Source organism: Lissotriton helveticus, chromosome 8 (assembly GCF_964261635.1).
Source record: "Lissotriton helveticus chromosome 8, aLisHel1.1, whole genome shotgun sequence".
Lineage (NCBI taxonomy): Eukaryota > Metazoa > Chordata > Amphibia > Caudata > Salamandridae > Lissotriton > Lissotriton helveticus.
Window position 1 is genome coordinate 1,045,248,710 of NC_136069.1, and position 72,089 is coordinate 1,045,320,798.

The window sequence follows — 72,089 nt, forward strand, 5'->3', positions numbered from 1 at the left end:
CACAGGGGGGCAGTATTACATACAAATCGAAAATATATTTACTGTTGCCATCTAAGCTAGATACAGCTACAATTGAAGCACACCCCTTCAGCTGACGTTTTTTTTTTTTTTTTTTTTTTTTTTTTTTTTTTGCTCTCTGATGAGCTCTCTGCAGTGTTTTGGGAAGTGCCTTGTTACGGTTTGAAAGCCCAGGGGAGGGGGGCCCCCTCCCAGGGCCTCATAGCACTGGATCGAGCTGGAAGGTCATGGTGTGGGGGCCCCCTTCCCTGGGCCTTGTAGCCTTCTATGTCTGTTTCAGAAAGCGCAGAAAGAGTGTAAGTTTTAAGCAGGACTCATTCATATATTGGTGATACATTCAGCAAGTCAGTGAAGGTGGCAATGTATGCCTCCAATGAGCCTGTCCTGGACTACAAAATTGTTATCTTTGTAATGTGGGCATTGTAGCCATCGGTGGCTATTGGGCAGGAAGCAGAGACGTGAAAATGTAAGTGAAGCAAAATCAATTGCAGTGGAAACCACGTTCATAAATTACTAGTAGAACAGCACCTTGCCGTTTAAGTATAGTGGACCTTTTAAACAAGCATTTGCAATGCAATAAGTCTCGCATTAGGAAAGTTTGAGCTATTGGTCTTGTAAATGACAATTTTATTATTTATGTGTTGGTTTTGAAAATAGCTAAATTAATAGATTTGTCATTTACAATGCCAATAGTTATAACTTTAGCAAATGTGACACCTATAGCATTTGTAATGCAACATATTTTGTATTTACGTGACTTAGATGTATTGATATTACAAATAACAATGGCTTTTAATTTTTTTAATTAATTAATACTTAAATAAAAGTGATTGTAATTTATAATGGCAATAGCTTAAACTTTTGTAAAGAACTTTTGTGAAGATTATGTTCAGTGTATTTTATTGTGAAGAAAATCCAAGAACAGAAGTGAAATATTAACATCGTTTTGTGACATTTGTAATAAAGCTTGAAACATTGAGAGAATATATTTGAACCAGTTGTTGTTGAATGGTTGCACAGATTGATGCTGTGATGGCGCGGAGTGATGTTGTGGTGGCGACGAGTGATGCTGTGGCTTTCAGTGATGCTATGGTGGCGCATAGTGATGTTGTGGTGCCCCTGAGTGATGCTGTGGTAGCCCTGAGTGATGCTGTGGAGGCCGTGAGTGATGCTGTGGAGGCGCTGAGTGATGCTGTGGAGGCGCTGAGTGATGCTGTGGAGGCCCTGAGTGATGCTGTGGAGGCCCTGAGTGATGCTGTGGAGGCCCTGAGTGATGCTGTGGAGGCCCTGAGTGATGCTGTGGTGGCGCATAATGATGCTGTGGTAGCGCATAGTGATGCTGTGGTGTTCCAGAGTGATGCTGTAGTGTTCCAGAGTGAATCTGTGGTGGTGCTGAGTGATTCTGTGGTGGTGCTGAGTGATGCTGTGGTGTTGCTGAGTGATGCTGTGATGGTGCTGAGTGATGCTGTGGTGGTGCTGAGTGATGCTGTGGTGGTGCTGAGTGGTGCTGTGGTGGTGCTGAGTGGTCCTGTGGTGGTGCTGAGTGATAATGTGGTGGCGCTGAGTGATACTGGGGTGGCGCTGAGTGATGCTGTGGTGGTGCTGAGTGATGCTGGGGTGGCGCTGAGTGATGCTGTGGTGGCGCTGAGTGATGCTGTGGTGGTGCTGAGTGGTGCTGTGGTGGTGCTGAGTGGTGCTGTGGTGGTGCTGAGTGATGCTGTGGTGGTGCTGAGTGGTGCTGTGGTGGTGCTGAGTGATAATGTGGTGGTGCTGAGTGATAATGTGGTGGTGCTGAGTGATGCTGGGGTGGCGCTGAGTGATTCTGTGGTGGTGCTGAGTGGTGCTGTGGTGGTGCTGAGTGACTTCTTGCAGTGATCATTTCGATGGCCATGCTATCACATCTCAACCATATTGCTTCAAAATGCATTTTATCCTCTAGTCCTGAAGTACGGCATAGACCAGAAGATGCTCTTTATGCGTTACTGGCAAGATGTGTCAGTAAATCAGATGCTCGCTCCTGACCTGCGGTTCCTACACGTAAATCGTGCCTAGGCAAGCTAACACTTTTAACCTTCCAAGGTCGGTATATTACACACCCTTACAGATTACGTAATAGTAACGCTCGCCACTGCACAAAAAGTCTGCTCTACATTGCTGTTCACTACCGGTAGGTGAGGTGGCCTCCTCTAGAATTCTCTGCGCTTCAACACTCGCCAGTCCTCTTATAGCTCCTTACTCATCTCAAGCACCTATGACCTAGGATACTAAGATTAAATGTTACTATGTTATGTTACGTCATGATGGTACATTTACATTTACATTTACCTTGACTCTACAACTTGATAGCAAAGCATGCTGTTCCGTCTCACAGTCCTCATACCCCACTACACGATTGCTCCTCTTTCTTCTATACTGTGCCTGTACTTTTTGTTTGAAAAATCTCAATTAAAAAGATGCTGAAGCCCTTTGAGCCCAATGGGCGTCGTGCCTGATCCTGAGTAATCACTGTTGTAGGTGCTGGGCTTCCTGGTGCAAGGTCGGCGATCTTTGGACCAATCTATGTAATTTTCACTTTCAAACTAAAACCAGCAGAATCAAAAAGTTTTAACTTGTCAGCTAGAAGAGCCATGGGCCAGATGTTCAAAGCATTTTTGTGGTTACAAGCGATCTGGTTTGGAGTTTGTGACCTCACTGCATTTTGCAACAAGCATTGTGTTCATTCTCTCAACCTTGTTTGATTGCAATATTTAATTGTATCTACTTTTTATAATTAATTGATATTTGCTCACCTGTTTTCAATCCCCTCTACTTTTTGTCCATGTTACTGATATCCACATTAGTTAGCTTCAGTGATGCCAAATAAGATCAATAGTACTGCGATGTCGCTTTCTGTGATGTCACTTCTTGTGACGCAATATGCATCTAGGGGGGCCTCGCATCTTCCCTTTCGCCCGGGGCCTCAGAAGGCCTAGGACCGGCCCTGTGTGGATTAATGCAAAAGTACCTTCGCCGTCCTCCTCCTCCTCCAAAAAGAAACAAGCATTGGCATAGCCAATAGGTCTCGCTTGTAGGACCTTATAAGTATTTAGTTACAAGGATATTGTGCTGCAAAACAAAATACTTATAAGGTTCCACAAGCGAGACCTATTGGCTATGCCAATGCTTGTTTTTTTTACTGTCTCCCGCTTTCCTCTTCTAAAACGTTGGTATGTCTATACAATAGAATGACGGACCAAATCATACGACAGTATGGAATGACAGGCCATTGCATAGTACGCCACACCACAAGAGACCACAAAAAAAACATTGACAAAAGCCAATAGATCCCGAACAGGCGAGATTTATTTGCTTTGCCAGTGCTTGATTATGTCCTAGCTGTCAGTGTTCTGTTCCATGTATACCAGCTGACCTCCCTCCCCATGCGCATGCGCCACCCACTTGCGCAGTAAGAACTCCGGAACCAAGTTGTATTTGTTGTGATTTCATTCGGAATCAATTGTGACGCATATTTCCATTGGCGGATGAAAGGTCCCAGCCCCGTTATTCTCGCCTATCCATTGGTCGCTCTCGTTCTCTGCCCTTTCGCTTTTGCGGTACTTGCCTCACTCACTTGCTTCCCCTCCTGGGATGGTGTTTTCCAGCCATGGCTAGGCTGAGCCAGACTGAACGGGCGGGCTGCCGGGAGTTGCTGGAGAGTCTGAACCCTGCCGAACTGCGTGCACTGAGCGACACAGTCACGAACCACCTCATCCAGCCGGTTTCCCGCGAAGGTAAGGTGTTTGTGACTTCCATATCCCCCCGTTCCCTTATTTCAGTTCTGTGCCTCCTAGAGAATAATTTGTTAGCGTCTTTTCCCGAAAAATGTTAATGTAGAAAGTTTGTTACTGTGCTTTTAAATGTGGAAATTTTTCTAGCTTTGAATCTTGGATCGCTTCTGTGAAAAAGAAGACTCGATGTGATAAGTCTTTTACGTACTCACTCGGAGTCGCGCTCTTACTTGAGGCGATTGGTCTTCCCATTTTGCTTTGTTTATCGCCCTTTCTCCTGGCACCTTTCCACTTAAACGTCTAGATAGTCCAGTGAATCCCTCTTAGTAAAGACAAAAATGTCTAAAAAATGTAACGTGTGTCCCAATTCTCACCGTGAAGGTTGGCAAAAATAACAGTACAGTCCGAAGTAAAAACAGATAACTTGTCAAGAACGTCCCTTTGATCTCTGTTTCTCTGAAAACGAGTTTATAAATTGGAGCAGTTTAGTAACCTTGTTCGTGCCAGTATATGCAGCTCCATAACGTGTATTATTTTTAATAATGGTGTCAATGAATGCGCTTGTTATTAGTTTCTGTTTTCCAACTCCTCACTTTAGTTTCAGTTCTTGGGTGTGACGCACAGTTTCTTCACCTTAATAACTCAATGATTGGGCATCCTGTCAAGTTAACCTTTTAGTGGTTGCAGTGGTGTCTTTAGGTGCCTCTTCTCACTATCCCGATCATCAGTTTTCTGCCAGACTACTAGTTCATTTAATGCACTGTTATTTTTTAACTGTGGTGGCTGAGGTTCCTAGTTTCTACCCCTTTTGACACATGTTGTACTGCAGCCCTACCCATGAACCTTTAGTGTGTAATTTCGTATGCAGTTGGCTGCCATGTAGATGCTATTTGATTTGCTCATGATGCCATTTTTGCTGCAGGCTTTAATTCTGGATTTTGGTGGTAATGATTTTTTTTTTTGTGAATTTACGCAAGCACCAGCCTTTCTGTAGCAGCCTTTTTGCAATATCTTCTCAACTCTGGTAGGTGGGACCATCTGACTCTTTCTTTCCGTGGTAACTCTTGCAATAGCTTATCTCCTCTGGTAGGTGGCACATTCTGCCTCTGTCGTGACCCCATCCTGCCCATGAATATGATGACAAGGAACCCCTATAAAGGTTCCAAGTATGTGCCCTGACATCGGTTCTTCGTCTTCTGAAGACACAGATGTGGAGCTTCGCTCCTACTGATTTATTTTATATTTTTTCTTCACCAAAACGGCTCAGATTGGATTTTGCATGTGCATGTATGTCGTACTTGAAAGCAAGAGCGTTCGCGCTGTGCAAGCATATTGGAAGCAAATGTTGGCTGCGGACCCTCATGAAGTCTGTTTAGGGTATGTCTCGGATCCTAGCATGACTTCAACAGATGAACCCTGATACATCTTAAGGCAAGTTGTATGATGTGGATCCTAAAATTGGGGTCCTTTTCGTCGAGGTTGCCCTCGTTAGGTACATCCAAGCAGAAGTCGAAAAATATGTTCAAGTTGAAGAAACAGCACAGCAGACTTCCATTGATGTCCAGTCACTTGATTCTGGGAGAGATCAGAGTGGGCACATGTGACTCAGACCTCGGCATCTAACTTGGACCCTGTGCCGAATCTGGAGGCAATGTACCCTGCATTCTCAGTACCTTCATCTACTCTTCAACAAATGGAGGCCTTCAAGGATGCCCTGCTGCAAATATTTCAAATAGTTCTTGGTCCCTCTGGCATGCCTGCCATCCCCTCGGATATGTTAAAGGAGGTGGAGTGGGGCACAGTCATGCTTCCACCAGCAGGGCCTCTCTGTGCTGACTGCCCACAGCTGAAGCCAGCCTGCTCTCCTACCAGCATCATGCCTCCTGGCTTCTGTGCTTAATTCTCCTGCCCCTGTTGGGCCAGTTCTGGATATGTCTGCACCCTTGTCTCGGATCTAGAATCATCCTCTGCAAAGGCTCGTCCAACGTCGAGACACACTATCACCAAAGCAAACACTGAAGCTGATGAGGGCTCTCCTCCAGTCTTTCTTCAAAGGCAGCTGTACTGCTAAAGGAAGGGGGAAATTTCCCTGTAAAATATTTAGATGCCATTCAAGGCCTCCAACATGTTTTTTTATAATGAGGAGGCAGCTAATGGGTTTCCTCCCGACTCTAACATTTCTGGATTTTACTTTGGCCTTCAGAATACCAGTGGCTTGGCTAACTCTCGAGAATGCCCTGGATTCATCCTCTGGCCACCTTAAAGACCAGAACTGTTCTCTGCTTCAGCAGTGGGTTGCCCTACCACAACGCATCATAAACCAACACTGGGCGACCTCATTTCTTGACTTCACACCTGACTCCAGAGAACCTTGTGTTGCAGGCCTCCATGAGTTGGGTGATTTACCCCCCTCGCCGCCCAAAAAAGTACTAATATTCTAGTTTAATTGAGGTGTTGGCCCTGGGATTGGAGGGCACAGACACAATTTAGCTAATCAATACTAACTGGGTTGGAGAAGGCTATGTGACCCTGTGGTGGGTGTTAAGTAAATTGAACATAGACAGGAAACAGGTGATGGTATTCTTTTCTTCTTTAATCCACACGGATGAACATATAAAGATACAAGTTGAATCCAGCTTCTGAATGCCTCCAACCGCTGCCCTTGCATATCCCCCCTTCAATCCGAATACAAACAACCCACAAGCTGGCCATCCAGCCACACACACTGCACACAGTAAGTTTAAATGATCACATGCACACAGGACACGAGTGCAGAAAACCAAGCACTCATGTCACTGTGTGCGCAAGGGGCATTAGAAACCAAACAACAAGAGTGCGGGAGCGCACTCGACTACGTTCAATCATATGTTATAGACACAGTAGGAGCTCTCGCTGTATAGCAACCGATAAGTAACCAGAAAGTCTACTGGTGACCTGTAGACAGAATTCTGCCATAAGAGACCGTTTATGCAGATGTACAATTAAAAAAATAAATATTTAAAATACTAGACTTCTTGTAATACCAGCTAGTCCACAGTTTGTAACTTCTTCTACACTGGATGTAGTAACCCCACTGGTTCAGCTCATATAAAAAGTACACATTCTGTTCCCGAAGGAAAATGTTGTTTGGTTTGCCATTATTCACTGTGATGCCATAACAATGTTTCAGTATCTCACAAATTCGCAGTTTTAACGGGATAGATCACAAATCATTATACATTAACAATTTGAATGATGCTGATTGCAGTGCTCCCTGACCTTGTTCTGACTAATGTGATTGTGTTTTTTATATTCCCTGATTGGGAAAGATGACACTTAAAACGGCATGTGTTCCATTCAAATACCCACATCCAGCAGTCTGATTGCTGACGATAAAGCGCAGCAAGTAGAGTGAGGCCTTTTCTTTGTATTGTGGGGCAGTCAGTAGTTGCTATGGCATATCTTGCACTGCATAATGATTCTCCTCTTTTTTGAATTACCATACTTAACCAGATGAGGTGAAGTGGGTTAGTTATCTGAAATAGTAAAGATCAGAAATTGAGGTCTGTGAGGCTTTAAAATAGTAGGCAAAATTCTCTATGGGGCAGGCTTAATTGAAGACTAGAGAGTAGCAAACTGTCCCTTTGAAATATTATCTATCTAGAGGGTTGGAAGGATAGGTGGATAAGATATCATTCTTAAAAGGTATTAATAAAGCTCTAGAAATGCTTACGCCTAAGATGTGTACAATAATGAGTAGTTTCAATGTATTAGATAATACTTATTAATATCTAATGCCTGAAGCAAAGTTCGTGTGTTTTGCGCCGAGTCTAGAAAATAATCCTGTATTTTAACGTACAGACGTTCATTGGAAACAAAGCTAAAAGGGTAGTGCTATCCATTGTACTGGCTCCACTCCACTCCAATCCAGATGCAAATAATTTCAAATTCAATGTTGGATAAGTACCCTAGGTCTGAAGAGGAGACAAGAGCTTCAAAACAAGTTACTTCTGGATTGGACTCCTGTCAACTTGTTTGTATGCTTTGTAAATGGGTTCTGATTCTATTGCTGTGTGGGGATTCCGGGAGAAGCAGTTGAAGGAGACTGGATTACTGGACAGACCATGATTGCTCTGCTCTTTACCTTGGCAATAAAGTAGTTGCACAGCAACTTCTTTGGAGTACTTACTACACCTGTGATCTACGAATATTTAAGTGGATGTTTATGAGTATTAATTTGGCCATGCAATGTATTTCAAAATAAGCCCTGTTTGCATCTATTTTTACTGTGGGTTTGGGTGACTTTCATCTTGGAGCCCACGATAACCACCTACGGGTGCCCCAAGGATCATCTATCAGCCCTACACTGTTCAACATCTACATGGCCCCTCTTGCTCCCATCGTCAGATCACACGGACTCAACATTGTATCAGACGCAGACAACACGCAACTCATCCTCTCACTATCCAACGAACCCAACATCTCGCAACACAACTTCCGGGAAGGAATGGCATCAGTTGCCAGATGGATGAAGAATAGCTGCCTACACCTGAACACAGACAAATGCAAAGTCCTCATCATAGGCCCACATCCCGATACCTGGAGCGACACCTGGTGGCCCCCAGCTCTTGGGAAACCACCCCCACCCAAAGAACACGCACTCGACCTCGGAATCATCCTGGACTCCGAACTCAGAATGCATCGCCAGATCAACGCCGTCACCTCCTCCTACTTCCACACCCTCCACCTCTGACGTAAAACTCTCAACTGGATCCCCCTCGAACACAGGATAGCCGTCACCCACACCCTCATCAGCATCAGACAGGACTACGGCAACACACTCTATGCTGGGATCAAAAAGAACCTCACCCCAGACTCCAAATCATCCAGAACGCCGCTGCCAGACCTGTCCTAAACCTACAGCGCCACTGCCACATCACCCAACACCTGCGGGCACTACACTGGCTCCCCATCGAGAAGAGAATCACCTTCAAGCTTCTCACCCACGTTTACAAAGCCCTCCACAACACCGGCCTGCCTCATGAACCATCGCCTCGCGTTGCACACACCCCAAAGATCCCTCCGCTCAGCCCAGCTCACTCTCGCAACAGTACCACGCATCAAGAAGACCAGAACAGAAGGACGCTCCTTCACCTACTTCGCGGCTAAGGCTAATCACTCCCTCCCTCTCCACCTCTGCCAGACACCAACTCTGTCCAAGTTCCTTAAAGACCTCCAGACCTGGCTTTTTGATAAATCACCATGAGCGCCCGGCCTGCTCACACCTGATAGGACAGGGATCTCCCTTCCCCCCCCAAGCACAGAGGAGCAGCTTCTTGATACCCTTTCGGGAGAGTAGCTGAGCTTTACCAACCCTAATTGATTGCCTCCAAGGGTAAGAATGTCATTTTATTTAGTTCCTTATTTGACACTGCCTTGCTTCCTGAGCTTTGGAAAGAAAGGGGACTATCCACGACGTGCGATTGGTGAAGGTGGTTATTTGAGATAGCGTTATGTGTAGAAATTTGTAATGCTTTCCAAGCCCTGATACCATTTTTGCATATGGTGAGGTAAGGTTTGGAAACGGATAGGTGATACTTAATTTTTAGCTGGAAATTTTATGTATTGACCAGACAAAAGAAACGGGCTGAATTACGTGCAGCATTAACCTTATTTTCTTTAAGTGGCTGTGTTACCAAAACAAAAAATGTTTTACATCATTAAAAGTAAAAAATTAACCAAAAAGTTTTTCTAGGGGTGCCCTTTGGAGTCACTGGTCTAACTGGGACCTTGTCTTTTATTGTTTGATCCTGACCATGATTTTCAGCGTTGAGCTCTCTACAACAGGGAGGGTGACGAAATCATTCCAATTGTTCCGGAATTGGAATAACATCCTCCAGATGAACAGCTCCCATGCCAAAGTTATGATGGCCAACTGCCCCCATGTCCTTTAGGGGTGAAATAAAGACGCTACAGGCACTCAGCAGGAATGGGATGAGTCACATATGGTGTATTAAAGTAAAAGTACCTTCAAGGGATTTAGTTAGCGATCTTTTAGAATTAATTATAATTTTCAGTTGAAAACCCAAATAGATGACGGTCTGTTCTCATTAATAGATTTCGATAGTTTATATCCTTACTTCTTATTTGAGTGAATTGTGCTAATAGTCACAACAAACAACCTAAATTGTCCTCTAAGACAGCATGAAGATTAAAAATCAAAACAAAACAAAAACGGGTGTATATAGAAAAATTATTTTATGTATTTTCAAATCGGGTACTAAAAAGTATATAAACAATGTTACAAGAAGCCGACAATACAGATTCAAAGCAACTTCACTGTAACAATTGTATACGCTTTTCTTCTTTGTTGCAATAAATACAGAGTAATGGAAGAAAAAGCGTTGGTCGGCGTTTCGGTCTCTAGAAATTGATTGACGAGACCATCTTCAGGACTAAACGATAATACACTGGTTGACCTCTTTATAGTAAGCAGAGTACTTGTTATTTAAGGCAACCTGTGAACGATGACTCCCAACAGTCAGTAGAATTTCAGAACAAATCCTAAATCTTACGAATGACGTTAATCGGTACCGGAGCGTATGAATGTCGCTCTCCTCAGACAAAAATTGAGCCTAGCGGTCTAAGTAACGTTATGGCAGCACATCTTATTTTTCCTAAATAGCACGGATGGTCTGTGGACCTCTCTTGTGAAATATAACTTCGTGGCCTGGAGCAGCAAAATTGCGTTTTTCTATTGAAAATTATAATGAATTCTAAAAGATCGCTAACTAAATCCCTTGAAGGTACTTTTGCTCTACTACTTTATTTTGGCCCGAACCCTCAAGGGTACATTGGGTTGCCCATTTCTTTACATTACATATGGTGTATGTCAACCATTTTCGATTACTATTTGACCATAAGTATCTCTGAGGTTGTTACTGATGCAATCCTGTCATCTGCAACACTGATATACTGCAGTAGCATCTGGCCACATTACAGACATTTACAGAACTTTGTTTGCACGGTACAATCAGCCAGCTTTACACCTTCGGTACATAGCAACATACATATTAAACATATTCAAGCATAGAACCCTTCATAAAACCAGATGTGCCTAGCAGCGGAGCCCACACTTTAAGTGCATCTGCCAGGAAGAATGTCTTTTTAGCAGAGTGTTTAAAACCTTAGGGTTTGGCACCTCCATTCTCACAAGAAATAGGATATTGACGCAGTGTATAAAGGTTTTGTAGTCCTGATGAAGTTGCAAAAAGCTAACAGATGCTTGAGATCAGTGTGATCAGTCGTGTTTGACACACACTATTTTCCTCCTTTATTCTCTTTTGTTTGGCTCCACCAGAGAAACTAAGATCTAAAACTGTGCCAACACAATGGTTATGAACTTAGGCAAACAAATAGGATATGTTACTGAGTCACACATTTTAGGACCTTGGCATTGCACTTACTGAAAGCTACATCAAATAGACCGGTGAAAACATGGGGATCTGTAAAGGTTGACTATAGTTGTGTAAATTGAAGCAACAAAATCCTTTCTGAGTACCAGTATTTTACCATTCTAAAACATGGCTTGAAGGTGGAGCCTTGTCCAGATAAAGATAGCCCCCTTCAACAGAAATTCTCTTAGACTGCCCTGTAAGCAATTAATTTTTTGCCATACCCATTTCCCATCCACTTCCTAGGTTGGGTGACTGTCTGTCATCATTCCCTGGGGCGCAGATGGACCCAATAATCATGCGGCAAAGGGACTCATGAGCTGTCAGAAGCAAGTGTATAAACCCTGCGGCAAAATGCATCCAGCAGCTGCGCTTTCAAGGGACCGGGGAGCACTGAGAGAAAACCTATTGTTTCTAACTTACCACATGCAGGTTAGACCGGCCGCAGGATGACCTCTTGGAGGTGCTGGTGCTACTTTCTCTTCACAAAGCCTGAAGTAGTCTTCAACCCAGCCCTAGAACACCTTTACCGCTGAATGGGGTTGTGATGCACCAGGAAACCTGAAGGGCCCCACTCATTTTTTCCAGAGCCAGATTGCCCCCCACAGACTCACCGCCTTTCATCATACCAGTTATTGTTGGTTTCCTGCACCGCAGCAATCAAAATAGTTGCAGGCTAAGGGGATAAACCCTGATTCATAGAATTTGACCTTGTATCTCATACTCCCCATAATAGCCGACATCTTAGATTGGGGTAGACCCCATAACGATGATTGATCAACCATTATCAACCCACAGAGCCACTGCCTTGATATGACTGCGCTTTAAATCGCAATTCCTATACACTCACTTAACCTTTTGGGACATTGCATTATTTGTGGTGATCTGTATGTTTACATCTCACACACATACTTGAATCCTCCTAATTGAGCAGACCATGAGGGGTGGACAGTCTTTACCACTATAATGTTACTTAACATATCAGTGTCTTAAGTCGGCTAGACAGCTGCTTTTTTTAAGTATCTGTGAAACAAAGCAAACTAAAGGGGTCAACACCAACTACGCCTGTAGAGAAATCAGTCCCTTCCTTTGACACACTACTGAAAACAACCCCAATCACTCTGGGTTTCTTGGACATAACATCAATAAAAACTGCCATGGAACTAAAGCCTATCCTCTTTGAAATGTCCAAAATACATGACCGTAAAGAGAGCTCAGAACAGAGAATTCGACCACTAGACCAGAAAATATTAGATATGCCTGATTGGGTGGGGTAGGTATGGCACCTCCAGAAGAAAGTTAAAGATTTGGAAGCTTGTAGTCGCTGTAACAATATTCATATTTACGGCATACCAGAAGAGGAAGGTGATGCTATGTGCCACTGCCTACTAACATTTCTACAGCAATTATTTAATGCGCCCTTCCAACCCTTATAGGAAATTCAAAAGTCACCCTCCACTGACAAACTAGATATCATAGCAGCCCTACCTCTAGACCTATTATCATGTGCCTCTTGCAATACCAGCATGCAAAGCTTATCCTTCAAGAGGCTAAATGTCATGGCCTGTATAACTACAAGGGAGCCAGAATCCCTTTTGCAGCAGACTTTTCACCAAAAACAAATATCTTACAGAAAAAGTTTCTTGAAATGAGAACTATGCTGAAACAGAAGGGCATGAGATACGGCCTTCACCCAGCAATGATGATCCTCACCACAGAAGGCAAAGCAAGGTGAGGGGAATTTTCACATCCTCAAAGCCGAAACGTATCTAGAATCAGTAGCCTCAACAGAGATGGATATAACCACTTCCCTCGTCCACCCTAATGTCTCCAGAAAAAGACCACCTCACTGTCTCTATGGAACCAAGTACTAGACAAACTTGTAGAATCAAAGACCCAAAAGACCCAACACTAAAACACTGGGATGAATCTATTTTGCCTTCAATCCGTAATGGAGATCATCTACCATATCCGACTACTTGATTATAGCTCCCTCACATACCACATGACATATATATTATAAACAGAAAGGGTAGGTGACAATATCCCACTGAAGGATACTCACTTATATAAAGACTAATAGAGAGATACTGATCTCTTTGCACACTCTCTATTCTGATTACTTAAACCAGACCACCTTGAACCAAAATGACCACGCACTCCACAACCTCCTTAAGACCCGAATGTTAACAGGGTGACCAATTATGCCTACTGGAAAAATATTCTAGCCTATGTACACTTCCAGAAGCCTGACCTTGCCTTAAACCAAGAGACCCACCTATCCCAGATGGAGACCGATAGGCTGGGAAGAGAATGGTGACATTCAGGAACCTGCTACAGCACTGCCCACCCAGAGTCTTCTTCAACAGGGGGTCACTGATACCACCTATTAGAAAAAACGCAATACTCCTTTGTTTAACACCTTTCAGTTCACACTATATGGCCATACATTCACAATAGGCTCCATCTATGCACAAAGAGCGCAAAATTCAAGTTCTTCACACAACTGAGCAGAACCCTTATTGAACTTGTAACATCCACAATGGTCCTTGGAGGTGATTGGAACCTTACTAATGATCCAGTCCTGGACCTCTGAGACTAGAACCTCAGAATATCGAGAGATCTCTTACAAGATTAAATGGCAGACTGTGCTTTAGCAGAGCCATGGAGGCTGCACCATATTACTGCAGGAGAATATACATTCTGGTTATGGCCCATGGTACATAAACAAGGAAATACTACCTCCTGATACACAGTGCATTCTTGCCTAACATTCTGAACTGTTGAATTGGAGATCGTTATATTTTTTTAGACAGTGAGCCTATCTACCTGCATCTAAACTTTCAACTCTGCTGCCCCATTGATAGAATATGGCAAAAGAAAGTACCCCAATATCAGCTTCTACGGAAACAAAAAAGAGTTAATGTTGCATTTCGAAGACTACTGTACTTTAAACAAATATTTGGTTGACTCCACACAGACATTATGGACCATCTTCAAATCTTATATCAAGGGCCTCATAATTCAAGACCAAGCCAGATTACTTGTGTAGTACAGAAGTTCATAAACAAACCATATTGGTGCAGGGAATAATAGACCTACATAAACCATATATGACAAATCCTATAAACCCCAATCTTCAACTTGTGACCCAGAAAAAGATAGGAATTCAATACTTTTTTGTCGGCTAATAAGCAAACACTATGAACATAGCCAAAAAGCAGGCAGGCCTTTGGCTGGCAACTTAAACAAAGAGTCCCAAACAGCCAGGCCTGCATTTTAGAGTAGTTGAGGCAATCTGCGAAGTAATCCACATGGCATCAGTGTAGAATGTACATCCTATTATCAAAGGGTTGTTTTATGTACCAACTACTGATCCCAGCTCTGGGAACTGAACTCCAACAGCTACTTAATGGGGATATCACATATGAATACATTGGGGCTGTCATCAAGGATCTGCCCACACGTAAAACTCCTGGGGTAGATGGTTTCCCTATAATTTTTTTAAAAATTGCAGCTGAACAGCCAATCCACCTGTTAGGGAAACTGCTTTTAGAAGCCACAACGCAAAATGGCTCTGAAGTCAGAATTTTTGATAGCGGTATTCGCGCTGGTCCCCAAACCTGAAAGCAACCTTTACTTTGCGGCAACCACAGAGCAATATCACTAGTTAATAAAGGGATCAAAATTCTATCTAAAGTATTGGCAAACAGTTTTAAAAAGGTGATACTGTACCTTGTCTGTGAGCGTCAAGTAGGATTAGTCTGTGATCTTTGTTCGTGGAATCATCTCAGAACTCTCATGCACCTGCTTTGGTGCTCCAGGCAGGTAAATGAGACAAGAGTGGCCTACTCCCTCAATGCGGGAAAAGCTTTCAATCGGGTATAGTGGGGTATATGTTCAGAACATTGAATGGACCAGGCCACCGATTTATAAACATGGTAAATAAAATCTACATAGAGCCCATAGCAGCAATAGAATTATTTTTCAGAGTTTTGTAATTGGCAGGAGAAGCCAACAAGTATGCCTCTTGCCCCCACTGCTCATTCTGCTTGTCCTAGATCTCCTGGTAATCACTATTCATAATGCTGATTCCATTAAGTGGATATAGTTCGTGGCTGGAAACCATGTAATCGTGGTAAACACCTACCATTTATTGCTTACTCTTTCCTCTCCTCCATCATCAATAAAGAGCCCCATGGAAATTATCACCCCCTTTTCTTCATTCACTGGCGATAAAATCAACCTTGATTACGGTTTCTGAACAATCATTACAGCCAATTTGTCGGCACTAACTGAACAAATGCAACGTGACTTTCTAAAATGGGTTGTGCTACAGTTGACACTGTGGGGCAAAGTACAGATGTTGAAAATGGTGGTGGCCCCCCACTATGTGATGGGCATGTTGCCAATTGCCTTCCCATATCAACTGCTCAAAAAGACTGTGTTACTCATTAAAGCATATAGCTGGCAAAATAAAAAAGTCCTAGACTGGCTAACCACAAGTATATGTGGATACAAGTTTGACTTTCAAACATAACCACATACTACTATGCACAACAGCTATCACATCTTGCATTTCACATTTGCAAAGATCTCAATACACCGGACTGGCTAATTATTGAAAATTATGCCAGAAAAATCAACTCCGCTGTCAAGATAATCTTTCATCAGAACACGCCTGACTAGACACTATACAACCCTATCATATCCAACACACTCCAAGTGTATACTACAGTCTAAAAAAAACTGGCTCAAGGCAGCCTTTTCCCACTCCCATGTGCCTCTCTGAAGCAATGCAGAGATACCGCTGGATTGGACCATGTTGGCAAAACAAGGTATACACCAGCTAGCTCTAGTTTTTTTCCAGTACCACAATGAGGGTATTCCAAGAACTATATGAAGAATACCGTTTAAACTCCAGTTATCTTCAGAATTACTAATAAGGAGCTGCCTACATGCTTTGGTCAGATGGAAGAAAAATTAAATGGGAGGTTCAACAGTTCGTGTCTACCTATTGAGGTGGGGTAACTATAAGAAACTAATTTCTGGACTCTATGGAGTGCTAATAGACCATATATTCCCTAAACCTACAGCCAAAGTCCCTCAGCAGTGGTGGACTCCGACTGGACGGAACTACTAGTCACTCATGATCTGGGAAGCGAGGCTGAAATTAATCTATTTCAAGATTTTACACAAGTGACATGGATCCTCTCAAACTGTGTATAGCAAAGCTGGCAGTCGATACCACCCTCTGGAGGTTTAAGTAGCAATAAGGTCTTGGAAACACACAAGCTTTGGATCCAAGTGTGAGGATAACTGGCAAAAGTACTAACTTTAACACCTTCCATAGAGTTGTCCATTCTTTATTACTTCTCTGACATACTGGAAGTTACTCATCACAATAAGCACTGGCTAGATGCAGCTCTGGCACAAATGTGCATCTTCCTAAGATTTAAAAATAACTACAGCCCCCACTCTAAAAGATTGGAGTGAAGCAATGGTGACTATGGCCTCACACAAGAGACTTCTCTATAAACTGAATGATCAGCTCCATGTATTTGAAGGGTTTTAGGGGCCATTTTGTCCTGAGACCAGCTAACAATTGTAAGTGTGTTATACTTCCATATGACTGCCACCCTTCCCTCTCCCCTTTTTTTCCCAGTTGTGTAACAGGGCGGTCCATAGCACATTACAAGGTATCACATTATGTGATTTTGGTTTACTGAGGCCTTTTGGATGTTTCCTATATTGTTTTTAGGAAGAGAAGCAAAGTAAAGCAAATTATTGTGAGCATTTACTTGTGATGAAAAACAAAAGTAAAAAGCCAGTGTGTACAGTTTATAAATTTACTATTTTTACTGTAATACTCTGTATTTCGTGTACTAAAATCAAAATAAATATATAGAAAACACAACTTAAAATTAGCATGAACCAAAAGGCCATGGCATTAAAATACAGTGCTAAACTCACAAAATGAACTCCATATGAAGTTTGGCTTGATCAATGCATATTCAATTCCAGGTCCAGCAATGGCCTATGGTTATGGGCCACTGGGTTCCTTTGGGTCTAAAGGAATGTAGCCCACCAGAGATTTTAACAGAGACCCTCTTGTCTTGGTAAAGGCTGAATAATCCCAAATGTATAGTAGCTATTTAAATTATCATGTAATTCTGTGACATTTACAATATGTTCTAATAAATAAATGCAAAAAACAAAACGGCCAAAATTTCAATTGCTCCCTGTAACTTTTAAATGCTGCTGCATTGATTTGTGTATAATAACTCTGGGTATCTTTTAACTCTGCATTTATTTTCTGTTAATCTATTTTTGTTTTTTGATATTGTATATCATAATCATGTTATCAAAATATAAAAACTTCATTTAAATTTCGGTTTTCCATACTCTCAGTTGCATCTTGCTGAACACTTTAATTTCTTATCAAGACATGTAAATAAGATGTCCCAATTCTCCCTGAATTGTTGAAGGTGAGATGTAGGACTTAGTTGTTAGTCCGAGTAAGGTATCCACTTTGATATTGACCTCTGTTGTTTGTAATGGTTGTTAATATTGATAAAAATATTGCAGGGATTTTGAAATATCTTTCCACTAAATAATTATCTATAGGTTGACTAGAACGTATTGCCCTTGTTCCTGAGTAAGAGCTTCTAGGATGTACCAGTGTAAACCCCAAATTAAAAATCCCATATGGTTTCTGTTTGAGGTTTTTCCATATACTTGCTGTAAGCCCAGTGGAGTCTGGTCTGACTGTACAGCTAATTTGAGTTTCTAATGAGTTTAGGCTTTCTTATGGCCTGATCATCCTAGCAAGTGTGCTATCAGTGCCCTCCAGAGATGCATACAGATGTATCGCATGCCCTTTTAAAAAATATTTCGTTTGTTTAGTGACAAATGACTGCTGATACCTGTGTAGATAGATTTCATGGCTTTGCACTCAACTGTAATTGGTTCAGTGTCCTCATTTATTAAGAAAAATGATTCCAGTGATATGGTGTATATCAGAAAATTGATTCTGCTAAGAGTTGGTCGTGGGAGCATTCAAAGCTTTGAAACCTGCTGGATATTCACAGAGGTCTACTGATCTGAAATTGTTTTTCATTTCTGTGTGTACTGATGACATCTGATCTGAGAAACTATCATTTAGTCAGTACGAGAATATTGCTGATGTAGGTTCAATAAAAGGTATACTGCCATCTGTTTAAGGGTTGACGCACCATATGATGACTGTTTAATATTGCAGTGCTCATTTTGCAAAGAAATAAGAGCCAGGGCTCTGATCACGAGGCCACCACAGCTTACTTCACCCATTGCCCTGCCATTAAAGTACCCACACAGCTATTAATCATCACACTGCTAAAAGTGTGACATTTCAGGCATTTCGAGGACCCCAAAAGCTATAAGAATGGTTTGGGCAGCAGGTATTCATAGTTTTTTTTAAATGTATTTTGAATTAATAAAACAAAACTACTACTGTTCTGCTTATCTCTAAATCACACAGACTGGGCCATCATATGGCAGCTGTCATAAGTGCCAGTGTTGATAATTGAGTGTCTGTATTGAGCACCAGAACCCACAGGCTCAAAGTACTAGCTGTGCATCATTATTACGCTTCTAACCTGTCCTGTATGTGGCCTGTATGCTTCATTCACTGTTTGTCACACAGGATTGAATATAGAATTAAAATCTCCACACAATTTGAAATGGTGATTTTTCTGAGCATTTTCATTCATAATATTCTGGTAAATTCTGGAATTATCTTTGTTTGGGATCTTAAGTGCTATAACTTTTGCTTATCCTGCTGATATTCGAAAGAATCCATCTTCCATTGACTATGTGGGTCACTCTTGTAAATACTTGTCTTTTAAGCAGCAGATTACAAACCAACCTAGACTCCTATGTGCCGGTTTATTTCTTTGCCTGTTACCACCACGCATCATACAGCATGTCAACCTGTGGGTCTCACAGCGCCTTTACCTCCCCCTGCCCATCCATTCTACCTGCCAGAGTAGGATAAATGTGATGGGGAGGAAAAAGTCATTTTACAGGAACGTACAGCGGTGAGCTAGATCTTGTCTTGAAAGCTAGTATCATTAGAATGAAGAAATACATTATCATTACCTCGAATTATCAAGCAGCAACTTTACTTGTGCTGGGGTCTGACAGAAGTACATTTTTTGTTTAGCAATAATCTTAAATTGTGCGTGTCCCTACACGTTTATAATTACTGTCTTTGCCTTGATAAACTCTTACATAATTTTCAACAATATATTGCGAAATATTGAGGAGCACACAAAACCACCTGCAGTAGTTTGTTGTTTTTCTGTTCTTGCTGCGTTTTTATAGGTTTTCTCTGTCTTGAAATAGGAAGTTGTCACTGGTGACCAGAGCCTGGAAAATAAATAGCAACAGGCTTCCCCTGCAGGTACTCTAAAAAAAATCACATTTCTGTATTGTCTGCTTTCGTGGTACTGGATTTCCTAGTGGACTTTGGAGACCAGTTACGTGATGTGTTGAACCTTGGAGAAATACTGTGCAGTTACTACCTCTATCACCCCAAAGCGATGTTGTGTTGCTTCTTGCATAGACACTGCCTGTAAGTAGCTGAGTGATTGTTGACTGAAGCTACACGCACACCGCACACCACCCACCACCCACCACACACACCCACCTCCTCTTGTTGAAGTGATGTTACTATCGAAGCTAGTGGCTGTGGGTGGTTCTTTAACCACAGCAGTCTCAGTCCATATCATAGCCATTGGTCCCACCTGTGATCTTCAAATAAACAACAGTCACTCGACTATCACTACAACTTTTTACTTGCAACAAACCTAATACTATCGACCCATAACTGTCCAATGAGTGATTGGTGGCAGAGTGGCCTACAGTATTTGAAAACGTCTTCCTTTGTGGCCTATTATTTACATGCAAAGTTATCACTAGGCCCGGGTAGAAAAGATTTTTTTTATTTCTGTGAGATGTTATGGATATCCACAAATTCCACATTTCAGAGCCAAAGAAAGTGTTTTATCAGATTTTTTTGTATAATCTTTTTATTGATTTTAATAAACACAAACAGTTGGCAAATCAGCAGTCAGTGAGATATGGCATGACTATGCACATTTTTTCACAGGGGATACAGAACAGTTACAACAAGCAATATTTTTGATGGATCAAATATTCAAGGTGACAGGGATACATTGTCAAGGGGAGCAGTTGGTGCAACACATATCTCTCCTCTATAGGCATTCCACTTCGCCCAGACTCAAGACCATTTTTGGGGCACCCTCTAGCGAAATAGATTGTTTTCTCATGGAACATGCACCAGTCAATGTTTCGCTTCCATGTTACAACAGTTGGAGGATCCAGTCCTCCCCATAATTGCGCTATGTCTCTTTTGGCCACCTCAGCTCCTAGTGTGACCCATTGCTTCTCCGCCCCTCCCAGATCAGTGGGTTCCCAGACGTTTAAGAGACATCGTTTGGCCTCGGGCGGACAGTTTTATGCAAAACCTCACTCATGATCCCATTTATCCTCCTCCAATACCATTGAATTTTCTCGCACTCCCAAAGAATGTGCATAAATTTGGCCACTTGCCCACAGCCTCGGCCGCGAGATGGGCCGCCCAGGAATATTTCTTAATGTCTGGGAGACTGATGCCTCCATCGTATTATCAGATTTTTAACATCCGCTGAGACAGGAGCAGCATCATGGCATTAGGTTTGTGGAGGCAACGGGGTGTCTCTGCAGAGTGACCAAGGGCTCTTTGAGGCCCCCTCCCACCTTTGAGGGCACTCCAGTGTTTCACAGCATCAATACACTAACACTATGGTCCAGGACTGAGTCACCCGGTCACATCTCTATGCAGTAAGTCAACGTTCCCCCACCCACACTGAGTTTCAGTTCTCATCCCCGTTTTACAAAGCCCTTTTGGGTTATGCTGTACTCTATGCAGAAACCTGACATGGACTAATCGCAGCCTGTAGTTTGGTGGGGAGGAAGCGAGAGAGGCGGAGCACGTCTGTCTGGACACAGCCAAAGGGTAACTTTATTGACTGTGCGATTACTTAAAATCTTTACAGTATAAAACACATAATCATCATCCCCCCCCCCACCCCCCCCCCCCCACCGGAGTGCCCTTCCCCCAGTAAACCCTATGTACTGGCCATACCCCCCGCGTTTGTTGGTCAGAGTTTGTCCAGGACACATCTCCAAAGATTGGGTGCCCTAGCTGTGGTCACAGGCGCCCTTGGCCTCCATATCACTGTAGATTCTAGTAATCAATTTTTTGGGAGAGGAACAATCCCTCCAGGGCTTTCTGTCCTGTATGCTCTCTTGGGAAGGTGTGGTGCAGTGTTTTACAGGCCACTTGGAGGTGATAGTACAGTTAAGTGTACTAAAATCTCTGCAGTTCAATGAAGGTGCTGTCCTGGTACAGGTTGCCCATCTCAGTCAGACCCATCCGGGCTAACTGTCTCCGAGCCCGACTCTCCTGAGTAGGATGGAGCATTGGGCTATGCTCTTGTTGCAGCTTATTAGCATATAGGCAGTCCAGTAGTGCTCGACGAGGTAACCAGTCCTACTCCCAAACCGTGCATCCCACCATGGCTATTGTGCCCCTAGGATGTTTTGGTGGTGCTCATATTGCTGTGGCTAATGGGCATGGAGTTGCAGTATCCGCTTCTACTACTGTGTATGATAGGTACAGTGTGGGGTGAAACCAGTGGTGTGCATGTTGTGCCTGAGCGTAGTAATAAAACGGCTCCAAATCAGGATCGCACAGGCCTCCTTGAAGACAGCGTCTGCACATCCCACGTTAGTCGGGTCAGCAATGTTCACACTCTGTCGAAGAAAGCTGTAGTGAGGCGGAGAGGTATGTTAACAAATAATTAGAGAAATTTGGGATGGACTAGCTATCCTTCCTTCCTGCCACAGATAGTGGCAGTCTGGAATACTCAGGGCCTCTGTCCTCCAGCACACAACGCCATAGTGCTCATGCCATAGCTGGGACAGATCTGCGCTGACGCAAATTTCTAGGTACCCAACCGAATCTCCAGCCCACTCAAGTGGTACTCCGTCTGGAAGTGGCCATTAGCCCCAGTCAAGGAAATGTTAGACATGAACCAGTTAATGTTTATCCCAGTGAATTCGCCAAACTGCAAGGATGTGTGGATTATAGGCACAAGATTATTATCTGACTTACAGACTTATAAAGTCTTGCCGTCTGACTATATGGAGAGTATTAGTATGCGCGCTGTATATAACTAGACTCCTCTTGGCATGGTGTAGCCTCAGGCGGTCTGCCAGAGGTTTCATTGCTATGGCATAAAGGATCAGATAAAATGGCCATCCCTGCATAATACCCTGTTCGCTTCAAATGGGTGAGAACAGTCTATTATCCCAAAGTCTGGCAGTAAGAAGTGTGTATAGGAGTCCCATCTACTGGAGAAAAGTCCGAATGATGCCCAGTTGCTGAAACAACACAAACAGAAAATGCAACTTCAGTGAGTCAAACGCTTTAGTAGCTTTGAGAAACACCTCAGCCCCCGGAAGTTGTGTGTTCAGCTCATTATATCAATGCAAATAGAATGTGGAGGTTATGTTGTCAAACGTCCCGTAATGAAGCCCGACTGGTGTGGGCTTCATCCAGTAAAAGGGGCAGGAATTTGGAGACGAGAAGCTTATCCAGTATTTTGATGACATTTAGCATGGAAAGGGGTTCTATGCGTATCAGAACAGTTCAGTTGCATATTGAGCTTGAGAATATTGATAATTATTACTTCACTTAACGATGAGGGCAGGCTCCCTTGCTCTGTGCTTCTACATATATTGTGAGTGAATGTGGGGCCAGTGTCTTTGTGTACTCTTTATAGACCTGGGCAGTTAGCTCATCTAGTCCAGGGGACCTGTCCACGAGAAAGCTATGGATGGTGTATACTACTACATCTACTGTGATTGGATCATCTAGGTACAGTCTTAGTGCATTGTCTAGCCATAGTAGTTGGATAGTGTCAAACTATTCAGTGAGCTTGTCTGTCTGGACATCTCCTGTGGGGGAAAAGAGGGAGGTGTAATACTCTAGTAGCATCTCTCTAATGTCATGAGTGATCTGTGAGGTCGCCCCCTCATCATTCTTACGCTCCAGAATGTAGAAGCTACTCCATTTTTTGCTAATTAGGGCTATCCAGTATCTTACTAGCCCTGTCCCCTTCATAAGGTGCTTCCTTATGCAGGAACCAAGTCTCTCAGCAGCCTTCTCGTATTGTGAAAGATTCTTTTGGAACTGTGCTAGGAGGCGTAGATCACCTGATTCGAAGTATTGGAGATCTAACTCCCCGAGCATGGGCTCCAGGGTGGCCAAGTGCACCCTCGAATCTCTGAGCACCATGGACTGTTTGGTGATACAAACCCCTAATATAAAACTTACAGGCCTCCCAGAGCATCCCAGGGGAGTCTACCTTGTCAGTGTTTGTTGCAAAGTACTCTGCCATAGGGTTTGGTTATGCACCAGGAACACCGGATCTCCAAGGCAGTGACTGCCACATGAATGCACGGCCGCTTGCACATCTCTGGGTTAGCTGCAGCACGACTGGCATATGGTCACATAATGGTGATGGCAGATGCTCGATGGTGATAGTTGGTACCTCGATTTCTCTTGTAGCCAGCCAATATTCCATGGACAAACAGGCTCCACATACCTCAGTGACCCATGTGTCTTCACTGATATGACGGTGCCTAGCTCGCCAGATATCTGAGGTTGTGTTCATTGGGCATGGTGTTAAAATGAGCTGCAGCTCATGGGTGAGGCCTGCGCACAGACTGTGATTTGTCTGGACAGGGCTCTAACACTAAGTTGATGTCTCCCTCTCATATAACTATAGTGTGGTCAAAGGCAGTAACTTTATTTGATATCTTCATGAAAGGCTCAGGACTACATTTTGTCCATACGTGCAGGCATAAGTGATCGCTGTGCCATAGAATATCCTGTGTAGAATCATGTACCTTCCCGCCCTGTCACATAGGAGCTCAGGGTTCACCACTGCACCGCAACCCCTCGCACATAGGTGGAATATGTCGCCACATGCACCTCTCCCAACCAGCCAAAAGACAGCCTCTGTCAGATTCAGTTTCTGCAAGAGCATTATGTTGAATTTGTGGTGTCGAAGATGCACAAATGTTAGCCTCACCTCTCTGGGACCGTTAGGACCTCTGATGTATGTCATTGTGGATGTGTGTGTCATGTTGGAAGTAAAGAGTCGTCTGCCTTGACAGTGTATTCTGTAAACGTGGGACCCTAAAACAGCTGTGTGCAACTCTAGGTCAATCTGCAAGTTTTGTTGCGCATGTTGAAGAACATGCCCCTAGATAGTAACAGCAAACTAAAACAAACACATTGGAACAGTCCACTGGGCAGTGCAGCAAGTCAGATTGCTGCCCCATCTCGAGGTGGAGAGATGAATGGCCCAGTGCATTGACAGCAAGAATAAGGGCAGTTAGCTGTAACACTGCATTGTGTGAGTCCATGTTGAATTCGGAGAGGTCAATCTCCATGGTGAAGCATCAGGAATCACTAAAGTCCGGGGCTCAGTGCAGACTCTTGGCTCCGGCCTCTGACGCAATGAACAGTCCTTACATATAATCTTTATAACTAAGAGGACTTTCAGGATCCTCTTCACCGTTGAGGTTTCTCTGTGCGTTTGCATGCTTGCTTATGGGGTTTGTGAAGATTTGAGCTTTACCGTTTGACTTGACTTGCAGTTTCGCCAAATAAAGCAAAGCAAACAGTACGCGCTTCTTCAGCAGCATTCATTTTGTCTGGAAAAGCTCCCTGCAGGCAGCCTGGACAGCAAGAGTAAAGTCGGGGTAAATGGAGATTTTATTTCACTGATATTGAATATCTCCTGTCTCTCTGTTCTGAGCCGTAGGATGTTGTCTTAAATCCCCCGTAGTGTAGCATACAAGCATTAATGGAACAGGACAGACCCCAGGGAGCGATGTGCTCGCTCTGCCCAAAAGAGGGGTGTGAGACGGTCTCCAAATATTGTCCGCAGAATCGAATCAACATAATTCTCTACCATGGTGATGAAAGTGCACTCAGGCAGCCCTAGGATTCTTTTTTTTTTTTTTTTTTTTTTTTTTCTTTCTTTTTTTTTTTAAACCTTTATTGTGCAGTATCATCAAACATTTACGGGCCTACAACCACCCGGCCGGCCTCGACGTCTGTCTAAGCACTTTCATAAGTTATACGGTGACTCAGCAGTACATCAATACAAAGTAGCAAGCATTCAGAATTACACTGGAAAACATCAGACTGCCGAGAAACAGGAGAATTAAGGTTCATTTTAAAATTTTAACAATATACGTAAAAGGATAGAAACAGAGAAGGATCAGTAACCATACAGTCCAGCGAGAGTAAGAGTGGGCAACGCCTACCAAAGGATATCTAACGAACAGAGAAACATAAGCAAAGTATCGGCACATAAATAGCAATGGAAGGATAAACTACCACCAAAATATTTCGCGCCAGTCCGTACCCACCCCACACCAAGCCACCCTACTGACCCGAAGAAAAGAAGAAGAGAAAAGGAGTTAAAAAAGGAAGAGAAAAATAAGGCCCATAGGAACTGAAAACGGACAAAATAAAAGCCCCCCCCTCCTCACCCCCACCCTACACACATGCAGAGGCTACGGCCTACCCCCCCCTAGCAGTGTGTCTGTCGCCCAATAAAGAATACCCGAAATATAGACACAGAACAGGAAGAAAGAAAAGAAGAAGAAACCCTATAAATCGGAGGAGCTCCCGGTCTCCCAAGCCACAAGTTCATTCTCCACCCCAAGAGTAAATGGCAACAATAATAAGCAACAGTTACGGTAATGAATGGGGAGAGTCATCAAACACAGCGCAGCTGAATGTTACATTGGGACATATCAATCCGATCCTCCGCCAGCCAAGCAGCCATCAACTATGAAAGGGAGCACCTAGCCCTGGCCCGTTCGTGCGAGCCCCCTAAACATGGCCCCTGCGGGAAGCCCGTCCCACCCAACACAAAGAAACAAAATGTCCACGCATGGCAGAAGAGAGGTCTGTGAACACAAAATGGACGCCGCCCGTTACCAATAGGTCCATCTTCACCGACAAACATCATCTCCAGGTTCGTCCGATGACACACAGTCCACAGCAAGGATCGTGGGGCTTGGAGGGAGGATGCAGTCAAAGGGGCTAACAGCCGCAAAAGCATTGTTCGGGGCAATAACGACGATACCGTGAACGAAGTCTCAGCCCCCAGGCGGGAGAGATACACTGCAGCGCCACAGGAGCTGGCAGACGGCCGTCCGCAGGCAACAACACTATCAGGGATAATCCGCTCCCCTCCGCACTCGCGGGGAAACATAGTAGCCACCTCAGGAACTGGAGAAGGCAAATCGCCATCCCACTGGGAGCAGTCCAGCCATATTCGCTTCAGAGTGCACGCAACGCCATCAAGCTTCTCACCCAGCTCTCGGTAACCATCCCTCCACGCAGATCGTAGGTCCCCAAGAGCAGCGAGAATGGTGCCACAGGATAGCTCAGGTTGGGGACCCCACATCACCGCGTTACGAGATGACCCGCACACCCCATCACACATCACAGCGATAGGCAGGGTACTGCAGCCTATCTCGTGCAGGGAGCCAGCAAACGGTTCCACCGTGGAGGGAGAATGACAATAAGATGGGGGCGAGGACGGCACCGGCAGGCAGCAGTCCAAGGTACCGATGCCAACAAGGCAGACCTCTAAGGAGTGATCCTCGGTAACAGCCATCCCCTCATCAATTCAAGGCTGGGGCAAATTCGGGGGTGGTCCGCAAAGACCGGGCAAGTTCGAAAATGGGGTCGATACTGCTCACCTCCAGCTTTACACAAAGAAGAAGTATGCCCAGCGAGTCCCCCATCTCGCAAATGCACCCCAGTCGCGTGGTGCGAGGAGCTGCGCCCCAGCAGCGAAATTCTGTTCCTGCTCCCCGTCGGCAGTCAATGCGTCCTAAAGGGCCAGCTCCGAACAGGCCCGGCTGGCCGGTGTTGAGAAATTAGAACCCGGCGGCATTCAGCTGCGTAGGTCCCGGCTTCAGGGCTGCGGAGGCCACCAAACAACTTCCCGAATAACTCCAGTTACCAGGCAGGTAGAAACCCCAGGAGAACACGAATGAGGACAGCGCGCAATCACCAACACCCCGCTGCAGCGCGACCTCAGGATGATAATCAGGATTTCAGAGCGGGGCTCGAGAACTCGCGGAGCCGGGAGCCTACACGTCCGCTCCGGTGGCCATCTTGGCTCCTCCTCCCCAGCCCTAGGATTCTGATGATGTACCTCTCCTGGGGCAAGCTTACAGGTCTTCTTTTTTTTATTTTTATTTTTTTTATTAATTTTCTTAGCCTTGATAACTGTAGTACTTTTTCCATGCCGAATAGTTGTTTGTTATGTGCAGTGATCCCATCCTTTGCATCATATACCCTGTGTTCAAGTTGTCCCAATTGACCATCATGCTATGCGGGTGGTCCCCCTCGCGGTCTAACCAATTGGTCATAGTGTCAATCTTAGAATCCATTGTCCTGAGACTGCTGCGGATGTCAGCCAGCAAAGTTTTAAGATCCATGATCACAGTAGAGTTGTCCTGGTCCGCAGTAGCTTGGGCCCCACCTCTGTGATCTGCACCCCCGGGCTAGGCGAGGGCTTTTTTTTTTCTTCAAATGTCAGTTTAGGTTGTTGGCTTACCAGCTTTCCCAATCTTCGTGTCCTGTGTCATCCATGGGGGTATCTTCGGATCGTTAGGGGGCAGCTCAGTGGGTAGGTGGATGTGTGTTGTGTGGTCCCCAACAAAGGCCTGTGGGCACAAGCAGGCACATACGTCTTCCTGGCGGACATGGCAGGAGTCAACAGTGGCCACCCATGCTGAAGTCTTACATAGGGGACATGTCAGGAGGCGGGACCCAGGCCTTAGGTCCTGGCGTTCATCAAGCCGCAAGTGCTGCACCACCGCTGCAAATTTTCCTCCCGCGCTCTCCGGGGGTGCAGAATCTGTGCTCTCCTCACCAGCGAAACGAGGCCTCTAACAATGTAGACCCTACTCCCATCCCAGCAAGGCCAGGAGAACGAAGCATGCCCGGCAGATGCCCTGGTTTCTAGAGGGCCCAGGTATCACAGCGAGTCTGGTATCTGGTTGTTTTCATAGGGGGCGGCGGGGGGGGAGCAAAAGCAATCCTCATTCGCCACATCTCCACACTTACTCGTTTGGGTGGGCACCCGTGTCGGGACTGGTGCACACCGCTGCCCTCTCCAGCCCTGATGAGCTGCTATTCCCCAAGGGGAGCGCATACAGCTTCAGAGCTTCCTACTGTGATCAGGTGGTGGGAAGGGGGGGGGGGGGCAATGATCTCTGATCTTGGCATGAACTCTGCAGCTGCCCCGCTGCGCTATTCTCAGTCAGCCCACCACTGCTGATTCGAAGGTCGTGCTGCACTCCGCCTCCAGCGGGCTGCTGCTTCCTTTTTCTTTTTTAGGTCTCGCTGCGACTGCAGGGGCGAAGCCCCTGGTCGCAAAGCGAGCCTATTGTGATCGTGTCAGCTTTCAAGGACTAAAAAGACTTGGATAAGAGACTGGCACGCGCACGCAGCCTGCCGGAATCGGATCAGGTCGCGCACGTGAACACGCACTCCGATTACGGCAGGCTGTTCAAACAGACAGGTACACACACATACAGAGACACCCCCCCCCCCCCCGCCGCACACACACACACACACACACACCAGCGCACCTACACACATGCACGCACACACACAGAGACCCCCCCGGCCGCACACACACACACACACACACCAGCGCACCTACACACACGCACACACACATACAGAGACCCCCGCCGCACACATACATACACACAAGCGCCCCCCCCCCCCTTCTCCCTACAACTAAGCCCCACTTACCGCCATTCTGGACTTCTGCAGCCTCCGCGGGGCTCTCCCTCGGGCATGGGAGCCCCGCTCTCAGGCACTCCGTGGGCGCGTGCGCGGGCTTCCGAAGACGGAAGTCCCGCCCCAAGGAAGGTTTCGGTTTCCTGACTACACTTGTTCTTAAAGTACTCCATGAGAGTGCAGGTTTTATACAGCTGTCTTCTGCGTATGCTTTTCTAGGCGCCCCCCGACTCCACCCCACGAACTCAGCCCTAGGGCATTTGAGCGCTTTAAGCGAGCACCAGTTACGTTACACAAGGTCACATCTATTAATTAAGCAAAGGCAGATTACGTGATGTGCCCAAGATCATAGAACAGTGAGCAGACGCCGGGCTCAAACAAGGATCCCCAGTTCCAAAGTCGGCAGCCCAGACAATAACACCATGTCCTTTGCTTAGGCAGGCCATGCCAAGCTTCGTACGTAACGTTTTGTCATAAATAAATCTGATTTGCCACTCTCTCCTGGGCAGTCGGAGACAAACATCTGATCATTTCGTTTGGTCACTGCTCGTTTCTCGGTGAACCCTGGACAAACCAGCTCCCATGAATAATCTCAGCCTTTAACTTTGAACTCCTCACCTGCGGGGAGCGCCCCGGGGAACAGGTAGACTGTTCATGTACATCAAGATGATAAAATCTACAGGTGCAAGGTAAAGGGTAAGCCAAGCAGCAGCTAGTCTCCACAACGCTTGCTAAGAGTAAGCTCATTGTTCGCAAAGTGGGCCAGGGCTCCTTCTGCTACAACCTGCTGACGCACTTACTCTGGAGAGGTGAATTTCCAAGTGTGGCCTGCTTTAAACAGATGGGAGAATAAGGGAATTATAAAGTTGCCGTGAGAAGAGAAGAATTCGTTTGGAGCATCTGAAAAATGCTAGGTCACCCTATGTTTTCGACTGCACTCTTCCTCTCGGGTTTTCATTTTCTTTCAATTATACTTTTCAAGTTCGCGCTCTGAGTGTCTGGCGCAAGAGAAATACTCTAAATAAAGAAATAAATGTGTGCTTGCAGAAAACGGGAAGTGTGGTCAATGGAATATAAAAATTATATTAATTAACTTGTTTGTGCATTCCATGCAGGACGGGAGAAGTTATGGCAGTACATCCATCAAATTTCTTTTAAGCGGTCCACAGTAAATACAATTTTCATCTTCTGACAATGACCCCCACGAGATTGCTTCATTCATCTCGCCCTGCTTATTGCAAGTGCAGTAAAGGGCACACAGAGGCTCCAATGTTGTTTGCTGTTGAATGTGGGATTTGTTTGCTGATTTAGGATTTTCACCCACAGCCCAAGCCTTCATAACCAGACTTGCTCGTTTTAGTTCATATTTGCTACCAGGGAGAGCAAAACAATAAATGTGGAGAGACCGATTTCAACCATTTCTTTGCAAACACTCAGAATTCCTCTTGGTAGCATTTCATTCCACTTAATTAGAGCTTGTTATATATGATTTTAGACTATTCTCATAAGTGTGACCCGCTTTTCTGTCTTCATACTTTCATCCGATGAGCGTGTTATTTTAATGAAGTGTGTTTTTAGGTCTCGCGCCTAGCGCGATACACTGCGCTGCGAGAGTCAATCACACCTAACCACACACACACACACACACACAACTACACACAACCACAACTACACACAACCACAACTACACACAACCACACGCACAAACCCACACACAAAACCACACACACCCACAACCACACCCCCACAAAACCACACACATCCAACCACACACACCCACACAACCACCCAACCACAACCACCGAACCACAACCACCCAACCACAACCACCCAACCACACACACCCAACCACACACACCCAACCACACACACCCAACCACACACACCCAACCACACACACCCAACCACACACACCCCCAACCACACACCCCCAACCACACACACCCCCAACCACACACACCCCCAACCACACACACCCCCAACCACACACACCCCCAACCACACACACCCCCAACCCCACACACCCCCAACCCCACACACCCCCAACCCCACACACCCCCAACCACACACACCCCCAACCACACACACCCCCAACCACACGCACCCAACCACACGCACCCAACCACACGCACACCCAGCCACACGCACCCACAACCACACACACCCACAACCACACACACCCACAACCACACACACCCACAACCACACACACCCACACACACCCACAACCACACACACACACAACCACACACACACACAACCACACACACGACACACACAACCATACACACTCAACCACACACACCACCACAACCACACAGCATCAGTGCACCATTTCTACAGGCACACACACCACCAGCCATCAGTGCACACATCAATTGTTAACGCATCCACAATTAACTATTGTAGCAATCGCAGTATGGCGCACTTTACTATTTAACATATTCATTTGAAGCGCAGCATGCCACCATTGCTACAAAACTAAATACACATTTTTTTGGCCTACAATTTATAGACTTTTGTTGCAATTGGTGTTGCAATATTTCGCAATGCCAATAGCTCAAACTTAATTAATGCGAGACCTATTGCATTGTAAATGCTTGTTAATAGGATGCAATCGCTGCTCATGGGGCCTGCAACACAGGATCCTTAGCAAAAAGCTGGACGTCTCACTAGTTTTAACTTGATTAATGCAAATTTAGCACCAAGGCGGCAGAGTCTCCAAACTAGGCAGCTATCTTGCAGCCTGGCACCCCCCACCCCTATAAGGTATTGATTAGCTTGCAGCGTTTCTGTATGTCTTTAATGATGATTAATATGTATTTTTTTTTTTTAAATATCCGAATGACATGTCTTAAAGACAAGTAATTATCTTTTGACTCATTGTCCCGATCATGATATTAATTGCCTTGATCAAAGTGTAAAAATGCAATGTGAAGCTTGATGAGCCTGGTACAAATGTCTTTAGTTTATTATAAATGCAATTTCCGGCAGGACTTGAGTGAAGGTGTATTCACGCAATTTAAATTGGGGGCTTTAGGTGCACACTGATCTGGTGTCTCTCCAGATTAGTGAGCAAGTATGTCTGTTGTCTGTAGATGTCGAAGGAGTCTATTGTCATATCCTCTGTTTTCATTCGGGATGCACCCTGCACCAAACAGCAGAGCACACAGGGTGAGGCTTTGAGTCTGTAATTTGGTTAAGCTAAAATCAGGCTCTTGAAACCGCTGAAGGCCCTCATCGGACTCTTTACGTCCCAAGTAAAGATGCCAGGTAGACCTGTCTCTGCAGTCCCATTGCTGCAAATACAGTGGACAAAAGGCTTGTGAGACACTACGTCATGTGGCAAGCGTAGCCAGTGCTAACTTGTTAACTACCATGAAGTTGTTTTTTTGTAGTTTTGAGTTTACAAGTAGGCATGTTAATGCACAAATCCTAGCATACTCAATGCAGATGGCTAAAATGCCGGTGTGGCTAAAGGTATTACGCACACATTGGGCCTATTTTGCATTCATGCACACATGTTCATTACTGATTTGCTTGTGTGGGTTTTTTTTTTTAGAATGTTTTTAAATAAAACATATCGGAGGTCAAATGTGCGCCGATAGCAGAAATATTCCATAAGAGTGGTTTGTGATGAGATAATCCTTGCGTTTAAGCACATCATAATAGTAATTTAGAGTAATTCAGAAAAAAAGGCAGGAATATACCTCCTTTGCATTTGGAGGACCCGCATAGGCTGGGTTATTCTGGTATACAGATTCTGAAAGCCTTACAAATACTGGATCCATTGTAGGCCATCAGGTGTTTGATGTTGCTGTAAGTGCACAGCTCGAGAAATGGGGTACAGTCATTGGGAAACTCGCTTAGCTGTTCCATGCCACAGGCAGAAGAAAGTATTCTCTTTTCCCATGCATGTGCAGTGCCTCGTTCACAGGTGCCAAATGTGATGGGCGGATGGACAGATTGTCAAGTTAAGGATCTCATGCAACTGGAGCTTCGCCCAGCTACTAAAGGAAAGGTCTTTTCAGCCCTTAACATACAATGGTGGGGGCTAGGCAGAGAATCCAGCTGCAAGCATTCTACCTGCATTTAGTTATTAGAAATGTGTGATACAGTGCCTGTTCTTTCTCTAGATGTTAGAGTGGTCTTGTGTTCTTACCCTTCAATTATGTTGTCATTACAGAAGCACTAAATGTGATACTAACATACAGTGAGAGTGCTGGCGAACTTCTGAAGCGGAAAAAGGTTAATCGGGACTGTATTTTCAAGTACCTGGCAAAGCACAATGTTATAGTACCACCTTCGTCTGAAAAATATCAGCTAATCCAGCGGACATTGGAACACTGGAAAGCAGCGGAGAGCATTGCAAAGCCAGTGACACAGGTACGCCCAGTCGATAGCTTAAATGTATTCCTGTACTTTACGTGTGGCCACATGAATGAAGATGATAAATGGACTTGCTTGGTGGTATGGTAGTAGCTTTTAATTACGTTTGCCACTCATGAACGTGTAAGCATGACTGGGAGATAGGGATGAGGTAGATGGCTTGGAAGCAAACAAACAAAAGGTAAAGGAACACTGCCCAGTTCTGCACTGGCAAGGATAGGAACTGTATAGGGTCTTCACATCATAGAGTGTGTACTAACTGGGAGATAGTGTATAATGGTTAGTGAGGTGTTAGAGAATGAGATGTTAAGGATGTTAGGTGTGTAGGCTGGGTGTCAGCCTGAAATTGTAGCTGATGACGGATGCAGCTTTGGCCAGGCTTGTAATGCTCATGTGGAAACTTTAAGGAGTCAATCAAGAGGTTCCTTCACCCCAATGTGTGTCATACTCATGTTCTGTGAAGACATCCTTTGATCACAATACACTTTGCTGATGAGTTAATTATGGGAATGCTCTATGAATAGATGTGTGAAACATGTAGAAGCTTTTCCAGGCTAAGCTGGCTGGACCATAAAGGTGATGGTACTTGTACTGGCAAGTGTCTAGTCATGGAGTTCTGCTCAAGTTTGCTTTCGAGCTGCGTGAACGTCTGGTGCCCTGCAGGGGTGTCCATAGTTGTTTTGGTGTATGGCACCCAGCAGTATTTTGTTACTAGAACTATTTTAAACCATATCCATCTCTGTATAAGGGGACAGATTTGTTTTCATGTTTCTTTGCACAGCACTGGCTCTTTGTAATATATTGGTGTTTATTTCCAGCAATGCCAGCCATAAACATTGGGGGTAAGTTCAGAGCAAGGTGACCAAAGTTGGAATACTGTGTGCAGTAGAAAGCCAAATACTGCAGTGAATTGATGTTAACCAGTTGTTTTGATGTGTGGGGAGAGGAGTGGACAGCAAGAGCGATTTGAGTGTGGCTACATGTCTTCCTTGCTGTTGAATATGGAGTAGTCAGTTTGCTCAATCGGCATGTCTGGTATCGCTGGCTTTAATGGCTATGTATGGATAAGTGTATTTGTGTGTGAAATGGGAACGCTCACCAAAGTACGGCTGGGAGTTCAGCAGATGCTGTCTTCTTTCTGGGCTAAGGAAGTGAATGACGCCCACAATACCCTAAAGGAAGATAAACTGTTCCTAGTGAGGGGATATTTTCAGCACTCCCATTTGAATAAGAGCTGAATGTCTTCTTCTAAAGTTCTGCAGGATTGAATATCTTTGGTTGCTTGCCATTTTGTTTTACTAATCGGGATCTGATCTCTTGTTGAGACCCCAGCATTAGTAAGAATAGGCAGTAGCTTCTGGCACAGCCATTGACTGCTGCATTACAGGACAGTGACCTGGATAAGAGAAACCTTTTCCCTGCCTGTTCCAGAAAAGGTGGACCATGAGTGAATGACCTATTACTCCTGTAGATGAGTTGAGGTTAGGTTCCAGATTTCCTTGGGGAGACCTTCTTGGTTTCTTCACTTGTTGTCACAGAGTAACTCCTACCAATCTTCTAAGGAAGAAAAATTAGACCCATTTAGATATGCACTCAATTTGCATCGGTTTCTGACTTCTAAAGGGGTCCGTGGAAATTTACTAGCACAATTGTGTTGGAATACTTGTCCAAGTGCTCTCCTATTAATTGTAGTTGCATACGTTCTTTAACTGTTCTCTACCGGGAAATGATTTCCTCTTCCTGTTCACTCCCTTGAATATGGATATTTACCTTCTCTTTTTGACCTGGACTAACTTGTCCAGTAGTAGTAGTATCTATATTACTATGGTACGAAATGATGAGTAAAATATTTGCAAATACTCATAAAGTTAGCTTTAGTGTGGCTGTTCACTGCATTTTGTGTGGCCACAATGGTGTCTCCAACCCACCTTGTTTGTATGTGTAAACTTAGTGCTACGAGCAAACTTGGTGCCAAGGAAACCGAGTGCTTCCATAAAAAGTTTAATCTACTAAATGAGGCTTAGGTGCGAAACAACATTTATCACTCGGGCCCTTGATTCGTAGTTTGCAGCATAGACCATTCTTATGCAAGCAACTCCCAATAGATTATTTTGAATAGGAGCCTTCAAACCCGATTAACATGGGCTGTGAAGTTGTCAACATTACGGGAACTGTATGCACTAGTCATAGAGGCTTCTCAAGTAAAGACTTTAAGAAAATAATTTTACGCAGAAGAGCCACCTCACCATCTCTCACCTGGGACTCCATTAGCAAGATTCATTCTGGGAGCAAATCCTGACCACCATTTATATTCTTGCGTATATACCTTGGCACATTAGCATTCCTTCTTTTCAGATAATCTTTATAACGCTGATGGTTCATTTGTTCTAGGTCATTTGTTTGCAACATTTTATTTTTACAAGTTACTTTGATTGTAAATATGGGGATGATGCTTTATTTATGTCTCTGTTAGTTCTAATTCTTTGACTGTGCCTCATTCTATATTAAGAGTTTTGAGCTCGCCTTGTTGATGAAGAGAGGAAGACGGTGTTGCCGTTTTGGACTGATTGTCAAAATTTGATTTTGTTGGGAGTTCTGGCCTAGCACTCACTAGTACACTTATTTACTCATCCAGACAGAGCACATACACTGAAAGGCGTCTTGGTGCGGTGAATCGAGGAAGACCGAAAGGACAACTTGCCCGCTGATTACCTTACCTCAAGAAAGACTATACATTTCTTGGTGCTAATGGACACATTTTGCACAGTTGTATGGCCAGTAAACTGAATGAACTATCTATGCCCACAGTGGGCATGCTTAAATTGGAGGTTTTAAGCAACAATTGTGTGCTCTACTTCAGTGTTCTTGCAGGGGCATAGGGAATCATGCCGCTCCAAAGAAAGGCATGACCAGTTTGGTCAAACTCGTGAGGCAGAGGGCTTTCAACTGGCTTAAGTGGGAACGAGTACAAAATGTTTTTAATAAATCCTTAAATTGGGACCCTCTTATAATATCACGGGTACAAAAAACAACCAGATCAATAGAGGCTCTCTTTCGTTTTGCAAGCAAACTAGGTCAAAAGCCAATTGCTGAGTTTAAAGACTCTGTATAAATCAAAATGCTTGCCTGTGGCAACTTACGGTGCAGGTGTATGGGGATACCATAAATGTTCACAGTTACAAACTATGGAGAACAAGTTCTTAAACGACTGTTCTCAGTGCCAATTAGTTCTCCAAATATTTTTTGCCACTCCGAGGTAGGCCTAGACTTCGTCAGTGACATTATTCACGTCTCCCCACTTCTTTTGTGGGGGGAAATATGGCCCTCAGAAGACCTGTGGTTCTCAAAAGAAATCTTGAAAGACTGCATAAATTTTGAAAATGCCTCTAAAATTCCCTGGTTTTATTATGTAAAGAAAACTTTTGGAAAAATTGGTCTTGGTGATTTCTATGATAACCCACATCTGATTAAACCAGATACAAAAATGGTGATTAAGAATGCATATCGTACTACATTAGGTTGGTCCAAACATGAAAATCATTCTTCATACCAAATAGTTATACCCCAGCAACAATTTTATATATCTTTTACTTTACATACGCAATGCGTTTTTTACTTAACTAGACTGTGGCTAAATGCACTACACTTTATAGTGGCTTTCCCAAAGCAAGGAGGTTGGTGTGAGAGACTACCTCCTTGCCCATGTGATAATGAAGCTCAACAATGCACATTGCACTTTGTGATTTTTTTGTACTTTATAAAGCCCCGCGTGATCGCTTTATTAAACCCCTCCTAAGGGACATTAGACCCTGTAATTTTAGGGAAGGCTTTGAGCATTTAAGATCATTATCAACTGCTGCTATATGTAGTTCTATGCTCAGCTTCATTAGATCAGCAATTTTAATTAGGAATCGTTACTGATATTTTGGATTAAATTTTTCAGCTATAATGCAATAAAGTCTCACCAGTTGTCCCACTATTTGAGTGGGAAGGTGTGAGAGGCCAACCCTGTTAAATAATGTGGTGGTCAACTCTTGAAAACATATAGTGTACGTTATACTTATTTATAAGTTTTGTCCTCGATTTTATAAGGAATTCTGGCTTTTTTCTTTTCAAAAGATTTTATTATTTTGAAGGAGCACATAAGGAAATAAGGTGGAAACAATAGTGATACCATGGAAATCAGATAAGTACAAGCAACATATGAGTCTAAAAATAAATAGCTCATGAACTATGTCTAATACAGTAAGGCTACTGAAATCAGATAGAGAAATCAGTAAAATGAGAAAAATTAATAGACAGTAGTCGTAACTGTCAAAAGTAACACTATCAGATAATATATTAGGGAAAAGAGGGGAGGAAGAAAAGAGAATAGAAAAGAGGAAAAAAGAGGACAGAGAAAGGAAGAAGGAGAGAAGAAGAACGAGAGAGAATGGACTTCCAAAGAACCTTCCTGAAAAGGAGAACACCATTTAAACAGACAAATCAAAGGGGAATTGAGCAACCAACCCTTTCGAGGCTGACTCCATGTAGGAATCTAAGGCAGACCAAACACCAGTCGATATGGAAGGAGAAAGATGAGCATGATCAACTGAAGTATGAGCACTCCGTAAAAAGGAGACCCAAGCCCACCAGGTATGATAGGAAAGTGAAGAAAAAGACTTCCATTCCATGAGAATGATTTTCACTGCCACAGTTAACAACAGGTCCAACAATTGCAATTCCGTAGGATCCAAAGGAAGAGGGACCGATGAAGCTAACGGGCCTAATAGAATTAACGGAAAAGAAAGGTGGAATTGAATACCAAAAATAAGCATAAGATGTTTGTGTACTAGATCCCAAAAGGGTTGGAGGAGGGAGCACCCAAAGAACATATGCTGAAAATCCCCAGGTAGTAAACCACAACTCCAACACAAGTTATCGTCTTTAAGATGAAGCGAATGTAAGCGAGTAGGAGTCCAATGAAGGAGATTCATAGAGAAAAACTTAGATTGCATTAGTGAAGGGGCAATTTTATTACGAAGAGAAAGTTTACCAATAAGTTGCCAGGTGTCTGGAGAGATATGATCCGTAATATCACGATCAAAGTGATGTAACCATTTCCGTTGTGTAACAGTTGGGATCGGTAATAAAGAAGACGATAAGAATTTATAAATTCTGGAGGCTACATGTCCAGACCGAATCCATAAGTGAAAAAGGGTGATTGTGGGGGAAGAAGGATGAAGGTGCACCTTGGCAAGTGCTACTTTAATCTTAAGGAAGGTATAAAAATCCAAGTTAGTTAAAGAGAATTGACTTGCCAAGGAAGAAAAAGGTAACGGTTGATCATCAGCACCATAGAGATGTTTAACAAGCGAAATCCCTTTGTTAGCCCAATAGGACACCAGAGAAGGATCAATATTAATTTTTATTTTAGAATTTCGCCAAATAGACGACCATCTAGATTTATGCAATGGAACCGCAACTCTTCTATCAATCTTGCGGACCGCAGCAATAGTATCTAAAATGATGGAACGGGAGAAAAGGATAGAAAGGGTGTTCGTAGTCATAAAAGAAGCGATCGGAAGTGGGGAAGCAAGAGATTATTCTATCAACAGCCAAGATGGAATATGAAGAGTGGGGGAAGAAAACCATAAAGCACCCTGAGACGCCAAGAAGGCAACCTGGTACTTCTCCCAGTCAGGAAGATTACAGCCACCCATTGCACAAGGTTGACGTAAAGATTTATAAGCAATCCTAGCCCGTTTATCATTCCATAAGAATTTAGAAGTGAGAACATCAATTTCATGAAAAAAGGAAGCAGAAAGTTTAACCGGGAGCATAGAAGAAACAAAATTAATAATAGGGGTAATCATCATCTTAAGCGTTTGCAGACGACCCCACCAAGAAATGTGTTTCGGAGACCAGGTTTCCAAAAGACGCCGCACTTTAAGAATGGTTTGAGATTCATTATAAGAGACTGTAGCAGCCAAGTTGGAACAAAAATAAATACCCAAATATTTCAATTGTTTAGTTTGCCATTTAAAACCAGCAGAACCCATATGGTGAGAAAAACAGTACGCATTCAAAGGGAACATCTCAGTTTTATCCCTATTCAAGGTATAACCAGAGACCTTTGAAAAGAGAGAAATCGTGTCAGAAATAGCAGGGATAGCCAATGCAATGTCATCAGAGAAAATAAGGACATCATCTGCATAAGCAGCTGTTTTGAAACAATGCGGACCAAAAGAAAAACCTTTAATATCTGGGTGGAGGTCAATCAGTCTGAGAAGAGGGTCAATGGATAATAAAAATAAGAGAGGGGATAGAGGGCAACCCTGTCTAGTACCTTGGCGAAGATTAAAAAAGGATGATGTGGCACCATTAACTCTTATGTTAGCTCTAGGGCGAGAATAAAGAGACATAACCATCTGAATAAAGGAGTCCCCAAGATTATGGGCACATAAAACCGCACGCAGGAAAGGCCAAGAGACCTTATCAAAGGCCTTCTCAGCATCGAGTGCCAAGGCCGCCGCTGGGAGTTGAGAACGTTTAGCTGATCCAAGAATGTGACAGAATGTTCGAATATTGTCACGTGCCAACCGACCTTTTACAAAACCTGTTTGCGAGGGATGTATCAGATGAGGAATAAAGGATTCTAAACGTTTAGCTAAGATCGTCGCAAAATTTTAGCTTCCATGTTGAGAAGAGAAATAGGACGAAAATGTTTGGGGTCGGAATGGTCCTTACCTTCTTTCGGAATCACTACAATTGTAGCATCAGCGGCCGAACCAGAGACAGAACCATCCTTAATAAAAGCATCAAAAACGGATTGTAATTTGGGAACAATTACAGGAAGAAAGGTTTTGTAAAAAAGAATAGGGTAGCCGTCAGGACCTGGGGCTTTCCCAGAACGAGTATCTTTAATCGCAGCAGTAATTTCGTCAGAAGAAATAGGGCGATTCAAAGAGGAACTATCATCCACTGATATCGATTTTATTGGAATTGTCTTTAAAAAGTCTTGGCATTGCTCAAAAGATGCCTGATCAGAGGGAGTATATAGTTTATCATAAAAATCACGAAACACCCCAAGAATCTCCTCAGTCTGAAATTTCTTATCACCCAAATGGTCATTAATAGAAGAAATCTTGGAAGATTTACAAGAAGATTCCTGAAATTTCAAAGTAGCTGCAAGAATCTTACCAGCTCGATTTTTTAATAAGAGTGCCTTAGACTTCTGAGCCTGAAGACCAATATGAGCCCTTCTGGTAACAATAGTATTATATGTGTATTTTAAGTGTTTAATGGATTGTAGACAGGATTTATCCTTAGAGTGACGAAAAAGAGATTCCTGTCTTTTAATCTCATCAGCTAAATCAGTTAGTTCCTTTCTAATAGTCAAGTCAAGTCAAGTCAAAACCACTTTATTCGATTTAGTTAAAAATCATAAAAGCATTCTACAATCACATCACAAGAGGGCAGAATAAATTCATAAACAAATACAAAAGCGTCAGTCAGTAATAATTTCATAAAGATACATGATATGAGGAAACAACAATAATAATAAATTAATATACATTATAAAAGTACATCATAAAAGAGAGAATACTCAGTAAAATAGACATTTTAAAATGAGAACAACATCCATTTCATTTATCTTCACAAGACACTAATATTTACATCTTTAAGTCTTTTCCTCCTGATCCTAACCGCAGCAACAAGATAATTGGCCACGCTAAACATGGCCAACGTAGAATCCATTAATTGGAGGTACAGGAGAGCAGGTTTTGCCTGAAGAAAAGCTTTTTCCTTCAATAATGGTACAAGGTATTTCTGTCTGGGCTCAATGAAAAAATTACAGAATAGCATAAAATGCATATTATTTTGAGCAGAAAAACTATCACAATTACAGACAGGGGCATCCTCCTCCTTAAACCAACCGTGACTGTCACACAAAACTGTATAAATCTGGTTAAACCGAAGTTTAACCAGAAGCCACCTATGAAAGGGGATAGTGACGATAGTAAGGTACGGTTGGATGGTAAGACGCGTAATAGTCAGATAATGGGCTCTGACCGTGGGCTTGAGTAGTTGGCATTCTTCCCTCTCCACGTTTTTCCTAGTTATAAAATTGGCCTTCACCCAGACTAAATCTGATTTCTTAAGACCCTGAGGAGTAAGAAAAATATCAGGGCGACCCAGATCCAGGGAGCACTTCTTTATATATGAAAGCCAATCTATACTTTTATAGTTTTCCAGTTTTAAGCAGTCCGCCAGTATTTTATGATTAAGACCCAAGTTTTTATTGGTCCAAAGCCTTATCCACAACAAGATAGGAGCCATAAGAAGGGTGTCCGATATATAGCCAAACCCAACTTCCTGGTGGACTGAAAACGTGGCTGTAGATTGGGGGAGCCCTAAGGTGGAACGCAGGAATTTATTTTCTTCCCTTTGAATTGATTCACTATTTACATAGCCCCACAGACCAGAGCCGTACCTGGCTATTGCCACTGATTTTGCCCTGTACAAGTTAAGTAAGGCACCTGTTGGCTTCCCGCCCACTCTCCTGGCAAAACTTAGGATAGCAGTGGCTGAGCTTCTAACCGCTTTGGTTTTAGCTACAATTTGCGGAGCCCAGCTCCCCTTGGTGTCAAAAATTACGCCCAAGTACGTAAAAACTTTAACATTGGTGATCACGTCGCCATTACAATAAAACTGTCTGGAGTTGTTTTTACCAGCCCCAAAAGCCATGACGTGAGATTTGGAGTTGTTTATCACTAAGTCTAGTGATAACATAAAATCATTAAAAGCATTTAAAAGTTTTTGTAGACCTATGGGAGTCCGAGCTATTAAAGCGGCGTCATCCGCGTACAGGAGAACCGGAATACGAATTTCCCCTGCACGCGGAGTATCCAAGGTCGCAGATAAAAGAGTTTCCTCAAGTGAGTTTATATACAAGGTGAATAGCATGGGCGCAAGAATGCAGCCCTGCCGCACTCCCCTGCTGGATTTGAACCAGGCGGTACGATTACCTTCCTGGTCCATTCTGATTGAAGCTTTCAAATCTTTATGTAATTCTGCCAGGAAATATACAAGGGGGGGGTCCAAACCCAGCTTTAACAACATAGTCCACAGTCGAGCTCTATTCACCAAATCGAAAGCTGTGGATAGGTCCATGAATGCAGCATAAATTGACCCTTTTTTGACAGTTGTGTATTTCGAGATTAACAAATGAAGATTTAGGCATTGGTCCTCAGTCCCCCTCCCAGCACGAAACCCATATTGGGCATCTACTAGAATATTATTATCTGTGGACCAGGTGTTAATTCTAGCAAGCAGGACTTTGCCCAAAATCTTCATTGAAGAATCCAATAACGAAATTGGCCGAAAACACTTTGGGTCGCTTCTTAGGCCCTTTTTAAAAATAGGTACTATAATGGCACATGACCATGATTTTGGCAACCCCCCCTCATACACACAATTAAAAACGTTAGCTAAAATCTCAGCCCACAACTCTGACTTAAGTTTGTATAGGTCCGGGGGAACCCCATCCGGGCCCGGGGCTTTGTTTGCAGCTGAGCCTAAAATTGCCAGCTCTACTTCTGATTTGGTGAAATCTAAATTAGTAGGTAAAGTAGGGGAGTAAGGTATTTTAAACACCTCAACAATTTCATTGGAACCATATATATTGGAGAAATGATTAATCCAATCGGCTTCAGATATATTAATTTCAAGGTCCAGATTAGATGTGTGAGAGAACAAGGGATTATTAATTATAGCCCAAAATTTGGAGCTATGTTTAAGGGTTGTGGGGTCCATCAAAGAGTCCCAGGCTTCATCTTTGATGGCTTTTTTTCGAAGTTTGACTGCCAAAACGTATTGTTTTCTTAGATCTGCCACCAAAGTTCTACTTCTAGGCGATTGGTTAAGACCTTTCAGCAAAGCTGCGTGTGCCTGTGAGCAGGAGTGGTCAAACCATCTACACACTGGGACCGAACCTTTCCCTGGTTTGGCTCTAAGATCTTTATCCACTCTAGCACAAATAGCTTCAAAGGCACTCAAAACTTCCCCTCCCCTCATCTCTCTATTCAAACATATCCCAAATTCAACTCCCATATCCTGCACAATACGACCATGAAAATCCTCTGGGCAGACTTTACACCATTTGAGGCGTCTGCCTTGGTCTTTACTCCTCACGTCCCTTATAGAGGTAGTCCTTACTACTCCTTTATGCAAACCAGAGAGAGTATCTAGAACCAATAGCACAGGGTTGTGGTCACTAAATCCACTGACAATTGCATTATAAAACAATACATAACGAAGGAGCCCTGGGGACATAAAAAAGTAGTCTATAATCGATTCACTGCCCCTTGCGTTATACGTGACCACACGGTTTGATGTATCTAAGAACCCTGGTTCATATAGATCGTTTGATGAGAGCAAGTTTTCCATTGCCACACCCTTTGGACTATGTTCAAAGTGTGGCGGTAAAGTGTAATCAGGACCGTTTTCATCAATAATCTGGCAATGGGACTCACACAAATGAACATTAAAATCACCCATCATTATACACTGGACAAAAGTGGTTTGTTTTGACATGTATTTAGTTAAAAAGTCTGATAGACCATCTAAAACAAAATTTGGGGGTCCCCCTTGCATGGAGTTATAACAGTTTATTAATACAATCTTGTTCTTATCTGCCAAACAAATTTCCACCATTTGGAAGTAGTGAGAAAAGCTAGGGATTTCTCTAACATTACCAGCAATTTTAACAGAAACAAGGAATAACAAACCCCCTCTGTCCCTACCCGATGTGGAACTCAGGGCATCAACAAAGAAAGAGATATATCCTTCTACCCAGAAACCTTTATCTTTCGTCCAAGTTTCTTGTAATGCGACAATATCATGGTTCCTCACTGATTGTAACCAAATAAAGTCATCTTGTTTTGCCCGTAGGCCCGCGATGTTCCATGATAGTAACCGTATGTGCCCTTCCCCTAACTGAAATGGGTCATTAATAACAGATTCGACTCTAACAACAGGTAGGGCCACATCAGTATTGACTGGGCGAATCAAGTTATCCTGTTCGGATGCAGGTACTAGTCAATCAATGTCTACTCTATCAGCTAATGCTGAAAACATGTTTGACAATGGTGGATTATTAGAGAGTGTATTCCTTGCAACATTTACTACACCATTAGCTTTAGTTGGCTTAGTCATCCATACATTAAAAGGCATAGGTGAGATAAGGTTGTCCTCTGCCCAAGTGTTATCAATAGACTGTAACTTAATGTTCTCATTTACAACTAACCTATGTGGACGGGGATAAAAGAAACCCAGAGGCATCGCCCGCACCCCTTTACTTACGGGATCCAGAGGGGAGTCATCCCAGAAAAGTCGACTCGCGACATTCTTAGATTTAAAATTTACAATAACGCAATCTCCAGAAACCTCTTTCTTGCTTTTTCCCACCCAGTTTACCCGTCTACTTGTTACAATATTATCTGCGATGTTACTTTCTCCCGTGCAGTTGGCATTACACCATTTTTTAACGTGCCTAAGCAGAGACTCATGTTGTTCTATCGCTCCGTCTTCAAGTTTAGGCACGTTAACCAGAATTGCGACAAAGGGTGTTGCATCCGGGGGTAAATTTATTGGCGGTACCCTTTTGTCCGTGCCCCCCCACTGGCCTCTAGGCCTTGTGGAGCAACTTGAACCAAGCCCAACCTCTGTCGTGGGGATGTATATTCCATTGTCTACTTTCCCTTTTGGTGGCACAGGTAAAAGAGGGATATTAACTGGTCTAGTTACAGGTGGGTCACCAACTTTAGGGGTAGTGACCTTTACAACTGAGGGACATGGAGCCAAAGGCATAGAAAATGCAGGGGCCCGAGCATTAAGAACATCATTTATACGATCACATTTTGATATAAGGTTCTTAACACAGTCCTTCAGAGTTTCATTAATATCCGAGGCAATCTGGATTAAAGCAGTCTCAAGTCTATCTGTAAACAGTTTTTCCAATAAGGCCATAATAACATCCTCTGTCAGAAGGGCTGGCTGGGTAGAACCAGCCATAATTGAAGCCGACCTTCCAGCAACCCCGGGGTTCGAAGGGGGGTTAGGTATCACAATTTCAGGAATGGCCGGGCATGGAAGAACTGTAGCAGGAAGTGACAGAGTGGGTCTACAAGCCTCAATAATGACCCGAGGCTCCAGAGGTATACAATTTATGGGGGAGGCGTAAGAAGTATCAACAGTCCCGGGACTAGGAGCAAGGCCCAGTTCACGCTCGGACTCAGCAATCTGAGATGATAGTTCCCCCACCTTAGTGGTTAGGTATGTAAGTATACTTGTAGTATACTTAGGCACCTTCGCTTTAGCTTCATCCGCCGCTGGTGTTGCCAATTTGCGCTTACCCATTGTGGAAGATGTTAAGAACGTGGCCCGACCCGTCCCTGGTCGTCCTTGGACGGCCTTAGACGGCCCGCCCTCTGCCCGGGCTCCGCCCGGCGTCGCCCGCGCGCGTCCGCGACGCGGAGGTCGAGGCTCCGCTTTGTAGCGCCTCCGGGCGCGGGAACAGCGGTGGCAGGAAGTCCGCGCTAAGCCCACTGGGAGCTGTAGTCTCTAGCCGCTCCTGGATGTTGATGGCGGCGAGACTCACAGCGTAGGCAACCCAGGGACTGAGGCAGAGTGCTGGCGTGCTGGCGTGTCCACAGGTAGGCAATGAGCGCTGTGTGCGCTGCTCGTGACCCCCCTCCTTTCTAATAGCAGCATTCCTCCTTGACATACATTTAATGACCTGACCCCGGAAAGTGCATTTAAAGGAGTCCCAGAGCACCACTGGGGAATCAACGGAACCTTCATTTTCAAGGAAAAAAGTTTCAATCTCCTTAGAAAACTCAGAAACCTGGGAGTCATCATACAAAATTTCTGTATTGAGTCTCCATTACCTTGATTTTGTCTGGGGAGCAAAGGACAGTAGCGTAAAAGAAATCGCAGCATGGTCCGAAATCAAAATAGGATGAATAAGAGGAGAGGAGGAAGCTTGAAGAAGGGAGGAGTGCACTAAAAGGTAGTCAATACGCGAGAAAGTAGAATGAGGGGAGGAGAAAAATGAAAAATCACTACCAGTGGGATTAAAGAGACGCCAGACATCCTGAAGATGAAGCAGAGAACACATATTCGTCATTTGAGCATGTGACTTCGGAGGACGAAAATGAAAGGCAGAATTCCTATCGAGGATGGGATCCATTGGCAAATTAAAATCACCCCCCACCACCAAATTACCAGAATGAGGAGTGTCATGTAATTTTTTGGTTACTGATTTCCAAAATAAAGGATCATCCTTATTCGGGGCATAAATATTCATGACAAAAAGATCAACAATACCATCAGACAATTTAGATAACAGCCAACGACCTTCCGTATCCTGTTCAGAAGAGACAATAGACAAACCAGATTTTTTAGAAATCAACGTAATGACCCCATTCCTTTTGCCACACGCATCTGAACAAGCAACATCTGATACCCACTCCTTTTTCAGGAACAGTGCTTCCTTGGCAGAAACCTTTGTTTCCTGTAATAGTACAAGATCCGAAGAAAGAGATTTGCAGTAGTCTAAAATCTTTGACCTGTTAACTGGGTGATTTAAACCCTTAACATTAAGGGATAATACATTTAAGCCAGGCATGAATCATGTAGAAGATAAGACCGAGAGGAGCTAAAGGATAGTATATGAACAAACCGAATAGAAGCAATCTTCCAAACACAAAGCAGAGACGTGAAAAAGGGGAAGGATAATAAAGAAGTCCAAGAGAAGAGAGAAAAGCAGAGAGAAAGAGGAGAAGAGAGAGGAGAAAAAGAAGTCAAGAGAAAAGAGAGAAAAAGGGGAAGAAGGACAAGGAAGTGAGGTCTGAAAAAGACCAAATTCATACTAGGGGGAACGTGAAAAGGGGGATCAAGGAAGCCGTTAGGAGGAGAAATGGAGTCAGCAACATCAGCCCCAATAAAAATTATGGCTTGAAACAACTCATTTACAGAAATATATCATGAAAAAGCATCAAATATAACAAAATAGTCAAGCAAAGCATTAAAATAGACTATCATTTGAATGAAGAGAGTAAATATAGTAAAGAAGCATAAAAGAGAAATGAAAAAAAAAGATACAGTAGAAATATAAAAAATTAGTCATATGATAGAAAAAGTATGTGATAAGCAGGCAAAGAACAGAGTAAATCGTCATTGATAATAAAAACAGTAAAGAAGAACACAATAAATAGGCAACAGCTATTAGAATTCCATACAACAGGAAAAAACCATAGCATGCAAAAGTTATTATCATTAAAAATGAAAAGAAGAAACCTCATGAAAAAACATTGTAACTCTGAGCAGAATCATATGTAGGTAAATCATCGTCAAATCTAAGGATTAATAGTAAGGAGTAAAGGTAACGATGAAGAAAAAGAAATAGCGGTATATAAAGAAGGAACAGCCAATGCAATAAGATAAAAATCCTAGAAAGATAGAGAAAGCAAGAAGGAGAAGCAAACCAAAGCAGTACTTAACTAACTACATAGGGGATATAATACTAATGAGAAGTGAGATGAAAGAGAAAAAGCATCTGACAAAGAAGGCAAAAACCAGGGACAGAGACGGAGATAGGAATGATCGAGCACGGAAGAGAAGCAAACAACAATGAAAAAACAATTAGCAGTGGTGTAGGAGCAACATGAAAAGCATTCCAGAATGAGATAAGGACACATGTAATAAAGTCTAGAAAGACATGAAAATAGAGAACAAAAGTATGAGAAATAAGGCAAGAACAAACAGAAAAAAGCCAATATGGATGGATAGAGGAATCGATAACAGAATAAGAACCGTATCCAGAGACACAGAAACAATTAGAACAAAGAAACACACCGCAAAACAGGAGAGGAAAGTGAAGAAACTGACAATCAGACCACTTCAGAAAAAGCGAGAAAGACAGAAATAACACACAGGAAACAAAACAAAACCACCATGGGCAGAGTCATAAACAGTCAGCCCCACAATACAAGTGATAGAGAAAACATAAAACCACCAAACAGATCATAAAAGACAACTAAGTCAATAGATCTGAAACAGAGAGACCAAAGACGGTACAGATATACAATTCATGTGCCAGAAGCACCAGGATCAGGCGAAGCAGTCATTTGAAGTTCCATTTGCAGTTCCATCTGATTGTCCAAAAAAGAAGCTAGATCTGCAGGTTCATCAAAAATTCTGGAGCGACCTCTGAAGGTAATACGAAATTTCGATGGACCAGAGAAGGAAAAGGGAATGTTCATTTCAGAAAGACGTTTCCGGAGATTAAGAAAGCCCTTCCTCCTTATCACTGTATCCCTGGCGAAGTCTTGAGAGATTGAAATTCGATGACCTTCCCAGGAAACCAATTTAATTTTCCTCATGTGGGCAAGAATCTGCTCCGTGTGTTGATGTCGTAATGGTTTAAAAATGACCGCTCTTGGCTGTGTGGCAGATTTAGATCGGAAAGTGGGAACACGATGTGCCCTTTCTAACTCAAAGTCTCTCTGGAAAGAGATTTGTAGAGTAGAAGGAAGCCATTGGTATAAAAAATCAATCATTGAAGAGGATGTTTTCTCTGCATCTTCCGGCAGACCAAAAATGCGCAGATTAGATCTGCGATTACGATCCTCCTGTTCAGTAAGATCTCTGCGCAATGCCGCCATGGAGCGCTCTAAGTGGGTAAGAGCCCGAGATTGCTTCTGCAGATGGTCCTCCGCTCCACTAATACGTGTCTCCGTAGTCGAAACACGAATAGAGAGAGCCTTGAAATCATTCCTGATAGCGGACATCTCCACTTGCAGTAAATCTGTGTTAGTCTTTGTTGACTGCGCAATCTCATGAACCTCATTGAGTCGCGTTAAAATTGCGTCGAGTGGTATTGGTGTCCGTGAGAGAAGACTCCGGCGTAGGAGACACTTGTTTGAGTCTTTTAAGCGAGGCACCTGAATCTTTTGAGTCTTTAACAGTGGATGAACGACCCATAGTGGTGGCCATGGAACCACAGACACAGAGAAAAAATATGAAGCCACTTGAGGAAAAAATAGAGGCAAGCCAAAAAGAAAAGAATAGAGCGCTCTGAAAGCAGATAAGCCAGAATGAGTGAAAAAGGCGGACTTATATGACAAGCCTTTGCAGGAAACAGGAAAAGCACCTTACAGAGCTCAGCAGGTTAAAGCAGAGACCCAAAGAATAGATAGAACGCAGCTGAGGGCACAAACTGCTGTACCAAGGCAAGCCAAAACGTGTGCAAGCATAAAAAGCCACAAAGTAACCAGCCAAGCAGCGCGAGGAAAAAGTGAGGAAGAAAAAAACGAAAAAAGTATCCAAATGTATTCACAAGCACCTGGTATTCCGCCGAACTGGCAAGAAAGTATCCACGTCGTCGTCGCTGAGGGGAGAAGTCGACGGCCGTCACAAGCAGCTGAAATGGCGGCCGCTCGTAGCGAGAGCGAGCGAGCGCCACCTCAGCCTGTCAGAAATCACACCTCCGTAGACAATAGCCAGCTGAAATGTGCGCAAACGGCTCACGGCATGTTCCGAGGGTCAGGCTAGCTGTTTCGTCGAACAGGGGCACCTGGAAGCGGGGAAAATCCTCCAACGGCCCTCAGTCCCCCTGGAGCTCAAGCGCAAGTCGCCATGTCGCAGCGGCGCGCAAGCCACGCCCCCCTAAGGAATTCTGGCTTTGAAAACTCCTAGCAACAATGTATCACATTTTATTCGGTTTTACAAAATTCAATATGGTTAGTGTGAGAGGTTCTTCAGCTACCATACAATGTAACAAAGCTGTTTCCCGATAATGCACAGTGCACTTTAAATTTGCTTATTAGCTTGTGAGAATGTCGCTTTTGATAATGCACTGTGCACCCCATATCTCCACATCAGCCTGTTAGGGATGTGATAGAGATTACAAAATGAACTGTGATTTTATATTGTTTTTAATGTAAATTTTAAGGACAAATATATGAATATGGTTAGCTGTATCCTGTTTTGTTTTTGAATATTCTGCTGGAACTGTGTGTTTTGTATATTTGGAAAAGAAATACTATTTGTGACTTTGTAAACTGTATACTTTTATGATTCTTTTCTTTGAATCGAATAAAGTTATCACTGACTGAGTACAAAACTCAAAGGTAGCTGAATTAGGATCTACCTATGCTGTCCGCACACCAACATCACTGCCTGGCGAAGGATTTTGAATCTTGGCAGTGATGCACTCTGGCATGTCATGTTGACATTTTATCATGGGGGCAACTTCTACCTAAGGTACTTTACCATCTTTGAACTGTTTTCCTAATATCAATCTGTTGAAATGTTTGTAAAAAAAAGTGTCTTAAATTTTAAGCACGATCTGACTTTCAACAGGGTTGTACCTAATCCCCCCCGCCCCCCATAAATCTGATTCATGCAATATAGTGCTTATTTTGAATGGTTGAATAACACGAAAAAAATGTTGTTCCCTTAAATACATTTTTAACATGGGATACACTTTTTATAAATGGGGGTGGTTCTTCCAACCTCTTTATAACCACCTAGCACTATCAAACATGTGACCCGGACGAAAGCCTCTGGCCGAAACGCGTAGGTTGTTTGTTTGCTCCTGATGTATGTAGCACTTTTCACTTTTGAATGGAAAATATTTGGGGAAAGAAATAGAAATAAAAATGAAGAACGCTTGAAAGCAACTACGACTTGCCTCAGTGTTGCTGCTGTAAGAGCTGCCTCTCTGTGTTCCTCTGGAATTTGTTGGAAGCGTTAGAGGAGAAAACACAGGAAATCTGTGTGTGTGTGTGTATATTTATATATATATATATCTATATCTATATATCTATATTTATATATATATATATATATATATCACCATTCCTACTAGATTAGAAGCCCAGGACACGTATTCGAAAGAACTATGTGACTGCATTGCTGACTTTTTTGTTAATAAAATTGACAAAATCTATGACACCTTCACTAAAGATGAGTCCAGTTCTAGCGAATCGGCTGAAAGCAATAACAGTAACACGGGGACCCCTGATCTCACGTGTTTCATCACTCCTGAGAAACAAGAGCTACTCAGCATTGTGAACAGCATACAATCCGGTTCTCCGAGTGATGTATGCCCACCGACTCGCTGCAGAGGAGTCATGGAGTCCATAGTTATTGACTATATCAGTCTTACAGTATCACTGTCCTTCGAGGAATGTAAGGTATTAGATGCCTGGAAAACAGCCCAAGTAATCCCCCTTAAAAAAAAGGCTAACATCCACGTCTCCCAATTCCAGAATCTTCGCCCCATATCCCTCCTCCCTTTTTGTGCCAAGATTGTGGAAAAAGTAGTGAATAAGCAGCTCATGAGTCATCTAAAAGATCATTCACTCCTACACCCCACTCAATCAGGGTTTAGAGCCGGATACTCTACTGAGTCAGTCCTACTTTTCTCCACCGAGAGTCTTAGGCGCATAGTGGATGGGGGAGAGACAGCAGCGTTGGTACTATTAGATCTAAGTGCAGCCTTTGACACCGTGCTGCACTCAACGCTGCTGTCCCGGCTATCCGGAATGGGAGTAAAGGGGTCGGCCCTTGCGTGGCTGGAGTCCTTCCTGGCCAACAGAAACTTTCAGTTGCATTGCCCCCCCTTTAAGTCTTCTCTCAGAAAAACAAGCCATGGGGTTCCTCAGGGCTCTAGTTTGAGCCCCACCTTGTTTAATATCTATATGGAACCCCTGGCTCGCATAGTGGAGACTTATGGGGTGGGCATTGTCAGCTACGCTGATGACACCCAATTGGTGTTCAAACTTACGCCCGACCACAGAGAAGACGCCACTAATTTCTCCAACTGCCTCTCCTCTGTGGCAGCTTGGATGAATAACAACTGTCTTCGCCTTAATGGCGACAAAACTGAGCTGTTGGTGGTAGGCAAATCTTCTTCCGCATGGTCCCACATGTGGTGGCCTGCGGAACTGAGCAGCCTGCCCTGCCCTGTGGCTTCGGTGCGGAACCTGGGCATAACATTGGATTCAAACTTGCCTTATAAACCTCATGTGAACAAGGTTGTAGCAAGATGCTTCAGCATACTGAGAGTCCTTCGTACGGTACTAGACCTTCTCCCCATGGACTCAAGAAAGACCATAGTCCATGCCCTAGTCACCCCTCATCTGGACTATGGGAACGCCTTGCTACTGGGGTTGAGCAAAAAGGGCATTCACCAACTCCAGTCCGCTCAGAATGCCGCAGCGCGCCTTGTGCTTAAGCTTCCTCGAAGAGCCTCAGGGAGACTGGCCTTGTCCAGACTCCATTGGCTCCCCATCAAGGAGCGAATTAAATTCAAGGCCCTATGCTTTGCCCACCGCATAGCCCACGGCACCGGTCCAGGCTATCTGCACGGTTTACTCGCTATACATCGTCCTACCAGGAACCTTAGATCTGCTGGTACGATGTTGTTCAACATCCCTAAGATAACTAGAGCCAAGATGAGTGGCTCCTCTTTTAGATACTTGGCTGCCAAGGGCTGGAATGAACTCCCTCTTGAGATGCGGATGGAACCCTCTGAAATGAGATTTCGAGGAAAATTAAAAACCTTCCTCTTTCCCCGCATCTGATTTTCCCATTCCCCCTTGCTCTGTCCGTTTTTCCTGCGTTCTTTCATCTTAGCTTCTTTGCGGTTTTCAGCGCGGGGACACTCTGTTCCTGAGTAACCAGGCGCTTTATAAATGGCTTCTATTCTATTCTATTCTATTTATATCTATCTATCTATCTATCTATCTATCTATCTATCTATCTATCTATCTATCTATCTATCTATCTATCTATCTATCATTACAGTATTCTGGTTGAGAGAGGGCAAAGGAAAGCACTACAGTGGAGAATTTGGCTGAGAGTAAAGAAGTAAGGGTAGAAAGCAAGACTACCACACCTGCTGTGGCTCAAAGCACAGGTCTTCAGTGAATAAGATCCATAGGTTGGCATGATAATAGTTCGGCTGACCACTGTGAGCCCTCTTGACCCTTAATGTAAGCTTGTCTTTTTATTACGTTTGTGTTCATTCAGCTTTATCAAATTTCAATCAAAATTGAGTGTTGTATGTATGTATGTTACAAAATGTGAAAGGGAAGATGCGTAATGGTCTGAATATACAGATTAAATAGGAGTAAGCAGAACTCCACAGGGACCCCCCCCATCTCTAGTGAAAAAAGGGATGGAGATACACAGTCTGTGTTCAGTTAAGACTGAAGAAAGCCCTTGCTCGTAGAGTCTGCAAGTCCCACAGCATTGTAGTGGCCAAGAAAGATGATTAGGTCAAATCTATCAAATACAGCACACATGGTAAGCAGTAGCAGGCAAGCAATTATGAATGAACAGTTTCTCCTTCATCCGCCATGTCCTAAGCTCGTCCAGGGCAACTAATAGCACATATTCGCTTGTGTGGCCAGAATCAAAGCCTCCCAACCATTGTGTAAATTATTCAGTGATTCAAGGTGATTGGCTAACCATTTCCATCCATTTAGCTACAACTGGCAGCTATGTGAAGGGATTAATATTCTTCATGCCAGATGGGTCCAACCTCTGTGTTTGTTTTTTTAAAATTTTAATTATTGGGCCAATGCCATCTTTGCCCACATAAATGACAACAACTAAAACGAGAACAAATCATGATCTACAGGCCCTGTAGAATTGGTACTGGGCAAGGATCATATGGCGATTAGTAAGATGGAAAGGTCTGCTGGACCTCATACACCACCGTCGCAGAAAGAGTCAATGTGGTGGGAGGCTGGGAAATCTCCAGTAGTGCAACTGTTATCATTTCAGTTTTTGTTAAATATATTCTTGTCGATGGAGATGATCTTAGACGAAAATAAGTTATTCCATAGAAACTCTTATGGTGTAATCGTTGATGACGTTCTTAAAGGTTGATGGAAAGTGATTACAGTGCAACCAGGTTCTAAGAAGGGTTCCAAAGATGATTTGATGGGACTAGTAATAAAGTTCCATTTAGCTTAAATTAGAAGAGACTTCCAATGTGCACGTGTTTTCATACGGAAGCAGCGAAGTATGTGAATAACCATTGAACAATTGACATTCGGTCTGTTTCCCTTTGTCTCTTCATGTGGTTCAGAAGTGCACAATTTATTAATGTGCCTGCCAGAGGAGGATGCCATCAGACCAGAACAGAGAGAGGACATATAGTTTACCAGATAGTCAATAGTGCCAATCATGGTTTTAGTAAGTTATTGAGACCTAGAGGGTTTCTAGGATCTTAATACACATCCGGGAATACAGGAAATGCATAGGAAGCTCCACCTTCAGATAGTAGGTGGAGAAATATAAACGTTGTCTGGCCATGTTCAAGTCCTTCGTGAGGTCCAATTCAAAGCAAGATGTAGTGACTCAGTGAACTGATTCATCCATCCAATCACTGAGGAGGGGGGGGGGGGGGGGATGCTTCTGTTTGACCTCATGGTCACAGGTTCAAATTTAGGTGGTCCGCTCAGCTCTTCGTCCTTTTGAGGTCGATTAAATGAGTACAATTGAGTTGATTGACTATAAACATTTGTTATCTGCCTGTAGTGCCAAGAGACTACTCCTAGCTGAATGTGCACTCTACAAGTATTCCTGTTATGATTTTAGTATGTGTGTATGCAGTGCCATTTGTACAGCGTTTGGATTGCTAAAATGAAGTGTTGAGCAAAAACTTTAGATTTTCCCTATAAAATATGAATCAGTGAAGGATACCCCTTGCTTGTGAACTGCTGCTACTGGTAAGTAACCTTTTCTATCCATTATTCAGGGCTTGTATAACTTGACTGTCTGCACGGATGTATGACGGTACAACGCGTACCGTCACAACGCATCCCTTTACCACGCATCCCTTACAACGCAAGTCGTTACCACGACTTGCGTTGGGGGTGCGGATTTCGAATAGTTTAATTTACTATTCTAACACCAGTCCCCGTGGACCCTAGGGAAGGTGTTGGGATAGTAAATTAACTATTTTTAATCCTTTAGCGCCCTCCAGCGCAAGTCGTGGTAACGACTTGCGTTGTAAGGGATGCGTGCTAAAGGTAGTGCGTTGTGAAAACATCGTGGTAAACGATGTTTACCATCTGCACTAGTGGCATCCTGGTACTAAGGGACTAAACCACAACATTGCACCATGGTGAGCAGTTCAGCTGTTACAGGGGTCAGTGACTGATTAAAATGAGGATAATCTACTGCTAATGTAGCAGCTTAAACCAAAAAGTATTGTCCACACGATCACAGATTCTTGATTCCTATTACTTGAAGCAGGAATATCAGTCAATGAAATTTAGTGTATTAGTCAATTAAATCATAAACTTTGCTTAAGATACATGAACATGCAGCCTTTTAAAATTAATTATAAACGCACATGAATAATATTTAGGATAAAACCAACTCTATTTAACCGTGATGCCTCTGTTGTTGTGGTCCTGTACACCTATTACTTGTAAAAGACAAAAAGGGCCGCCTTGCACTGGGCTAACTAGCGGTTGCCCCTTAAGGCCCAAAGCCGCATAAGGTGCCAAGTGGATTCTATGTTTGCGATGTATTGACTGGACTACCCGGTCAAGTAAACCCATGAAGATACCAAGAAGCTTGATAGGATTCTTTTTTTTTTTTTAAGGTAACTGGAGCTCTTACAGCTCAGTGGGGGCTAACCCCTTCCCCGCTCATGACGAGCTCAGCTCGTCATGAGTTACGACGCTCGTTCGCTCATCATGAGCTCGTCATGTAATGCGCTTTTTAAAAAACGCCGCGCACAGCGGGAAAACCGCTAGCGCGGATGCGGTTAATCTTCAGAGAGTAGGTGGCTTCCAAAAGACAGGAGGGCTTTTGATCATTGTAGAAGTTCAGCACCAGCCACCCATGCACTGGTTGGCAACTATTCCTTTGTCCAGCTCTGCACCTTTATGCTTTGAAGCAGCAATGGATTTGGGAATCTATGTTGCCGAGCTAGGGTGAAGAGATGGAATTTTTAGTACAGCAATGGTAGGCCAAGACTGTAGACTTTTCAGTGCATTCCAGAGATTTAAGTTACATTTACTGACACAGAGGGAGCCGTTGCAGTGCGAAAGGGGTAGGAGATATGTTCTCTGCAACCTATTTGCAGTTTTGCCTGACTGCATATTATTTTGAATTAAATCAAACTTGATTAAAATGGTTCTGATGTTTATTGTTTTTTTGTCAAGTCATGTTTGCCAAACTTTTCATTTAAAATTGCTTTCACCGTGTTGGCTAACACAACCTGCTGAAAGCCATTCTTGAAGAAACCTTTGATCCTTCTTGTTCGATTTTCACCTTGTGCCTTCTAAAGGTACTTGAACTATTTCCCCCCCTTTCGTAAGTGCTCCCTCACCCCTTCTTTACCCTCTTCTCTGCCTTCATGACCCTTGTTAATTTCCCCCCTCTTCTTTAGTTTTTTTTTTTTTTTTACAAAACCCTCACTCCTCCTTCCAATTTTCTACCTTTTTTACACAGGCCATGTAACTTCTTTTTTCAAAGCCCCTACTTCTCCTGCTCCTTTACTCCCTTTTTACAACCCCTCTCTTCCAATCCCGATTTTCTTATCTTTTCAAACTACTTACTTCCCCTCTTGCTTAACTTCCTTTTTTAATAAATCCCTCAATTCCACTCTTGCTGTGCTCCTGCTTCTTTACCCGCCCTCACCTCACTTCCACCCCTTTTCCTTTCTTACTACCTCTTTTATCATGCTGTTATTTAAAATATATGTATACCTCATCCGTGGAAACATCATATTTTCGTTGGAAAGGTATCATCATTTTAACTTGTCTCTAAAAAAAATTTTTTATAAGCCTGAGTTTCTTCGTTTTGGAAATTCATCAAAATGGTTACTTACCGTATTGCCCATGCTACGGGATGAATCGGAGCAAGTTAACTTAGAAGTCAAAGATACTCGTTTAATTAAAGAAGGTTTTTAAGTAGCAGTGCAACCTTTTGTTAATCTAAAGTTCTGTCCTCCAATACTATCCAAGACGATTGGCTGTTCATTATTTTGTATCCAAGCATTGCTTTTTGTCTTCCTCAGACCTTTACACTGTAGATTGAGATTTAAAAAAATGTATTTATATAGTTTGTAATATCTCCAAGTTTATTTATGTGCTGCATTCTTTTTATTGACAGGCATGTGAAAATCGGAACGAGGACTATAAATCTGGTGACATCCATTTGCTTGGGCTACAATTCAGTGATTGGTTTTATCATCTTCTGAACTCTCAAAATCCTTTGTCTGGACAAGTGAAAGGAGAGTGGGGCCCACAGCACTTCTGGGAGGATGTTGTGTTAAAGTTTTCGTATTGCACGTCTGAGCAGAACATGGAAGAGTATCTGGGCTCAGCAATGACGAGCCTTCGTTTACTAGCACTAGTGCGCGAGGAGAATCTCCTACTTTGCCCAAATATGGACGCTGGTGGTATAAAGTGTGTAAATTCACCACACGGGTTAGTAGTGGTTGCAGTAGCGGGGACAGTTCACAGGGACACTTTGTGCTTGGGTGTTTTTGAACAGATATTTGGACTTATCCGCAGCCCCCATGAAGACAATGCTTTTAAAATAAAGTTTGTTCACCTTAAAATTGTTGGACATGAAGCCCTTGGCCCTGGAAAACTGTTATCAAAGCCGGCTATTGAATACCAAACAAGTGATTTGCAAAGATTCTATTGTTGAAATGTTTTGGTGTATACTTTATTTTAACAGATAACATTTGGAAAAAATGAGTCCATGATCTTTGTTTTTCCTGTATTCCATTTCTAATGTATATACATTATTGGTGTCTGACAAGACTTTTGAATATAGCATATATTTGAAATTATAGTCCATCAATAGCTTAACCTTTCCTTGTATGTTTTGTTTCTTCGCCGAATACAAAAGAAGCTTGAAGCTACTGGTATGGATAGAAATTGTGGTTTTAGCTTTTACCGTGTGTTGCCGATCAATAATCCATCATGCGTGCAGAGTGGCAAGGCATATACCACAAAGGGTTGCGCATAGCGCCATTGACTTTACATTATGGTTATCTCGTTTTTCAAATAGTACCTACAATTTCAACTGCATGGAGTAATATCGCCACCCTGTGCCAGATTGTGGGTATTACAGGCATACATTCATAATGCCAACTCGGCACATTGGTATTTGCTTATGCTGTATTTGGTGTTTGACTCATCAATCATTCAACGTTCATCAATCATTCAACCACTATACATAATGTAGCCATATACATTCTCAACATATCAAAAATATTTTGTGGTTCAAAAGGTAAGGAAGAGAAAAAACCTAGTGGGGCACTACAACATCTATTTTATTAGAAATTCATTATAAAAAAGAGAAACAATAGGTCTAGAAACAAAAGTTTTAATATAATTATGAAATAAACAATATGAAATGTCTTTTCAAAGTCCAGTGTTACCATTTTTACTATTATCGTGAGACTTATCATAAGCTTTATAAAGCTTAAAAGTTAAAGTATTGTTTTGCTACTGATGAAAGATTAAGACACCAAATTATTAAATCGTCCATCCGTAGTTGCTAATGTTATCCTGATTGGACAGTTTACCTGTAAAAAAGAATATTCAAATGGATACTACATCCTACACTGTCCTTATCTTTGGAGTTTCCCAAGGCATAGAACTGGAACTTTTTTTTTTAAATCCCAGCAATACCTCCCAAATGTGGCTAGATACCACCCGAGTGCCCACTGCAAATATGCTATTGTCACACTTCGAAGTGATGCCGCAGGTCCATAAGATCACATACTGTGCTAGTGACAGATTACTTTTTCCCCTTACAGCCCAGAGTCGAAGCTCTGGCATTTTCCATTGTTTTTTCATCAATTCTTGCTGAATATTTCCTTCAAGTGTTATTTCACTCAGCGCTGGAGCATGCCTCCTTCTAAAACGTTTAACTTCAGACCATACTCCTGGTGCAAAGTGCAGATACTAGTTGCTGACCCACATCTGGCCTTAATTTGGTGTAGTGGGTGTGGAGGGGAGAACAATGCTACCTCTTGTTACAATAGAACGTTGATATTTCCAAAAACCAACAGGCGGGTGGAGGTCTTCCATAGCTTTTTCAGTAGGATTCAATGTACAGATTACCTTTTTAGAGATAGATTGTATCCCACCAGATGCTTCCAGCACCCAGGGACAAAGCTCCCTCCCACCACAAAGAACATAAATACAATAGGGAATGATCTTTACCTTTCCACAAAAAAATTAACTGATTAAGAGCACTGTAGACCCTACTTCCCAATGCTTCCGATTTTGTCATCTTTTTAACCTATTGCCATTTTGGAGGGCTGAAACCAAAAGTAAACTTCCATCTCTCTGACAAACCACAGGCATTCGACTAACCATTCGATTGTTCAAACTCGCCAAAAATGAGACGACTGATTCTGGTATTCCATTGAGACATTTTATTGTCTAAAATAAAAATAAAAAGAATCATGATGCCTGTGACTTTCCTGGCTCAGGATACCAAAACTTGATCCATCTGCAACGGTGACACCAACCCAATAGAATAGGCAAGTAAGGATAATACAGCAAAGGAACTGAGAGTCCTTGTGGCTTTGATTTTCTTAGTCCCACATGCAGAGATGAAGTCCAAGAAAGTGACGCCAGCAACATTCTACAATGCAGACGTGGGGCTGCATATAAATTAGGAGAATGCCAGTGGGTTGGATAACTCTATCCTGCAGAAGACCATGTATTTGCACCTACAGGATCACAATTGAAAGACCTTGCTTTTGCCTCAGTAATCTGAAAGGCTCTGTATGTCTTAACACTACCCCTATTGACCATAGAGTTCAACAAGAAATGCTTTACTTAAATTCCATAACTTGTTGGATTGTCATCAGAACTGCCTTCATACCATTTGATGCATTACTGTATCACAGCACATATAGAAGTTCAAACTCAACTCCAGCACTTCACAGGTAGGTCATGAAAAGACGTAAGCGCCCACCCTTAGACCCACTGTTCTTGTTATTGCATCTTTCTTTTAAAAATCTAATGACCCAATCACCTTCTGTAATAATGTAGGATGATGTTTTTGGGCAGAAAGATAGATGCAGTAGGAAGGTATTTGTTTCTACTAGAGAGCCTCATACGTGGATCAGAAAATGTAGATTCTCAGAGGTTTACTGTATAGAGAATCATGATTTTATTAAAGCAAGGAGACTAGCATTATGCCTAACCTTTTATTTACTACTTCTGATGTAGCACTTAAAAGCTTCATGTAGAACAGTATGAAGTCACACAACTCTAGAATATTAAATATAACATAGTCTCTTAACATTCCGAACTCATCCTCTTTTGTTTCTCTTCTCTCTTCTTCGAAAATATTCTCTGAATTTCTTATCCACAAAACTCATCAAAACATTAATACTGATCTGCAATAAAAACACAATTAAGATTCATTCATATCAAACGTATTATTTATACTTAAACATAAAAATACATGCCTAAACTTAAACTATAAAAAGTTTTACATTTCTCTTCTTTCCCTTACACCATCCACAAGGGAGGGTGGGATGGATAATACTAGTCTCCATGTCTTTAAAAAAAATCACGATTCTCTATACAGTTAACCTCTGAGAATCAACATTTTATGACAAGACAGGAGACTAGCATTATGCCTGTTTAAAGTCCTTTAAAGCAGGTTCTGAAATATGTTCCACTGGTCTAAAATAAAAATCTCTGAACATCATGTCATTAGACCAATCTGCTGCTTTAAGAATCCCACTCAATTTTCCACCAGCTCTAAAGGATTTCGAAGTCATAGCACCACGCACTGAATGTACCTTGAATAACTCCTGCTACCCTCAGTGTTCTTAACCCATCTTGCAATAGTAGCCCCTGAAACCGCACCATGAGGCTTCACATAAGAAATCAGCAACTGATCTACACCTGCGCACCCAAATTCAACCATTCTTGCTTCATACTCCCTAATACAATTCTCCACCCACATGATTAATAAATCTAGGATACAAAAAATTCTCAGTCATGGTCTTAGTTCTCCTTTTAACTAAAAATAACACACTCTCAGGTTGAAAAAATCTATCTGAAATATCCAAAGCTCTCACATCAGATAACCTTCTAAAAGGTACCATACAAAGTAGTGTTGCCATTTTCCATGACAACTGCTTTAACCCCTTCGCTGCTAGGCCTTTTCCCCCTCCTGTGCTAAGGCTTTTTTTGGCGTTTTGGGGTAGTGCGCGCTTAGGCCCTTGTAACTTTTTGACCACATAAGGTATCCACGCCAAATTTGCGTCCTTTTCTTCCAACATCATGTGGATTCTAAAGGCGCCCAGGGTTTGTGGATTCCCTTGGAGGGGTCCCAGAAATTAACCAAAATATAGTTATTTTTTAGTTTTTTTCAGAAAAACGGGCTGCAAATGAAAGCCTCTGGTTTTTTTCCTGAAAATGGTATCAAAAAAGGGCTTGTGGGGCTGAAATCTCCATTTTCTCAGCTTTTAGGGAATGACAGTCTTTTGTCAGAGAACCGAAATTTGTCACTCAGTTTTGGCATTTTTCTGGGACATAGCCTATTTTTGCTATTTTTAGAGCTTTCCACCTCCTTCCAGTTAATGGTAGAAATGAGTTTGAAAGCAATAATGGATCCTGGAAAGCTTTACATTTTCGAAAAGTAGACAACATTCTGAATTCAGAAAGGGGTCATTTGTCTAAATCCATGAAGGTTTCGTTATAGAAACTAACAGTTAGATATTGGAATATTTGAAAATTTGTTGAAAAAAAACAGCCTTTTGTCTCAACGTTTTCACCTATAACTTTTTCTAATTTTGACAGCTCTTGGAAAGCAATATACCGTTACATCCGTTAGACCTTCCTGGTTGTGGGGATATATAGGACTTGTAGTTTCACCAAGAACCCGACGAACCCAGATCCAAAAACTGAGCAGCAACTTGCAATGGTATTTTTTCATTTACTGGGTATAGTGCACTTTGTCTTGGAAAATGTATACATGGAATAATCTGTATGAAAGACACCTATGTATTTATGAATTGGGTACAAATTATAGAGTTCAGAAACAGTATATAATTGCACATTTTCAAAGTTGGGAATACTCATACTAGCATGAGAATTATTGGTCATTTTTCATAAAGTTTTTTTTTTTTTTACACAATGTCTTTCATTCAAAGGGAGAAATGCAAGAAAGCTCAATTGGTAATAACAGTTGATTTACAAATCTGAATTACCCCAAGTGTCCCGATAAAAACGGTACCTCACTTGTGTGGGTCGGCCTTGTGCCTGCGACAGGAAACGGCGCAAAATGCAACGTGGTCACACCTAAATTTTGCAGTTACAAATTGACCCTTTTTTGGCAAAGTGCCTACCTGTAGTTTTTGCACCCTAGCTCTGCCAGCACCTAGGGAAACCTAGCAAACATATACATTTTTGAAAAGTAGACACCCAGGGGAATTCAGGATGGGATGACTCGACTGCCTACCACCAGGTTTTGTTACCCAGAATCCCTTGCAAAGCTAAGATTTTGACAAAAAAAACACATTTTCCTCACATTTCTGTGGTGGAAAGTTCTGGAATCTGCGTGGATCAACAAATTTCCACCCACCCAGCGTGCCCCCAGGTCTCCCGAAAAAAATGGTACCTCACTTGTGTGGGTCGGCCTTGTGCCTACGACAGGAAACGGCACAAAATGCAACGTGGTCGCACCTCAATTTCCCAGTGAAATCTTATGCTCTTTGGACAAAGAGACTACCTTTTGTTTTTGAGCCGTAGCTCAGCCAGCACCTAGGGAAACCTAGCAAACCTATACATTTTTGAAAATTAGACACCCAGGGGAATTCAGGATGGGGTGACTCGTCTGCCTACCCCCAGGTTTTGTTACCCAGAATCCCTTGCAAACCTAAAAATTTGACCAAAAAAACACATTTTCCTCCCATTTCTGTGGTGGAAAGTTCTGGAATCTGCGTGGATCAACAAATTTCCACCCACCCAGCGTGCCCCCAGGTCTCCCGAAAAAAATGGTACCTCACTTGCGTGGGTAGGCATAGTGGCTGCGACATGAAACAGCGCAAAACGCAGCATGGTCGCACCTCAATTTCCCAGTGAAATTTAGCACGTTTTGGACAAAAAGACTACCTTTTGTTTTTGCGCCGTAGCTCTGCCAGCACCTAGGGAAACCTAGCAAACCTATACATTTTTGAAAACTAGACACCCAGGGGAATTTAGGATGGGTTGACTCGTCTGCCTACCTCCAGGTTTTGTTACCCAGAATCCCTTGCAAACATAAAAATTTGACCAAAAAAACACATTTTCCTCACATTTCTGTGGTGGAAAGTTCTGGAATCTGCGTGGAACAAATTTCCACCCACCCCACGTGCCCCCAGGTCTCCCGAAAAAAATGGTACCTCACTTGCGTGGGTAGGCATAGTGGCTGTGACATGAAACAGCGCAAAACGCAGCATGGTCGCACCTCAATTTCCCAGTGAAATTTAGCACGTTTTGGACAAAAAGACTACCTTTTGTTTTTGCGCCGTAGCTCTGCCAGCACCTAGGGAAATCTAGCAAACATATACATTTTTGAAAACTAGACACCCAGGGCAATTCAGGATGGGGTGACTCGTCTGCCTACCCCCAGGTTTTGTTACCCAGAATCCCTTGCAAACATAAAAATTTGAGAAAAAAAACACATTTTCCTCACATTTCTGTGGTGGAAAGTTCTGGAATCTGCGTGGATCAACAAATTTCCACCCACCCAGCGTGCCCCCAGGTCTCCCGAAAAAAATGGTACCTCACTTGCGTGGGTAGGCATAGTGGCTGCGACATGAAACAGCGCAAAACGCAGCATGGTCGCACCTCAATTTCCCAGTGAAATTTAGCACCTTTCGGACAAAAAGACTACCTTTTGTTTTTGCCCCGTAGCTCTGCCAGCACCTAGGGAAACCTAGCAAACCTATACATTTTTGAAAACTAGACACCCAGGGGAATTGAGGATGGGGTGACTCGTCTGCCTACCCCCAGGTTTTGTTACCCAGAATCCCTTGTAAACATAAAAATTTGACAAAAAAAACACATTTCCCTCACATTTCTGTGGTGGAAAGTTCTGGAATCTGCGTGGATCCACAAAATTCCACCCACCCAGCGTGCCCCCAGGTCTCCTGAAAAAAATGGTACCTCACTTGCGTGGATAGACATAGTGGCTGCAACAGGAAATGGTTCAAATCGTACGGTGGTGAATTTACATTACCTTATTTTAAAACTACCTTGATTTTGGGGGGGGGGGCATCTGAGTTTGTGGCCCGGGGCTCGGTGGTATTCTTTGCAAAGTAGCAAACCCAAACAGTTCTGAAAACTAGACACCCGGGGGAGTCCAGGGAGGTATGGCATGCGTGGGTCCCCCAATATTTTCTTACCCAGAACTCCTTGCAAACCTTAAAATTAGGTAAAAATAGCACTTTTCCAGACTTTTTGGCGGGGGATCGCCGTGCCGGCAAAAAAGTCCTACCACCCTGCGTTCCCCTTGTTCTCCCGAGTAAAACGATACCTCACTTGTGTGGGTGCCCCAAAGCAGAACACGCCAAAAATGAATTTTGAAAAAAGTAGTTTTTAGTCCTATTTAAGTTTTACAAATTAAGCCCCCCAGCCTGAGTCACATGCCTTTGGCCCACCCACACAAGTGAGGTATCATTTTACTCGGGAGAACAAGGGAAACGCTGGGTGGTAGGACATTTGTGCCGGCAGCGAGATCCCACCCAAAATAGTACGGTAAAGTGGGTTTTTTGACCAAAATTTCAGGTTTGCAGGGGTTTCTGGGTAGGAAAACATTGGGGGACCCACGCATGCCATACCTCCCTGGACTCCCCCGGGTGTCTAGTTTTCAGAACTGTTTGGGTTTGGTAGTTTCCAAAGATGCCCGCCAAGCCCCGGGCCAAAAGCTCAGGTGACCCCCTCAAAAAATAAGATTATTTGGCTAAAGGTAATGTTTTGGTCTCCACAGTATGAATTGGGCTTTTTCCTAAAGCAGCCACTATGCCTACCCACGCAAGTGAGGTACCATTTTTATCGGGAGACCTTGGGGAACGCTGGGTGGGAGGTAATTTGTGTGAGCCCAGTGATGCCACGCTTTCCCACACAAAAAGGTGTGAAAAAACTGTTTTTTTCCAAGCAAAAAATGAGGTTTGCAAGGGATTCTGGGTAAAGGAACGTTAGAGGATCCACGCAAGCCATACCTCCTTGGAAGCCCCCGGGTGTCTACTTTTCAGAAATGTGGGGGTTTGGTAGGTTTCCCTAGATGGCTGTCTCGCACGGGGCCAAAAACCCAGGTAACCCCTCTTGCAAAAGCTGGTGGACTTGAAATTCACCAGCTTTTGCAAGAGGGGTTACCTGGGTTTCTGGCCCCGTGCGAGACAGCCATCTATGGAAACCTACCAAACCCACACATTTCTGAAAAGTAGACACCTGGGGGGTCCAAGGAGGTATGGCTTGCGGGGATCCTCCAACGTTCCTTTACCCAGAATCCCTTGCAAACCTCAATTTTAGCAGAAAAAAAATCAATTTTTTCACACGTTGTAGTCTGGAAAAATGTGGCATCACTGAGCTCACACAAATTACCTCCCACCCAGCGTTCCCCCAGGTCTCCCGATAAAAACAGTACCTCACTTGCGTGGGTAGCCATAGTGGCTGCAACAGGAAAAGGTCCAAATCTAACGGTGGTGAATTTAAAATACCCTCAAGCAATATAACTTTGATTTGGGGGTGGGGGGGGCACCTGAGTTTTTGGCCCGGGGCTGGGTGGTATTCTTTGGAAAGTAGCAAACCCAAACAGTTCTGAAAACTAGACACCAGGGAGAGTCCAGGGAGGTATGGCATGCGTGGGTCCCCCAATGTTTTCCTACCCAGAACTCCTTGCAAACCTTAAAAATAGCACTTTTCAAAACTTTTTTGCGTGGGATCGCCGTGCCGGCAAAAATGTCCTACCACCCAGTGTTCCCCTTGTTCTCCCGAGTAAAATGATACCACACCTTAACAGAGTTACTCAAAAGTCAAACATTCAAGCACGGCTATCTATTCCTCAAAGACACACACATACAGGTTGGATTTGGCACGAGGGCGAGTGATGGTTCAGTACATAAAATTTTATTAACAAGATATTTCAAAAAAATGAAATGCTCTGTCAATAAATAAAAGCATAAAAACCGAACCAGTGACTCGCAACTCATGAGCTGTAAAGCCACGACAAGGCACCAACCGTTTTACAGGCCATTCACGCACCTTTCATACCTGATACAAACAAGACCACTGACACCATCTGGAAGAAAAGCAACACATTACAACAATCACAATAAGGGACAAGGTACACCCTACTGCAGAAAGAGAAAAAAAACAAAAATTAACGGCACAGCCATCTAATCCGCAAGCACACACACATACTGGTTGAATTTGGCACGAGGGTGAGTGATGATTCAGTACATACATTTGTAATCGCAAGTAATTTCACAAAAAATGAAATACACTGCGCATAATTGAAAGTATGATTAACTGAACCACTGACTCACAGCTCGTGAGCTGTAAAGCCACGTCAAGACACCAACCTCTTTACAGGCCATTCATACACCTTTCGTACGTGTGACACATTCAAACCATTCACACCGCCAGCCGCGGACCCATCACATTTCAACACTCACACCAGCAAACCGCGCCATTCAAGGGCCCATCACTTTCACACGCCCACATTTCTGACACTGCAACTACACAAATTGATGGACTGCGTGGAGTGTCACTCAACTAGCAGTGTGTGTAGTGACCAACAGAAAGTAACTACTCACACACCGCCAGCCGAGCGCCAGTCCACCCACACCACCAGACCATGCACACCGCCAGCCAAACACTCAGCGCACACCGACAGCCAAGCACAACTCCGTGCACAGTCACTCAAGTATCACTCCACACTCACCACCAGCAAGGCGCCACTCCACCGCCAGCCAAGCACCACTCCGTGCACAGACAGCTAAGCACCGCTCCACGCACACCCTCCAGCCAAGTACCACTCCGCACAAACCGCCAGCCAAACACCACTCCACACACACCACCAGCCAAACACCACTCCATGCACAGACAGCCAAGTACCACTCCACAAACACCACCAGCCAAGCGCCACTCCACACACACCGCCAGCCAAGCACCACTCCACACACACCGCCAGCCAAGCACCACTCCACACACACCGCCAGCCAAGCACCACTCCACACACACCGCCAGCCAAGCACCACTCCACACACACCGCCAGCCAAGCACCACTCCACACACACCGCCAGCCAAGCAACACTCCATGCACAGACAGCCAAGTACCACTCCACGAACACCACCAGCCAAGCGCCACTCCACACACACCGCCAGCAAAGCACCACTCCGTGCACAGACAGCCAAGTACCACTCCACGCACACCACCAGCCAAGCGCAACTCCGCACACACCGCCAGCCAAGCACCAGCCGGCACACACCACAAACACATTTAGAATTCTTTTTTTGAAAATAACACTAAACAAATGGAAATACCTACAAATCAGGTAACACAAATTCTTAAAATAAAAACTTTGCACTAATGCCAATCCTTGAAACAAACTAAAAATGTTTTACAGAATGCAGACCAGGCAATTCACTTTACAGCTCATTAAAACTCCCAAAACTTCTTTTGCGTGTGGTACAATTTAAAACAAGCTGACAGACACAATGCAGGCTTAGAAGGACAGTCAGGGCAGTATATACGAGACTCCTTCCACACGCCTCTTCGCCAACAGACTCTGCATCTTCTAGTCGGAAAGTCTCTTGCAGTAGTGGAAGGAATAGATTCAGGAAAGTGGCGATCTTGCAATCTAGCCACTTCCTCCACCACTCCAAATCTAGGAACACTTGCCTGCTCCACAAGTACAAGGCTGCCTATTATAGACTCCTGAAACTTAACAAAAGGCATCTTCTTCTCAGGACAAGACTTCTGGTACACAACGAAAGCATTAAAGGATGCCAAGTGGAACAGATGGATAGCCAACTTCTTGTACCAAACGTAAGCCTTTCGAAGAGCAGCATAAGGTTCCAACCTCTGATCTACTCTGTCAACACCACCCATGAATTTATTGTAAGCTAGAATGCACACAGGTTTGCGCACTTCAGCACCCTGACCCCAAACAGGCACAGGTTCTGTACTTTCATCGTGGATAGTAGTCAGCATGTACACATCTCTCTTGTCTGAATACTTCACAGCTAGAAGCTCCCCACATCGCAATGCCGTAGACTGTCCCCGCACAAGCCTTTTGCAAACAAGTTCCTTTGGGAAACCTTTACGGTTACTGCGCATTGTGCCACAAGCAACAGTGCCCACTTTGGCCAACTCCTTGAACAACCGCACACCAGTGTAGAAGTTATCTACATATAAATGAGGGCCTTTGTTAAATAATCCTCTACCTAGTTCCCACACAATTTTCTCAGTCACTCCAAAAGTAGAGGGACAACCAGGAGGGTTAATGCTGGACTCCTTACCAGTGTACACCCTGAAATTGTAGACATATCCAGTCTCACTGTCACAGCATATACAGTTTGATTCCATAGCGTGCCCTCTTACTAGGAATGTATTGTCTAAAAACCAAGCGGCCCTTGAACAACACCAAAGACTCATCCACTGCAATTTCTTTACCAGGGACAAAAATCTCAGAAAAACGATCAACAAAGTGATCAAGGACAGGCCGAATTTTAAACAAACGGTCACAATCAGGGTGATCGCGTGACAACGCTAAACTATTATCAACAAAATGCATCATCCGAAGAAGAAGCATATACCGATCACGACTTATAACTGCTGGAAATATAGCTGTTGCCATCAAGGGACTAGTGGACCAATATGAAGTCATTGATGACTTCCTTAGCAAGCCCATCAAAAAAGTTAATCCCAGAAACTTCTTCATCTCTTCAACATTTGTGGGAGTCCACCGGATTGCTCTAGAATAGGGCTTAAGGCTGGCACTGTTGGCCCTCAAAAATTATTCTGCATACAAATTGGTTTGCTCAACAATCTCTTGCAAAAACACATCGTCAAAAAACAACTGAAAAAAATTAATTGGCTGAAAATTCTCAGTATTCACTCTACACCCAGGAACACCAGTGAACTCTGGCAATGCCGGCTGCACCAAGCCAGGGGGAACCCAGAGGCCATCCCTATCAACGGGGGGAGCAGCCACCCCAGCCTGCAGCACCGAAACATCTTGCTGCTGTTCTCCAACGGGAAGCCTAACAGCCACAGATACTTCTGGCTGCACAACACCAACAGAAGACATAGCATCCCCAGAGGGCTCTTCCTCCACTACACCAACGGGAAGCCCAGCAGCCTGAGATGCTTCCTGCTGCACTACACCACCGGGAAACCAAGCAGGCCCAGATGCCTCTTGCCCCTCTTCACCAATGGGAAACCTACCAGCCACAGATACTTCTGGCTGCACAACACCAACAGAAGACATAGCATCCCCAGAGGGCTCTTCCTGCACTACACCAACGGGAAGCCTAGCAGCCTGAGATGCTTCTTGCTGCACTACACCACCGGGAAACCAAGCAGGCCCAGATGCCTCTTGCCGCTCTACACCAATGGGAAGCCTAACAGCCCCAGATGCCTCTTGCTGCACTACACCAGCAGGAAGACGAAAAGCACCAGATGCCTCTTTGCGCACCACAGCAATGTGAAGCCTTTTGGGTGCAGGCTCCAGCCCACATGCCTCTTGCCGACGTAAAAAGAAAGGAAACCTTGCGGCCCTAGGCAGCAGCACAGGTGCCTCTTGGCCCACTACCGGCAACACAATGTCCTCTTCTACCATAGGCCCTTCATCAGCACTAGAAGAAGAGTCATCATCCGATGATGATGATTCCATGCGAAGAGAAAACTCACTGCCTGAATCTTCTGCCGCTTCCTGGGAGTCCGAATCGGACTCAGACTCTGAACCATGGTCAGAGGAAGACTCAAAAAGCAAACCAAGAACCTGCTGAGCAGTAATCCTGCGACTAGCCATTATCCTTACAAAGCAAGAAGACTGCACACACAAGTGAACAACAACCTACACTGTGCAAAGTAAGAAGTAAACAAGGTAAGGCTTTCACTAAAAGATAAATACAATCCAAAACAATTTCACTCTTACAAAATATAGCTACACTCACCAGCACCTACTCTGTTGAGACACAGCGAAAAGAAATGATATCCCACTAGAAAGAAAAAAAGAAATGACAGATTAGAAAACAAAGTGCACATCAAACACTAATGCTGAAAAAAACAAAACACAGAGCCACACAAACTGCTAGAAGTACAACCTTTTTCAAAAAGACAAACATCAAGGGGAAGTAGTACAAAATACATTCACTTACCAAGCACAAGCAACTACACAAGCTGCAAACAGACACGCAACCTACAACAATCCAAACAGCAAAAGCCTGGAACAAGACAAAAATAGAGAAGAAAAAAAAATTACTACCACATTTCACAAACAATATAACAATTAAAACAACAACACACAAATTTGCCCCCCAAATTAAAATTCGGCCAGATGGGCCATCAAATAGGGCTTAGACCAAATGAGATTAGATGAGGTTTAACATCAAGACACTGGATAATTTTTTTTAACTGCCTGACCACTTTGGTGCCAGTCAGTCTTTTGCTCCTACCAGTACCCACATCACACAGGGGCAGTAAGGACATTCATACACCTTTGGTACGTGTGACACATACAAAACATTCACACCGCCAGCCGCCCATCACTTTCACACGCCCACATATCTGACACAGCAACTACAGAAAATGATGGACTGCGTAGAGTGTCACTCAACTAGCAGTGTGTGTAGTGACCAACAGAAAGTAACTACTCACACACCGCCAGCAGAGTTCCAGTCCACCCACACCACCATCCAAGCACCAGACCATGCACACCGCCAGCCAAACCCCACTCAGCGCACACCGACAGCCAAGTACCACTCCACGCACACCATCCAGCCAAGCGCCACTCCACACACACCGCCAGCCAAGCGCCACTCCACACACACCGCCAGCCAAGCAGCACTCCGTGCACAGACAGCAAAGTAGCACTCCACGCACACCACCAGCCAAGCGCCACTCCACACACACCGCCAGCCAAGCAGCACTCCGTGCACAGACAGCAAAGTAGCACTACACGCACACCACCAGCCAAGCGCCACTCCATAAACACCGCCAGCAAAGCACCACTCCGTGCACAGACAGCAAAGTAGCACTCCACGCACACCACCAGCCAAGCGCCACTCCACAAGCACCACTAGCCAAGCACCACTCCGTGCACAGCCAGCCAAGTACCACTCCACACACACCACCAGCCAAGCGCCACTCCACACACACCGCCAGCCAAGCACCACTCCGTGCATAGATATCCAAGTACCCCTCCACGCACACCGCCAGCCAAACACCACC

General features: G+C 43.6%; 1 protein-coding gene across 1 annotated transcript; it reads left to right on the forward strand.

Annotated features, from left to right (window-relative positions):
* The first annotated feature begins 3,454 nt into the window (after positions 1–3,454).
* On the forward strand, positions 3,455–58,474 carry C8H3orf38 (chromosome 8 C3orf38 homolog). The gene is made up of 3 exons (XM_078657909.1): positions 3,455–3,788; positions 33,370–33,569; positions 57,768–58,474. The coding sequence occupies exons 1-3, from the start codon at positions 3,662–3,664 to the stop codon at positions 58,308–58,310; spliced, it is 870 nt and encodes a 289-aa protein (XP_078514035.1). The 5' UTR covers positions 3,455–3,661; the 3' UTR covers positions 58,311–58,474.
* The last annotated feature ends 13,615 nt before the right edge of the window (positions 58,475–72,089 follow it).

Coding starts and splice junctions, on each gene's coding strand:
- C8H3orf38 (XM_078657909.1), top strand. CDS start 3,662: ATGGCTAGGCTGAGCCAGACTGAACGGGCGGGCTGCCGGGAGTTGCTG. Junction 3,789..33,369: donor CCAGCCGGTTTCCCGCGAAG/GTAAGGTGTTTG, acceptor TTGTCATTACAG/AAGCACTAAATGTGATACTA. Junction 33,570..57,767: donor TTGCAAAGCCAGTGACACAG/GTACGCCCAGTC, acceptor TTTTATTGACAG/GCATGTGAAAATCGGAACGA.